Here is a 72089-nt window from a genome sequence, read left to right as displayed (position 1 = left end):
ACATTTGAAATCACTGTAAATATGTTTCTCTGAACTGTGTATGATAAACTGTGTTTTTTTTATTGCAAATGTGTGAATCTGAAGTTGCTGTATACATGCTGCTTATAGTCAGAGTTGTTTTTGGATTAAATTGGATAAAACTTTGTTATCTGGTGATCAGAGGTTAAATTCACAATGCTCACAAAACAGCTGCATTTTAAAAGTTTTGTTGACATGAAATACTTTTGGGAAGTTGACATCCCCTTATGCATTCAAATAAGGTTTAACCTAAAATGTTGATGTTAATAATAATTATTATTATTATTATGATATATAAATATGTATATATATGTATATATATATATATATATATATATATATATATATATATATATATAATATTTCAATGCATTTAAATAATTTTTAAATACCAATAGTTTCTGTTAAATACCAATTTTTGTGTATTTTCTAATATAATTTATTTATCTTATGGCACTTATAAAATGTATCATGCATTTATTTCAGTTTAATTTATTTAGTTTGTTTTTATCTTTTTTAGTCTTATGAGACAATGTTGCAACAAAAAAACAAAAAAATCTTAAATATATTCTGTAAAACTCAATTTATTGCATCATTTGTTTATCATATATTATTCACTTATTAATTTCATATCAAATGTTTGTTTTTTTTCAACTACCCAACCCAAATGCAAAGTATTGCTATGTATTAATATAGGGCGACAACTGGTTTACACTTTGTGTATACAACTATATTCAAAAGTTTTCTATTAACAAAAACTTTTCTCCATACAAAAAGTACAGCAATATTGCATTGCCAGGAATGGTGATGCATCGCAATGCAAAAATACAAATGTAAGCCATACAAGATGTACGTATAAAGGTACAGTATATTTCAATATGCGTACATATTTGTAGGCAGGCTTGCATTGGGAATGTTTCTTTTCAATGTAGTACCATTCTTTTTGGTAACTATGTCGTTTATCCTGATGGAACTCTCAGTCTCATTCCTGGTCTTTCATTAAACCAATATTCCCAGAGCCCAACAAACCAAAACTCAGTCTTGATGTTGATTACTATGTGACTAAATTGTAACCATCAGTAAATGGTTGTTAGGTGTTGTCTGCCTTGGTATTTCTGGGTTGGGTCATTTATGTTCACCTAAGCTTTCCAAACGTATACAGTCAAGACAAAATCCTATTTTTGACAGAATAATATCTGATGAGTTTGTTTGAAGAAGGACCAAACTATTCTTGTCTGTGGGAATATGCAGTTTTCAACACATTGCAATGGTTTTTCCAGAAATCGATACCTCAGGAACTGGGTCATCTAATATTAAAGAGCTGATTGTTTACAATGATGGTGATAAGTTCACATGTTTGAATGAGGTTATGAAGTGTCCAAAGTTCCCCAGAAAGTTACAACTATAAACCTGTACAAAATAAGACTTTTTTAAAAATAAGTTTAGACTTGCAGTATGCAGTTGATCTGAAAAATTATCCGAATCAACATTTGCCTTTTACCTTTTTGTACACCAATTTAAAACTGTAAATGTTAAATTGCCAACACAGCAATCTTGCATTACTGAGCTATTGTATTATTCATGTCAAAATGACTTTATGCATTCAAACACGTGTTTTGCATGAAGCTCTACTTTGAGCCAAAGCAACTGCATCCATGCAATAGTTTCTTCTTTCTTGCTTTGTGAGCTGGTTTACTTGTGTTGATAAAGTATATATTCATGTTCAGAGAGAATATAAATGTTTATTCTTGCTGAGAGAGTGCATGTAAGGATGTGTTCATTAGAAAATGGCACGTGTTTTTTCTTGCCTTTCCTTTCATCATTAATCTGAAATGCTGAGCCGAAACAGAAGCAATAGCAATTGCACCTGTACCTTTTTTTTGTTGTTTGTTTTTTTCATTATATATTAGTGATTTACTGCTAGGAATGGGTGCATCTTAAATAATATACTATCAATACTATTGTATCGAGTGGATCGATTCTCACATAAAAATATTGATCCTTAGAGCTTTTTAAACTAGTGATTTTTTATTTTATTTTTATTATTAGTTGGAAAATTAATGCATTACATATAGTAATAAACTTGTGTAATCAGATATTGGTTTAGGAAAGGGACTATAGCCTATCTTAACATGAACAGACGATTGTTCATGTTTTGTACATTTGAAATAATTGATAAACGACAACAAATGCCTGAAAATGTCAATTTAAAATGCATGGCCTATTAAAATGATGGCAAACAAATACAGTGATAAATGGATATTATTACCCAGTTTATCCATAGAAATTGCATCAGTATTGTTATCGAAAATAAAACAAGTGTATCTTTAAGTGTCTCTATTGAAACTGCGGTATCATTTTTCTTTGCTAAAAGTTAAACAATGCTTAGCCTTCACTCTGCTCACCGTTGTCTGACCAATGAGGGGCAGGGTGACCAAACACATCCATTGAACGTCTCCCTGAATTGAAATCAGACTGATATCTGTGACCCTCTTCCACATGCGGCCAAGAGCAGGCAGTGATTGTGCACACATTGTGAACACATTGTTTGTTGGTTTTCAAGTTAGCAAAGGGTATCATGACCAAAAAATAAACAGGTGGTGTGGGCGGCATTCTGTGTGAACAAAATGTGCAATGTTTTGATTTAGAGTAACATTTTAAGTCGTTACGGAGCATTAATCAAACAGTGACTTAGATTTACCCACCTTATACAACAGTCTGGGAGGTTTTATTAGTTGGCGGGAATGATGTAGTGTTGGTTTTGAAACAGGAATGACTTATGAAGCTGGTAAATCAGATCTGAAATTTGGGAATGAATATAGGCATCATTTACCATGTTGAGGAGCAAAAATTTAAAAATTTATAAAATATTAAAAAAGGTTTTTTTATTATTATTTATTTATTTATTTATTTTTACAGATATGTACAAAAAAGACATGTAAAGACAAAGGGATCAAAAAATACATTCATATGTTAAAAAGAAAGAAAGAAAGAAAGAAAATCCCTTGAAATCGATTTACACATTGGTGGGGCCCTCAGGGGCCCCTGAACTTCTCAGATTTGCAATCGTGACTGATGAATCAGTGAGGGGGTTCCTGGTCTTTTATTGGCCACATCATGCTTTACCCCACCTCTCTCGACCAATAGAATGTGAGTGATTTGCATGAGGCCCGGCACTGAGGATAAAGACACGCTTGTAGCGGCAACTGATTTAAACTTTGAGAGAAACTCTGGACATTGACATCTAAGAGTAAAGAAGCTGCTACCTCCAACTGGAATATAAACTTGCTGCTACGCTGTTAATAACTGGATCAGAACTGCTTCAGCATTGAATTTAATATTTTTTAATCCAGCCGTGAATATTTAAATTAAATTAACATGGGGAAAGGGAGCAATTACGGTTTGATAACTTGGATATATTTTGCGTACATTTCCGCGGGTTACGCGACTACAATTGAGCCGACAGCTGACTCTACCGCTTTTAGTAAGTATAATTATAATTATTTTATAGAATCAGAGAATGCTGCTTTTTAAATTGTTTTTAAACGTTTAAAAGGACTTAAAATCTCACTTTTTTTTTTTTTTTTTTTTTTTTTTTTTGGTGATTAAACGCGAATATTTTGATCAAGAAGTCATAAAAATATTATTTTAGACAAATAACAGAAATCGGACTAGTGTATTGCGACAGTTAACTAAAGTCACTAAATAAATAACCAAATGTATTATGCATGAGTGAAAAGATACACGCTAGTATTATTTTTTTAATGCATTAATGCACGTTTTTTTAATTTTATTTATTATTATTTTATTTATTTATTTATACTTTCGTTATTTTAGTCTAAAAAGACAATGTGGAACATATTGAGATTCAGTAAAACACATTTCTATCACTTATATTTTCAAACACTTAAAAACGTTTCATGCATTTATTTCAGTTATTTATTTATTTAACTATTTATTTACCTTATTTAGTCTTAAAAAAAACAATGTTGCATGGTAAAACATATTCAGATTAAGTAAAACTAAAAAGTTTCTTGTCGAATTTTAATTTATAATTTATTAACATGACACATATTAACATATTAATCATTCATGCATTTACTCAAGTTTAAAAAAGATATATATATATTTTTATTATTTATCTTATTTACTCTTAGGCAATATTGCATGTTGAAAATTTTTCAGATTCTGTAACACTTAAAATGTATTTTATAATTTTTTATTGATCTTTTATTATTATAAAAGCCATGTGAAATGTTGGAAATGTATTCTATGGTCAGACTGTTTTGTTAAGCATTGTGATTTATCCTGTTTTATCAATGTGTGCCTTTCAGAGAGTCATAAAACTTATAAATATCTTAAAAAAATAAAAATAAAATAAAAATAGGCAAAGTTCTTGTCTGTTAGTGATATGGCAAAGTAGTGTTCTCTCAAAGGCAGGTCAGACTGAAAAAAAAAATAAGAAGAATTTAATTGTAAATTTGAAGTTGTCAGTTGTGGAGACATGTTCAGGACATCATAGCGAAATAATCGTTTTTTTTTTTTTCATACAATTTATAGCCATCTCAAGCACTGAGAAAGGATCCAAACGGTTTTTTTTTTTTAACTAATTCCTTAGATTCAAAATTAGTGAAAAGCATAAGCACATGCAAGCTAAGCTTCTTTAAAACTTTAATAATTTGGATATTTATAAGCAGCTTACAAGTAAAAGCATTTAATGTAAGCGCCATTTAGTCTATGGCAAGTGTTTACTGTATATTGTTTTTGTTGGTTGGTGAGCTCATTGTTGACCTGTCTTTGGACAGGTGATATCATGGACAATGCCACAGAATGGATGATGGACTTCAGTGACATTGAATCCAAGTTCTCCTTTAGAACCATTGATGAACCTGAAGACGATCTCTGTTATATAGTTCCTGGTCAACCTCACACTATCAAAGAATGCAACTTCAATACAGAGAACAACACTTTCATAGTTATTCATGGATGGACAGTAAGTGCAGCCACTATATTTGTACAGTCTAGGAAAACAAAATATCTCTCAGCTGGAATTTTTATATCAAATGCAGCTATACAACATCATCTCAGCCTGCTCTATTAAACTTGTGGGATAGTTTGCCTGAAAATGAAAATTCTGTCATCATGTACCCAACCTCACCTTCATTTTTGGGTGAACTATTCCTCTTCGAGTAAAAGCTGAACTCTTTAGTGGGTTTTTATTTTGTATTTGTATTGTTCATAATATCACAATAAAATGTTGCATCATTAAAGAGCGTTGATGAATCTTTGTAATAGTCCAAACCATAATGCAAGTGCTTTCATCTCAGGTCACTGGTATGTTTGAGAGCTGGGTTCATAAACTGGTAGAAGCCCTCTATGAACGAGAGCCAACAGCCAATGTCATTGTGGTGGACTGGCTGTCCCGTGCTCAACAACATTACCCTACGTCAGCTGCCTACACCAAGCTAGTAGGCAAAGATGTGGCCAAATTTGTCAACTGGTTACAGGTGTGTTAAGCACTCTCAGAGTGGGTTTGTTCTACGTCACAGTGGCAATCGTTGACCATGTAGATATATGTAGATAGTTGAAATTGTAATTGCAGTTTTTCAAATATACATGACTGTCACAAATATAAGGTTTCATGGATATTTTCTTGAATATACGGTCTCCTTGCAGTACACTTAAATCTTTATCTTGTATGTTTGTTCATTTCTTTAGGCCGAGCTTGACTATCCTTGGGAGAAGTTGCATCTGCTAGGCTACAGCCTTGGAGCTCATGTTGCAGGAATCGCTGGTCTTCTTACCAGATATAAAGTTAACAGAATCACAGGTAACTCGAAGTTGTGTCTTAGGGGCCATTCACACTGAATGCGTTTTTGAGTCCGTCTGTGTTCGATGTAAACATGCACTAGACAGGCGTCTGTAAACATTTTGCTGCATCTTGCTGTTTTTTTTCAGCGTCTCGTGCAGGAGCGCTATGTTTTTTTAAGACAGCATGTAACTTTTAAAAATGTATCTCGAGACACCTGTGTTCTCTTCTGTTTGTTGCACTGCATCTAGCTTTTTTAGCACAAGAACAAATTTTTTTACATACATGTGCACTGTTTTTCGAATTGTTTTTCTATGTAAACATGCACTAGAAAGACATCTTTTACCGTTGTGCCGCATCTCACTGATTTTTTTAGCATCTCACGCAGGAGGGCTGTGTTTTTTAAATGCCTTCTCAAGTTAAAAAGAACTTAAACTTTTAAAAATGCATCTTGAGACACCTGTGTTCTATTCTATTTGTTGCGTGCATCTAGGGTTTTTTAGCGCAAGAACATGTTCAGTTTGATGCTTCAGTTTTTTATGTCTTTTTGCAAGTGATTTGCTATGGAAACATGACCTTGATGGACATCTTTGTTGTTTTTTTTAGTGTCTCGTGCATAAGCTCAATGTTTTGTTTTACTTTTTAAAACAGCTTTTTTTAGCGCAAGAACACATTTGATCTGGACGGCCCCTTTAGGGTGTCAATTTTATATTCTACCATTTGAGACCTTAGACATGCAGTGATCACACTGACAAATTTAATGTTAATGTCTTGGTTGTCTCACCAGGGTTGGATCCTGCTGGTCCTACCTTTGAGTATGCTGATGCCCAGAGCACTCTTTCCCCTGACGATGCCCTTTTTGTGGATGTTCTTCACACCAACACCCGAGGCTCTCCGGACCGCAGCATTGGGATTCAGAGGCCAGTTGGCCATGTGGACATTTACCCTAATGGCGGGACCTTTCAGCCTGGCTGTGACCTTCAGAACACTGTGATGATGGTGGCCACTTCAGGTTTAAGAAGTGAGTTACCATTGTTGCCCTCAAATATGTTTTTAGATTACAAAACCACTTTAAATCCTGTTTAAAAACAGTTTAAATGAGCCTAAGGTCTTAGCTGGTTTAAGCAGGTCTTACTGGTCTCCCAACTTGGCCAAGCTAGTGTTAAGTTAGTCTAACTGGTCTCAAAGCCTTAGTTAGTTTAGCTGGTCAGCCAGCTGTCATCCAGCCTGACCAGCTGAAAAGTTCCCCAAACCCCTCGAAAACTATAAAAACTGACCAGTCTTGGCCAGACTGGGAGATCAGTCAACCAACTCAGGCTGGTTTAAGGTTTTGCAGGTAATAAAACGCTGACTACTGAATACTGTATGCTTAATATTAGAAAATTACCTTTAACCTTTTTCCCCGGCTCTCCGCAGACATGGATCAGATTGTGAAGTGCTCCCACGAGCGCTCCATCCACCTGTTCATTGACTCGCTGGTAAACATGGAGCAACAAAGCATGGCTTACCGCTGCAACTCCAAAGACAGCTTCAACAAAGGCATGTGCCTCAGCTGTCGCAAGAACCGCTGCAATAAGGTTGGCTACAGCATCAACAAAATCCGTACTCGCAGGAGCAGCAAGATGTACATGAAAACCAGAGACATGATGCCCTATAAACGTAAGGAACACCAAGGTTTACTCTGGGTTGAAATGTGGTAGGTTACAAGAGGACAGTCTTCAAACAGACCTCAAATAAGCAAATAGTCAGATTTAAGTCTATGTACGATATCGGTGTATTGGAGTCTTCGTAGACCATGCCAATCTTTGTCAAAGTGCTGTCTGGGACACATAGTGGAAAAATTATGTTGACGATTTGTTTTGAAACTAAACACCATTGCACAGGTTTGCTAGTACAAAGCAACAACACTATATCACTAGGAAGCAGAATTGGTCATTGATGGTTATTACTATGCCATATGAACAATCATAGTCCATATTAAACTGCTCTTGTTAAGACATGGCTCTCAGGATGAGGACAGTCTACAGCATGTTAATAGCTTCTTACCTCTAAAATTACAAAAAAAAAAAAAAGTGCCTTAACAGAAGTCTGAAGAGGTGTTACCAAGTCAGGATTGCTGAGAGCCGGTTGAGTGTTTACATCGTCCAAAATCCTTTCTAAATATAACCATCTTCTCACAGTTTTCCATTACCAAGTGAAGGTCCACTTCTTCAGCAAGACAAAATTGAGCTACACTGACCAGCCAATGAAGATCTCATTGTATGGAATCCATGGCGAGAAGGAGAACATTCCCTATGTTATGTAAGTTGCTGCATTATTTGATGGTATGTCAAGACTTTAGGTTCTGAATTAACTAGAAATGGTTCTGAATTAAGCCTAAAAGCAGTTTTGTAGTGTTATACCAAGATGGTCTTAGAGACTCGGCATTCTACAAAGCCAAAATGCAGTAACTACACCAACCCTAAACAACACTTTTTTTCCCCAATTGTCCAGCCAACAATTTCAGTGTTGAGTATAAAATATTCTCATTGCATTGTGTCTGATTCTAAGCATTGTTGAGCTATATCACAGTTAAAGAGATGTGATTTCTAACTCAATTTGATAGTGTGAATTTACTGCATTTTGCCTATGCAGCGCAGTATGATTTTATGACCTTGGTTACGAAAAATAGGTCATGTATTATGTATGAACAACTACACAGAAGAACAAAATACAAACATTTGGCAGTAAGTTACCTGAGATTGGACTCTGCCCTGTGCTAAGCTCACTGTAAGGTTCTGTCCAAATGGTAATAATGGCTTTTGCTTGATTCCACAGGTCTGCTTTGAACACAAACTCCACAGTGTCCTTCCTGTTGACCACAGATGTAGACATTGGAGAACTTCTTATGGTTAAGATTCTATGGGAGAAAGACACGCTTATCAGCTGGCCCTGGTGGAACTCTGATACCTTTCACATCCGCAAACTACGTGTCAAGTCAGGAGAGACACAATCAAAGTAAGCAGAAAGAAATGTTTTTTGCTTGTAGTAAAATTTAAGATTAAATGTAAACTTAAATTAAATCCGAAAATCAAATGACTCTTGAGCCAAAATTTCAAATTCAAAGTTGAATTTCCAGTTCAGAATTTAAATGAAGCTTCTTTTTTTTTAATTCAGGGTAATCTTCAGTACATTTTAAATGTGAAGTGTGCTATTTCTATGCTACTAGCGACACAAAACAGAATTTCAAACACATATATACATACTGTATTTGCGATTACATGTACAATCTTATAATGATGCTTAACAGACAACATGTGAAGTATACGGGGTAAGGTCATAAATATATGGGGTAAGGTCATAAAAAGTTTAAGCAAAAACTGATCAGCACACAGATTTTTGCTCATTACTCTGATGTTGCGTTGCATGTAAACTTTACAGGCATTCTCACTGACTTCATACAGTGTGCGCAAGTGATGTGCTCATGCCTGTTTATGTTTTGATGTCAAAAGCAGAGAATAATCAGATGATTTCAAATTTCATGTAAACACGGTTTTCTTTCGTTGTCTGTTTTTTTTTATAATAAGCTACATTTTTATTATTATCAATATTTATGCTGTGCAGGTAAATGCACTCATTGATTGTTTTCAAACAAGTTTTAAACTCTCCCAATCAACATGCCATTATTTGAGTCGATGTTATGTTGCGCTCAGTCAAGCCACTAAAACAAACTGACCGCAGTTCTGTTTAGTGCCACTAGTGGTGCACTCTTCACCTTTAATGTTAAACCTGAACTTATTCTGAAAATCCGAATTATCCTTGAGCCTAAATGGAAACCTCAAAATTAAAATGAAGTTCTTTTTTGATACAGAGTTATCTTCAGCGCCAAGGATGGTGAATTTTCCTACCTAGCACGTGGAGGCGATGCCGCAGTCTTTGTGAAAGACAAAGAAGCCCAGTCAAGCCGCAAAAACCAGAGGTAAATTCATCCACTGTTTTTCTTATCTATTTACATAGCTCACTAAAAATGACCTTCCCTTGCAGCTACTATGTGCTTGTTTTATTTGTTGTAGTGGCTTTTGTTTGACTAAACCCTCTGCACTTTACTCTGACAGATTGCACAAGCTGACGATGCACGGAAGTTCGTTCAAACAAAACACAGAGTAGAGAGTAGAGGCGCACTTCAGAATCCAACTCTGCTGGAACCTGCACGCAATCTGCTGTGAACAGGAATGGTAGAGACTATAGGTTTTGACTTACTGAAGAATAACCTTCACCTGACCCAAATCCTGAAACACGTTCTTCAAGAAACATCTATCTTGAAAGCTTTACTGCTGTGCAGTTTTAGAACAAAAAATCACTTTGGACATTGCTGAGTTTTTCGTCCATGTTGACACATCACAGGTCATTCACTTCAAGACAATTGCTGGCTAGACAATCTTTACTGAAGTAGTTGAATATATAAAATGATAATCACATTTCTCTATGCATTACACATGTGCAAAAATGCTGTTACACTGTGTTTGGTCCAGTCTGTCTGCATTGGTTATACGAAGGTTACATTTATTAACAAGCAGCGCTTGCTTGCACTTAACCAACAGGGTTTTGCTAGTTGTGCACCAAAGAGACGCTCAGTAAGTTTACATGTGCTGGTTATAATCAAGCTATAGCAGGTTTTTTGCATTTTCAAGTGTATGAAGTATACATGACACAATACGTAATTGAATATTTGAACACTGCACGTAATTTCTGTCTTTCGTATTATGTGCACAACACCAAGGCTAATTGTGGTCCGATTAACATGTATACATGCTGGATGAAGCTGTGCTACAATCGCATTATTTAGGTGTTAGTCCGACTTTGTAAAAGAAGTTGGACTATAGTGTTTACATTTTAACAAGATGAATTATTGTTTTAATCCAGCTGAAATCAAACTTTTAAAATGCATGTAAACGTACTGAATGTTAGTTGTTGTAGTAGGTTTCTCCTTTTGGAGAAAGATGCCACTCGAAACAGATTTAAAGTTGGTTTGGTTTAGCTCTCTGTTAACAGTACTCCACTTCGAGACTGAACCACTAGGTTATTTAGCAATTTTTTTATTTATTTTTTTGGTTGCAATGTGAAGTCATTTTCTTAACCGAAGCAACTAGCTAGCTATGCTAATCCTCTTTGCCTCAGTTCCCAAAGCAACAATTCCAATTTTCTTTGCTACTGACGAAAGTCAATCTGGCAAATTTGTTGTCTCAAACTGCCTACAGTATTCCGACTGAATAGCTTTCACCATAAGGTGTCACCAAAAATGGGACCAAATCCACTCTCTGCTGAATCAAGATGCAATGATTACTGTAAATATTTGTAACTGTCATTATATATACATATATATATATATATATATATATATATATATATATATATATATATATATATATATATATATATATATATATATATATACACAGCTCTTCAAATGTCTACCTTTCTTTTGTTTCGTGGGTTATTGTGTCTGGCACAGGTCACTTTAGAGGCTTTGCTCCTTTTGATCATTCAATTTTGTTTGGATAAACCAGCAAAAGTCATCAAACAATTTTGTATCTTTTTGCCATTGTTTTGTCTCTCAACACCCCCTTCATAGCAACTTAAAATTAGAATTAATTTGTTATTCTGCAAAATGAGTGACAGAAGAAGTCTAAAGTTCAGACATGGGTCAGCCAAGATTTGTAAGTAAAATTAAATCATTTGATCCAAAGAAAACAACGTGGACATTTAAAAAAAGGCCTAAACAGGGTTGCCTGTCTCACATAATAGCCACAAATACATCAAAAACTGTTCATCCTTCCTATTTATTGAATTTATATATTTGTATATGAAGCACATAATGTATGTATTCCATGTTTCTGAAGTGCTCTTGGCTTGTTCTTTTGAGTTATGTAGACTCTCTATTTTTATAAGCAAGCAAACTTTGAATTTGAACTTGATGGAAGGAGATGATCCGATCAGCATTTGGTCACCTGTTGTGATCATTTATTACATTAATCTATATGCCATGCATTGTATGACAATGTCAATTTTAATAAACGTAATGTTACAGTATGTCAGGGCTTTAGATTTGTATTTTAACAGGGGTTTGTTTACAGCAAATCAGTCCACCATTTCACCATCTCTGAACTGCCTCTCTTAAGATTTAATATATTTGCCATGTCGATATTAACTTTAAAAGAGATATTCTAGGTTCAATACAAGTTAAGCTCAGACGACAGCATTTGTGGCATAATGTTGATTACCACAAAAAATACATTTGCCTCGTACCTCCTTTTCTTTAAAAAAAAAAAAGGAAAAAAAGAAGCTAAAATCAAGTTACAGTGAGACACTTACAATGGAGGTGAATGGGGGCCCATTTCTGGAGGGTTTAAACAGAAATGGGAAGCTTAAAATGTTATAAAAGCACTTACGTTAATTTTTCTGTTATAACTCATGTATTACATGAGCTTTAATGTTGTTTAAATTGTTGTTTTTACAGTAGTTTTAGGGTTTACGTCAGTACGTCGTCATGGTAACAAAGTTGTAAAATTGGATACAACTTTGCAATTTTATCACACTGAAATCATGTTAATGCACATATTTTTTTTTAATCTCGTGGCTATACTTTCAAAACAGTGAGTATTTTAACCTTTATGGATTGGCCCCCATTCACTTCCATTGTAAGTGCCTCACTGTAAGCTAGATGTTTGCTTTTTTTTTTTTTTTTTTTTTTTTTTAAGAAAAGGAGGGACATGGAGAAATTAATTTTTGTTGTAATTGACAGAACCCATTGACAGAACAAATAAATGTGTACTTAATACTTTGGATTGACGTCTTGCTTTAATCGTGACACTAAATCTTGCTTTAAATCCTCCATGGGAATATGTTTTAGATACTTAAGGTCTGAATACATTGATTCCTTTAACTAATTCACACAAATCTGAAATAGGCTACAGGCAAATGCACATACTGTATGTTTCACATCAAAGTCTAAACTACACAAAATTCTGGGAAGCAACTGGTCATCATGCAGCCAGGCATTAATTACTGAAACATTTTGAATTTAATATAATAAAACGTCTTCAAAATCCAAGTGATCCCAGTTTTGTTCAAGTCATCTCAATTCAAATAAGATGTCATTTGAATAGCTTCATCCATTCAACAACATCTTGTGTTACTAAAAAAAAACTGTGTTATCTTGTGTTACTCAATTGACTCACCCAATATTGTTTAATGGAAGGGAGACTCACGTGTAGCCTCAAATCAAAACAGAGGGAGCCTGTTTTTCTAGATCTCCTCCCCTTTTCATGGAAGAAATGGTTCTTGGAACGCAAAATAAGACATTCCAATCTTCTAGTTAGTCTGAACACCCCTGCAAAGGACAGTTCTCATGATTTTTATTAAATTTCAGCACTCATTCAGTGTTGACTTTGTAGATATAGCTTACTTCTGGCAATTTATTTAATTATTTTGCAATATTATTCTTCGAAATTCTTATTTCTGAGTTCTAATGCAGTGGACAATGATACACGGTCACGTTCCTACTAAAGAGCATGTGACTTTGACAAGTGTCTCGAATTTGTCCGAAAAACACATTTTGATTTCGTAGAACACTTTGGATGAGAGTAGTAACTCTTGTGCCAGTGTCCCATGGCTTGATATGTTATTACAAATGAAAGGAATGATAGATCACAGAGCAGTTGCAATCTGAGAGTTTTGGCAGTATCAGGCGTTACAGTGTGACTATGACACAATGCATGCAATTTCAGGGAGAAACAGATATCAAGCCAAAAAAAAGCCATTATTCAATTTTCATTATTTAAGGATTCAGTGTGTTAGCAAATAGTAAATTAAAGTTTATAATGTCTTTAAAGGCCAGATTTTTCTCTCTCTTTCTCTCCAATGACAAGAAAAAAGAGATGAAAGGTGAAAGGTTTCAGTTTTCTGGTATTATTTACATTCTTTTCATGCTGTATATTAATATTTCGCCGGAACTGAGTCTGTCAAAATCCATGACATAACAGGTTTATATGATCCCCACCACAAAAGGTTTGTTCATTCCAAGTTAAATGTCTAAAACCTGTCTGACCCCTTTACGTGATTACATAAGCTAGATACAGACAAGAAATATTAGCAGTTTCCGGGCCCTATTAAATAGCATTAAAATAACAGTTCACTCAAAAATGAAAATTCATCATTTACTCATCCTCACGCCATCTCAGATGTGTATGACTGTCTTTCTTCTGCAGAACACAAATTAAGATTTTTTGAAGAATTTCTTAGCTCTTTAGGTCCACGCAGTGTAAAAAAGTAAATGTAAAGTAAATAGTGGGCAGAAATTTGAATCTCTAAAAAAGCACACAAAGTCAGCATAAAAGTAATCTAGATGACGCCAGTGTTTTAATTAATGTCTTCAGAAGTGATATGATAGGTCTGTGTGAGAACCAGATAATTATTTAAGTCCTTTTTCAATATAAGTTCTTCTTCTGCCCAATAGGTGGCAATATACATGATGAATGCGAATCACCAAAAACAAAAGAAGAAGAACTGTTAGGAGAGAAAGGCGCTTAGGATGGCTGTTTGAAAGTGGAGATTTATAGTAAAACGGATTTAAATATTGATCTGTTTCTCACCCACACCTATCAAATCACTTCTGAATACATGGATTTAACTACTGGAGTCATTGAATTACTTTTATGCTGCCTTTATGTGCTTTTTGAGCTTCAAAGCTTTGAACCCTACTGACTTGCATTGTATGGACCTACAGAACTGAAATATTCTTCTAAATATCTTCATTTGAGTTCATCAGAAGAAAGTCATACACTTCTTTAATGATGAGAGAACTTTCATTTTAGGGTGAACTATCTCTTTAAGGGAGATGGATTCATGTCAGATATTTAAAAAGAAGAGTTAAAAACAAAAATTAATTCTTTCTTGATGCCTAACTGATCTTGCCTGTTTAGAAAAAGATTTAGCCAATCAGCTGACATGGCTGCTGAACATGAACTTTTTCCGAATTGTGATGGTTCAACCCAGTTGCAAAAGGGTTGCGTTCAACATCTTAAAGGGATAGTTCAGCCAAAATTGCAAATTATGTCTTTCGTGGGGCCTGGGTAGCTCAGCGAGTAAAGATGCTGACTACCACCCCTGGAGTCGCAAGTTCGAATCCAGGGCGTGCTGAGTGACTCCATCCTAAGCAACCAAATTGGCCCGGTTTCTAGGGAGGGTAGAGTCACATGGGGTAACCTCCTCATGGTTGCTATAATGTGGTTTGCTCTCATTGGGGCACGTGGTGAGTTGTGTGTGGATGCCGCGGAGAATAGCGTGAAGCCTCCACATGCACTATGTCTCCGCGGTAACACTCAACAAGCCACGTGTTAAGATACGCAGATGGACGGTCTCAGACACGGAGGCAACTGAGATTCGTCCTCCGCCACCCGGATTGAGGTGAGTCACTACACCACCACGAGGACTTAGAGTGCATTGGGAATTGGCCATTCCAAATTGGGGAGAAAAAGGGGAGAAAAATTAAATACATTTTTATATCTTTTTCTAATGTCTTTCCAAACCCTCTGTAGCTCTCAAATCTATTTTGCGCTTGCAAATGTAAACTTGTGTGTGCTAAAAAATCTAAATTAATTTAGCTAATTATAAACTAGCTACAGCGAGTTTTTGCGTAGTCTGTCCATGTATACATAACACAGTGCATTGAATATTTGAAGGAAGTACGTCAAATATGCTGGGTTAAATACACATTGAGCGTCATTTCCATCTTGCAGAGCTTGCGCACAATGCCGAGGCCAACTTTGGCCCGATTAACATGACTTAATAGTGCGCTAGTCAAATGAACTACTTTTATGGTGCTTTTTGTCCATTTCGGTCGCTCTACAAATTAGAAAGTAAGGCATGATGCAGGTTTGGAACAACATGAGGGTGAGTAAATGGTGACAAAATTTTCATGTTTGGGTGAACTTTCCCTTTAAGAAGGTAACTCAAAGTGTCAGTTGCATATGTTGTTATGGATGGGAAAGAATGACCTTGTGATAACGTCATTTAAATGACTGCAACAGCTCCTGACTAACTCCTAAACAAATGTGTGTGAGCATATCACCCCGCCTGTGGGCAGAGACCAGTGGCTCTTACAAGTGCTATTTAGGAACTTAACACTGACGCTCAGATTTCATTAGTCTAGTATTCAAGCGGCACCACGAGTGTGCAAACTTGCTATTTTCGCAATTTATTACATTAACGTTTTATAACATCCAGCGTGCGCCTGAAGAACTGGTGAGGATAACCTAAGTGCCCAACATTCCACGCAGAAAAGAAATGAAAATTTCGTTATTCCAATGTGTTTTGTGGCTCGTATTAAGCTCCGCTGTTCTGTTCGTTGCTTCTTTGGAGGAAGAAAAGTTCTCCAACGCAATCTTTGGTAAGACCAAATGCAAGAGTTGTTTGTTGATACGCTATGCGCTGTTGTACATTCATAATTTAGCCAGAGGCATTGTTTTATTTGGACGGGGCGCTACTGTATCACTTTAAAGCCCCTGTATTCGATTATTGTCGCAAATCCGTCGTTTATTAAGGAGAAACTTTAATATCCTGCTTCTGTCTGAGCTTTTAAGCCCATTCATTGAAGCCTGTCTACACCGGACGAGTCTATTGGCGCGCTGCAATGCGTATCAAGGCTGTCTGCGCTTGACGCGTCGAAGTCAACGTTCTTATTGGACGTACATCAACCACGGACCAATCAGCAGTGAGGTCGAGGCTAGACGGATGAATAAGTGTGCCTTTTCCCCATGGAAATCCATTTGTATAAAATTTATTTATTTATCCCCTTTTTCTCCCCAATTTGGAATGCCCAATTCCCACTACTTAGTAGGTCCTTGTGGTGGCACGGTTACTCACCTCACTCCGGGTGGAGGAGGACAAGTCTCAGTTGCCTCTGAGACCCTCAATCCGGGCATTTTATCACGTGGCTCGTTGTGCATGTCACTGAGGAGACTCACAGCATGTGGAGGCTCATGCTACTCTCCGCGATCCACGCACAACTTACCACGCTCCCCATTGAGAGCGAGAACCACTAATCGCGACCACAAGGAGGTTACCCCATGTGACTCTAGCCTCCCTAGCAACCTGGGCCAATCTGGTTCCTTAGTAGACCTGGCTGGAGTCACTCAGCACATCCTGGATTCGAACTCGCGACTCCAGGGGTGGTAGTCAGCGTCAATACCCCCTAAAATCTGTTTATTATTTAATTATTTAAAATAATGTTGTTGTTATTATTGCAAGAACTGCACATACATGTGGTTAGAAACAAACTATTATTTTAATTAGTAGACCAGAAACATCATCAGTTGGCTTTGATCCAGATCTTTTTAAGATGTTTAGCAGATGCTAAGCAGATTGTGATGCTTTCCAGATGAAAAGGTAAAAAAAAAGACATCTCAGAGATGCATGTGTGCTATCTGGTATAGTCATACAACTGTGGAAAATGTGTATAGCCCCGATAGTTCACGTACATCATCCAGACGTCTATATGATGTGTATGTTTACATCTGGAAGACGTACAGTGTTTTTTATGTTGTTTGTGTAATGGGAGCAAGCTGGTATGTTATAGCCATGCGGCATGTATAAACCTCACTCACATGGCCTCAAGAGGCACATTAGCAACTGACGCTAGGGGCTGTAGTCTTTAGCCTCCTTTACTCCTTTGGCACCATTCTGAGTAAATTCTAGAGACTGTTGTGCGTGAAAATCCCAGGAGATCAGCAGTTACAGAAATACTCAAACCAGCCCGTCTGGCACCAACCTAACTGCTGATCTCCTGGGATTTTCACACAACAGTCTCTAGAATTTACTCAGAATGGTGCCAAAAACAAAAAACATCCAGTGAGCGGTAGTTCTGTGGACAGAAATGCCTTGTTGATGAGAGAGGTCAACAGAGAATGGCCAGACTGGTTTGAACTGACAAAGTCTACGGTAACTCAGATAACCGCTCTGTACAATTGTGGTGAGAAGAATATAATCTCAGAATGCTATTCTGAGATGCGGGTTGCCGCTGTTTTTTTGCGGCACGAGGGAGAGCTACACAATATTAGGCAGGTGGTTTTAATGTTGTGGCTGATCGGTGTATATTTGCATGTATTTAATACTTTATTGTTGCCATTATATCATAATTTATTTATTGTTATTTAATTTAATAAGTTTATATATTATTATATGATATTTATATTTAAATCATGTCTAATGCCTTTTTTATGGTGGATCTTTTAATGTATTTTTTTCTATTTTTTATTTTACCTTTTATTTTAATATATTTTTAAAAAAACAAATATTTTGTTATTATATATGTGTTTTCAATGACGAATGCCTTTTTATAGATAATTTCTTGGTGGACCTAAAGGATGTATCAGATGTCAACAGAGCCAATGTAAAGTTTTCTCTGAGAAACCCATCGCAACCAGATGATGATGTGTGTTATATTGTACATGGCAAACCACAGACTCTCATTAACTGCAACTTCAACAGCACTTCAAAAACCTTTTTGGTCATTCACGGGTGGACGGTAAATGAACGCTTTTTTATACATTTAATAAATTCAACTCATTCTTTCTCAGGTTATCCCATATATTAATGCTAATAGCTCTTTCTTCTCAGGTAATTGGATTGTTCGAGAGCTGGGTTGAGAAACTGGTTGCAGCACTTTATAACAGGGAGAAAGATGCCAATGTCATCGTTGTGGACTGGTTGGACACGGCCCAGAACCATTATGTGGTGGCAGCGCAAAATACAAAGATGGTGGGACAGGAGGTTGGACACTTCATAGACTGGTTGGAGGTTTGTGTTAGCAAACAATCACTCTCAATTTGTTAATATGCTGTTGAATATTGAATCACGTATTGCACTGTCATTGTAAAATTAAAATTTGCATTTTTTATGTTCTTGTGTTTAAATTATAAGGAGACCACAAACATTCCTCTGGAAAAGTTGCACCTGATTGGTTACAGTCTTGGCGCCCACGTTGCAGGTTTTGCTGGAAGCCATGCTACTAACAAAGTTGGAAGAATCACAGGTTGGTTTTAATGGTTTTCATCAAAAAGTAGTTAACAACCATTCATAAATGAACAGACCATCTTAGAGGCTCCCAGGCTGCTCTATCCTGGTTTGGTGCTGGTCTAGCTGGTAGACTAGCATAGCCATGTTGTTCACCAGCAAAATATGCTTGACAAGCCAGCATGTTCATTTGATGATGATGGTTGGCGAAGGGAGACTTGCCGGTTATGTTAGTTACCTTGTAGCGACCAACATAATTACACAGGAAATCAGTCTCTAGCGACAGCAGCATACCAGCATCCCATGCTTCAAAACACAACATATGCTGGTATTTTCAGCAGGGACAAATTACTATGATTTGGGTTTTTGCAGGTCTAGACCCAGCGGGGCCGGACTTTGAAGGGGTCCATGCCCACAGACGGCTGTCCCCAGATGATGCCCACTTTGTAGATGTCCTCCACACGTTCACCCAAGGTTCCCTAGGTCTCAGTATTGGTATCCAGCAGCCAGTCGGCCATGTGGATATATACCCCAATGGGGGAAGCTTCCAGCCCGGCTGCAACTTGAGAGGAGCCCTTGAGAAAATCGCCAATTTTGGAATACTTGGTAAGGATCTGATCTGGAATATCTTTAAAAGTGATTGTCATGTCTCCAAAATGTAAGAAGAGGCTAATATCAAAGTCAGTATAGCCTACATGGGGAGCTGGTTGTTGAATCAAGATGATTGTTGAATTGATTTATTGTAGCAATGTTGTGTCTTTTGGCCCATGTGCGCATCAAATCGACGAGGGACTAATGTCAATAATGTGAAAACATTGAATGAAATATTATGTTGCATTTTGAGCTGTGAGGCAAATATTCTAGAAATATATTGGTTTTGTAACTAACATACAACTGTAGCTTGTTTTTTGTAGCTTTCCCAAGGACTGCATTAGTTATGTATTAGATGTTGGTTATGACAGCATCACATTGCTCATAATCTGGTTTTAAAATCGGTTTTGGCAACTTAACCTGTTACAATCTTGCTACAATGGCTACAATTAATCTCTGCTATGATTATAAAGTTATTATGCAACCAAAATATCATTTATGAAATCCCATAACACCCTGCTTAAAATACCAGCTTAGACTAGCATTGCTTTGTCATTCACCAGCCTGGTAGGCACACCAACATACAAGATTCCCATGCTGGGAAATTGAGGTAGACCGATATATGGGTTTTACCTATTAATCCAAGCCGATAGTATGTTTTTAAAAATTATTTATAATGGGGGAATGTTAAATTGGGGATTTGCTATCACTGACAATATTCATCCATATTTTTATCCTCAATATTTGTTATTTTGATTAGATCATCGAGTGTTCTAAATTGAAGCGAGGGCATGCAAAGAGAAAAAGTCATCATTTTAAAATAAGAGTCACCAGTGTGTTTCGGGCTTGTTTATAGTTAAAAGTACCACGTTATGCACAAAATCTTGGTTACATCTGAGATTTTATTCATTTTGGTCTCTTATAGCATCTATGTCTTTGCCTGTCATAGTAAGGAAAGACAAACACATTTTTTTACATTTTATAAATCGATTTTAAAAAATGATTGGTCGATTAATCTGTTGTCACTCTTTTCCACCACCTTATCTGCAAAATCCACTATTGGTCAACCTCTATTGGGAACCAGCATCCAAAATTACAACAAACGCTGGTGACCTGCAATGCTGGTCTTTTCAACAGGTCAATCATGTCTTTTTATCTAAAAGAGCTGTAATATTTCTTGATTTAATACCCTTAGCCTTAAATGATGCCGTTAAATGCGAGCACGAGAGGTCTATCCACCTGTTCATTGACTCCCTCCTGAATGAAGAAGTGGCTAGCAGGGCCTACAGCTGTGGTAGCAACAACATGTTCGACCGGGGCATGTGCCTCCAATGTCGCAAGAATGGCTGTAACACCGTGGGCTATGACATTAGCAAAGTCCGCAAGGTACGAAGCGTCAAGATGTTTACAAAGACACGAGCCTCCATGCCATTCAGAGGTCAGTATCCAGTTTCAGAAGAGGATTACTTAGTGTTGCCAGAAAAAAGTTTGGACACGCTTGACTGAATGTATGTTTTTATGATCTTAAACACCTTTTTAAGGCTTATGCTTAAATGCTTAAATGCTTGAAATTACTTACCCTACTTACTACATTTATGTTGTGGGACACCAGTAACAATGTTTGGTTGTTTGTTTTTACAGTTTTTCACTATCAGCTGAAGATGAATTTCCTTGCAAAGATGAACCAGCCAGAGATGGAACCTGCCTTGACAGTCTCACTTTATGGCACCAATGGTGAAGTAGAAGATCTTCAATTGAATTTGTGAGTAATGCATCTTCTTTAGAGGACTATATAGCATGTTGCCATCAATCTTCAATGTGCTAATGACTTTCAAACAGACAGAAGAAGATTACCACCAATAAGACGCACTCCTTCCTTGTGGTAACTGAGAAGGACATTGGTGACCTTCTGATGGTGAAGTTTAAATGGGAGGATTCCAGTAGCTGGTCTGTTTCGTCGTTACTAAGCATGCTGTCTTCATGGTGGTACGGAGATTCCGAAAGTTCTGGCGTACAGGTCCAAAAAATCCGTGTCAGAGCTGGGGAGACACAAAAGAAGTATGTTTCTTCCATTTTTAACCAGATTTAGGCTACTGTACAGTGGGATCCAAGAGTTTGAGTCAACATTGGAAATTTAGGATTTAAAATCTAATTTACACTTGGAAATTAACAGAAAGTTTTGCAATTTTTTTTAAATTTACAACAAAGAAACGTTACACTCAGAAAATTAAAACGTTCAATAAAAAATGTTTTAACTTTTCCACACAATTAAATAAAATGTTTGATTAAAAAAAAACAATTATTTCAATAAATTTAATCAAGTCTTGTACTTAAATTTGTTTTGTCACATCTACTATATAAACATTTGTCAAAGTAATCATTTTAATTACGTTGAGGCAACTTAATATAAACAACTTCTGGTTTGATTGCAAACGTTGTTGTAAGTTTAACAAGCTGTGAGCTTGTAGTCTCAACAATAGAGGACAACATTTTGCTGATGAGTTTTAAATCAAGATTTCCAACCTGGCACGCAGGGTCCTTATCATCCAGCACACAAACCTCAATGACGTGGCTCTCAAAAATCATATTTTTGGAAATAGATGTACTCACTTGACAAAACACCCAAAGGGACAACAAATACAACCAGTGCAAATGCTGCAATAAAAAGCTAATATTAAGACATTCATTCGCAATTTTTACTCGTGCCGCAATGCATGCTGGGAACCTGACATCACATGTACATCTGGTTATTGCCAACAAAAATAATTTAAGCTGTCCCAACGCAAATGGATTAAGTGAACTTCCATTTTACAAATTTAAATTGATTGCACACAAAATTACGTTGTGACAAAGAATGCAAGAATTGTGTTGCATTTGCTTATTTGAAGTAGCTAAATTCAACAAGGAGCAAACATTTATTTTTTTTAGTGTATGACGTAAAATGTATATAATTAATTAGTGCACTTTTTCTTGGTCACTAATCGGATAAACAAATTTGTGACAGAACACTTTGTTCAAAAGCTGAGATTTTCTTGCTTCCATAGAAGCACACAAGACGCTCTTTGGAAAATCCTCAAATCATTCTGGATAACATGGATCATCAGGTTTTGCACAAACCTGTGGAGTCCATGCAATGAAAAAAAAACTGTATATTATTAGAAAACAGGAGCATTTTCACAAGTGGACCCCACAGTACTGTATGTTGTATTAGGAGATCAGATCAGCCTCAGTTATTATTTAATCTTTTCAACAGTCTTTCATTCTTCCTTGTAGGTTTGTTTTGTGTTTGAAAGATCCCCAAACAGCAAGTTTGGCTCAGGATGTTGTATTTGTGAAATGCACGGAGCCATGGAGGTCTTCGTCTAAAAGGTAATGCTAGTCACAATACTGTATGGTATTGTCTATCTTCACAAGTAATTAAACTATTTCTAAAAACTGATTTTTGTTCTCTCTCTCTCTGTACCAAAACAGGCCTAAATTGAAGAGCCAATGAAATGACTTGCAAGAGATATATTTGGGAAACCCCAAAGCACTTATTTATACAGTTGTTATTTATTAAGACTGCAACTGCACTGAGCGTACTGTGTTGAACATATAATGTATTGCTTGCTAGGAATGTAATTAATGCATATAGATTTTAGCCTTTAAACAAGCACTATCATAGTTACACAATGACCTTATTACACAAAGTGATGATTAAACACCTCCACTATTAATGTGGAATTGTTCTTTATATGCTGTCTGACCAAAAGGAACAATTCCATTCAGAAAACACCTTTTAAAGACCTAAAGTCTAAATAAATAAATAGATCATAACTGCATTCAGTTAATAATCTAAAGACATGATAAAACCTTTCATTTGTTCATAAAGTCATTTAAAACATCTAATGTACTGTATGTCGAATATGTTTTGTTATTGGTACTAGCGTCACTTTGGTTTGGTTTTTGTTTGTTTGCATTTTAGCACTTTAAATACATTATAGCATTTCCTAATGAGTAAAATTACTGTATCAATCTTTGCATTGCATCGTAACTGCTACAACCTATTTATGTTTGTATTATAAAAAAAATAATACATGTGATGTACATCAAAGAAGAAACAAACAATCTGTACATAACTGTAAATTTGTATCATAATTAAATCTATCTTTAAGCTTAATGCATGCATTTTTCTTTTTTTCTCATTTTAATACTCATCAAAAACAACAAATGTATTGTAATTTTTTGAACAATTCTTATTATTACACTAAAAGTATGTATTTTAGCCAATTCTTTAAGATTAACACATTTCAATTTCATTTCTGGAATTTTGTTTTGTTAAAAAAAAAAAAAAAATTTATACATTTGGTGGAATTGTGTTATGAAATTGAAATGGAAATTGAAACTGAAAAGTGCACTCTGAAGAAGAATTATTTACAAAATAGTTCTTATTATTTTAAATGTTGTATTTTAATTCTTTACAAATTTATATCAGTCCATCAAGTTACAACAACATTATAGTGATGCAACAGTCCAAATTCCAGTACATTTAGAGGTGGGGTTTTTGATGTCCTATTAAATGAGTTTTGACCGATTTTTACCCTATTTGAGATTAAATGTCATTTAGTTCTTGTTGCTTATCACAGTAACTCGAACAAGGACAACGTGATGAGATAACTCGTGAAAGCAAAACAAACTGGTGTCAGGATTGGATATCACTCATCACACAATCATAGCCAAAAGTTTCCGCACACTTTATATTTTGACCTTGCTGCTGTTGGATTCAACCCTTGGCTATTTCCCAGGAACAGAAATCAGCTATTTGGCAGAATTTTGAATGCCAAGAAATAGTATTTTTGTCCAAATATGTAAAAAAATAAAAAACTTAAAACAAGGTACATTTACTAAAGTATTAATATATAATTGCATTATATTTTATGAGATTTTATTTTTTATTAAGTGTATTTGTCTTACCACAGATTTGTTTTTTTTTGTGTGTTTTTTTTCCCAAGATGCATTCTTAAAGAAAAACAAATTTCCAATGGGGTAAGAAAAATAAACTCAAGATATATCCTCTGAAAACAAGTCTTGCTAACTTTTACAATAAGGTTCTATTTGTTAACATTTACCAAAACTTGAAGTATTACTGATACTTAAAGAATTTACTAATGTTAATTTATAATTCATAAATTGTTAATTTTTATTAAAGATTTCTTCATATTGCAGTAACAAATGTTAACACCTTACTTTTAATGTTTAAAATGTATCAGTATATGTTGGAATTGAATGAATGAGTGAATGTTAATTGATATGTTAAATGGATTAACATTAACCATCGATAACAAACTAAATTTCACAGACCACATCTCAAAGACCGCATGATCATGTAGATTTACACTCTACAATATCAGGAAGATAAGACCCTTCCTCTCTGAACATGCCACACAACTTCTTGTTCAGTCACTTGTCATAACTAGACTGGACTACTGTAATGCTCTAATTGCAGGCCTCTCTGCATGTGCCATTAGACCCCTGCAAATGATCCAGAATGCAGCAACACGTCTGGTCTTTAATGAACCAAAGAGAGCGCATGTTACACCACTCCTTGTCTCTCTTCACTGGCTGCCGGTTCATGCACGTATCAAATTCAAGACTCTGATGCTGGCATTCAAAACAGTCACTGGGTCTGCTCCAGCATACCTAAAATCATTTATGCAGAGCTACGCGCCCACTAGAAGCCTGCGGTCGGCTAAGGAACGTCGCCTTGTTGTACCAAATACTTGCCCGGACTTTCAGCTTCATCGCACCACGTTGGTGGAATGACCTTCCCAACTCCATCCATGAAGCTGACTCACTTTTTGTCTTCAAAAAATGGCTAAAAACACATCTTTTCCATGAGCATTTAACCAGTCACTAAAAAAAAAAAAAATCTTGTTTTACTTTAATCTGTTTTGAATGCTACTATTCTGATCCTAGTGAAACTTTGTAATATGGCACTTTTCATACCACTGTCTCCTTAAGATGATTCACTTATGTTTTCCTCTTTTGTAAGTCACTTTGGATAAAAGCATCTGCCAAATGAATAAATGTTTATGTTAACCAAGATTAATAAGTGGTGTAAATGTTTTGTTTATTGTTAGCTCTTGTTAACTAATTTTGAAAACGGCCTTAAAACAAGGTACATTTACTTGAAAGGCAAAATTGCATAATATATTAAAGAGAATTTATTTGATTTATTATTACGTTTTTGTATTTTATTAAGCTTATTTGTCTTACCCCCATATTGTTTTCTTAGACGTATTCTTAAAACACACAAAACACAAGACAAGACAAAAAAATAAAATAAAGATTAACTACTGGTGTAAGAAAAATTAACCTAATTCAAGATAGCTTATGTTAACTATTGTAGTTAACTAATGAAGTTAACTAATGTTAACACATTTAACGATTTTGAAAAGTGTTATCCAAGTCTTATTAAAATCTACACAATTTTGTTTCTATCAACTGAGGAAATTGTACTACTGTCAAACATACTGCAACACTTTTTATTTGACCATCTCCAAGAAACTACAGCATCTGTTGTTTTGACAAGTCCCTTCCAATAACAATTCGCAGATTATCCAGCTTTCAATAAATCTGAATGTTATGTTCTTCTTACAGTTCCTTGAAATAAATTTGAGCAACATTGTGTACAAAATCACTGAGAGAGCACAATGGTTTGTTGCTGGAAAGCTTGGCGCCACTCGAACCTCAGATTAGCAGTGAGCTGAAATAACTTTGTAACGACGAATGGTGTTGGACACATGAGTGGAAGAGTCCAAGTAAACTTAAATCATGTTTGGACAGGTGCAACTAAAAGAGCAAGCAATTCAACTCTTTTTTTCTAGAGATATCATGCTCTCAGCTGAGCATCTGGACACCCTTCAATGTCCTATCACATGTTTTGCACATTCATAAGCTGTTTGAATGTGGATGGTGGTTTTTGGCAGTTGGAGGAAGGCCCCAAGTGGAGAGATGTTTACATGTCTTCATCTATCTCCAGTGGCTGTCCAAAAATCCAGATAATCCCAGCCATTATAGCTGAAATGGTGAGAATAGCCAGAAGTATTGCCCACCAATGAGCCTGCGAATCAGAAGAGAAAACAGTTTTCAAAAGAGATAAAAATAAAAACGGCCAGTGGTACTTGTTAGTGTACTGTATCACACCACGTCAAATGCTAACAAACCTTCATCCAGTCTGCCAAGTCATCAAACTCATCCAGTTTCAGAAAGGAATTTTTGAGCCTTGCAATAGGGCCATCTGCATCTAGGATTCGGCAGACATTGAACCTGTCGCAGTAGCCTTGGTTTCCGGAGCAGGGAGCCCCAGGCACCAATGCCACACGCTTGCCGCTAAAGTACTGCAGAAGAACCGAGGATGTGGTGCTTGCACAGGTATTAGGTTTGTCTAAGGAGATACCAATAATAGATATTAGTTAATACCAATAGTTGAAGTTGAAGTGTGTCATTTCTGCCCACTAGCATTACAAAACGAAATCGAAAAAAGTGACGAAAAACAGATCAATCCTGCCCCTATTCTAAGGTAATTGGTTGAGTCAATGTTGTTGTGTGAGCGTTTAATGTTTTTTGAAGATTGAGAAAATGACACATCACATTCAATAAAATAGTTATAAACAGAAAAATACATTTAAATTTGTGTCATAGTCAAACATTTTACAAGTTCAAAGCTGTTTAAGGAACTCCAATGCAAGCACATATGTGCTTGAGTTACTTTTTTATAGAGCAGAAATGTCACGGCAAATTGTCCACTAAAACAAACAGCTCTTTATGCATATTATTTATCTGGAGCCGTAAACACTTCTATTATGGCTGCACATTGTGGTTACCTCTCTGCTGGCAGCACATGTGGCACTTCTCAGTTTTATTCTCCCCCGGGCAGTCACATTGCAACATGCCGTACAATGCGCAAAGAGACAGGGCACATTCCTGCAGCATTGAGTTCAAGCCACAGTGAGACACTGATTATAGAGGAGCATCAAATTGTGTATCAGGACAATATGTACAGTAAAATAAAAAACTTCTTTACATTAGCCTAAATGATTTCATGCCCTGGGAATAGTTTCAGATTGTAACCATGTAAGTAAACTACTTCTTTATGGACCTCGTTTTGTGTACAGGGCCCTCGCCAAACTGATGCCACAAAGTTGAAAGCATCCAATTCTCTAGAATGTCATTGTGTGTCGTAGTATTTTTCTTCATTGGAATTAAGGGGATTGGACAAGCACATTAATTAGAATGGGTTGTCCACACACTTTTGTCCATATAATAAAATCATAATTATAATAGATTATAAAAGAGGCTTTTTCATTGTAAACGGGCTGTTCTCAATGAAAGCACACTTTAGCAGCACGTTGTACATTTCAAAAGCTCAAAAGGTTTTGAGAACAGCCAAACTGTCCCTTTTGAACGCACCCCGTTGAAACAGACGCGTGTACCCTTGTTGCATTTGGTCATGTTTGGCTTGTGGGGGGGTTCTGAACACACTGCAGAGGAACCGGTGCACACACTCTGTTCCCGACATTCAGAGGGTTCTTCACACTTCTGCCCAGCTTTGTTGAAGACACACTGTGAGCTGCAGCACAGGCCTTGACTAGGGCTAACACAGATATACAGTGAACGGTTACCACCAATTTTTGCTTCAAGCTCAATGACCCATATGTAACTGATGTGTCTTTTTGCTAACCTCCCCTTGGTGCGGAGAAAAAACTCAAAACGAAAAAAATAAAATAAACAAAAACAAACAAAAACTAAAAATGAATCAAAACAAAACATGGAACTACAAAACAAAAAGAACACACACACACACGCACACAAAAAATGAAAAAAACAAACACAAAATAAAACAAAACAATACTACAAAAAAATCAAATGAAATAACAAATCAGAAAAAGGAACAAATAACAAAAAACACGAAACTAAACAAAATGCGAAATAAAACAAAACATAAAAAATGTGAAACAAAAACAAAACAAAAAACATTATCATATGACAAAAATTCACAGGTCATACTGACACAAAATGGATTGATGCAAACCTGCATTGTTTGTCGGGCTTCAGTCGACACTCAACACCTGATGGTTCTTTCGAGCTGTAGCAGCATGTATCTTCATCGTGTCCCACGTCACATTCCTCACCCTCATCTATGATGCGGTTTCCACAAATAGGCTGCTGACTAACTGACAAGACAAAACAGGTACATCTCTACTCAGCTTGGACTCTGATCATCCATGGAGATAAAAACCCATTGAATGAGAGATTGAGAACCAAGAGAAAGAGAAGGCATGCTAACATTCTTTAGCATATTCATCCCCTCAAGGACTTGGTCAGGCTTCTTACCTACAAAGCATTTGTCCTTTTTGATAGTGAGAATACGACTCATGTGCCGCAGGCTGCAGGGGGAGAATCTGTCGCTGTTCTCCTCAATCTTGTAGGTGGCTTGAGGGAACATCAAAAACCTTCCTTTGCCACCGGTGATCTCAAGGTCTCCACAGTCAGAACCCTGGTCATGCTGCCACAGACAAAACATGGGAAGTTGCGTTATAAAATACACTGTAAAATCTACTATACATCAAGTTTTTGAGGGTTTAAAGAGGTCATTAGCCCAAAAATGAACATTTTGTCATTGTTTTGTAATTACTGAACATTTTATGACACCCAAAGTTAAAGTGCACTTCACGTCAATTACCGCCTTGGGCATGCATTGTTTTTCACTAATTCAATGCTCTGTTTACAATTATTCCTTACTTATATGGTAACTTTCTATGATACACAAATTACGTACACACTATAGTGTTGGATTGCTTTTCATTCACAGAAACGAAATGAGATAACTGGGCCAAAGGCCACTGGCCCCCTTCCAAGACCTCCCCATAAATCACTGGTGAAGAGGATCCTCTGATCCGCACCGCATCCCCAAACACAGTCTGGAAACAATTAGCTATGCCTGTTATCCAGCCATTGCCAAATGCGTCTTTACATGTAAAGGAACGCAAACAGCTGGACCAGAGCAGAACTAATCTGCCCAAGAACTATATAGAACACTGTAGCCTTAGAAAGTGTGAAAAACATGGCTAGTACAGGTGGCGGGCAGTATAGATACTGTAGTTTTAGAAAGGTCAGACACTGGGAGCAGCAGCACAAGCCCTGACTAGGACTGACACAGATATACACCGATCAGCCACAATATTAAAACCACCTGCCTAATATTGTGTAGGTTCCCCTCATGCTGCCAAAACAGCACCAAACAGCATCTCAAAATAGCATTCTGAGATTATAATCTTCTCACCACAATTGTACAGAGTGGTTATCTGTGTTACTGTAGACTTTATCAGTTCGAACCAGTCTGGCCAATCATGCCACTGTCGAAATCACTGAGATCACATTTTTTTCCCCATTCTGATGGTTGATGTGAACATTAACTGAAGCTCATGATCCGTATCTCCATGATTTTATACACTGCACTGCTGCCACACGATTGGCTGATTAGATAATCGCATGGATGATTGTTGGTGCCAGACCGGCTGGTTTGAGTATTTCTGTAACTGCTGATCTCCTGGGATTTTCACACACAACAGTCTCTAGAATTTACTCAGAATGGTGCCAAAAACAAAAAACATCCAGTGAGCGGCAGTTCTGTGGACGGAAACGCCTTGTTGATGAGAGAGGTCAATAGAGAATGGCCAGACTGGTTTAAACTGACAAAGTCTACGGTAACTCAGATAACCGCTCTGTACAATTGTAGTGAGAAGAATATCATCTCAGAATGCTATTTTGAGATGCGGGTTGGTGCTGTTTTGGCGGTACAAGGGGGACCTACACAATATTAGGCAGGTGGTTTTCATTTTGGCTGATCAATGTAGAATGAATGGTTAAAACAAATTGTTTTTTCATGCCAACTGACCCATGTGACACCGATGTGTATTTTTACACTAAGGGGCCATTCAGATCGAATGATTCTTACGTAAAAAAAAAATAAAACAAATTAAAAAAGCTAGTGTCAGCTCAATGATTAGAGCAGAATCCAGGAGTCTCAAAACTCGTTTTTTAAAAAGTTTAATATTTTTTAATTTGACATAGTATCCTAAAAATGCAGGACGCGGCGCAGCAGTCAAAGACATTGCTTAAGTGCATGTTTACACTAAAAACATTTAAAAACAGCACAGATGGACGCAAAAACATATTTGGTGTGAATGGCCCCTAACAGGCAGCAAACTAAGCATTCTCTACAATATATTGTTCATAATAACTGACGTGTCATGCTATGCTAAAGCATGATATCCAACAAAAATAGCCAAGCATCTGACAACAGCTTCTCAGCACGAATGTTCGAAACATTCGAATTTCAGCGATATTTGAAATGCAAGCCCACCTTAACAAAAATCTAGAATTCTGAAAACTTGCCGCTAATTTTCCACTCATTACTTTCACATGTAAATGAGCTTGCAATTGGCCACAAATGTTTGGCAGAAGTTCAAAGCTCTTCACCTGTAGTGGTGAACCTGCAGTAAACCTTTGGTGACAATGAAAAGTTTGCTGCGAAGCTCATTTGCATTAGAAAATAATGAGTGACAAAGTTGCAGCAAGTTTGTGGCAAGTTTGTCAGAACTCTTGATTTTTGTAAGGGCAGTGCTCCCGGCTGAAAAGCTTAGACTAGTATGAATTTTCATGATGTGGTGCTGGTCTAGCAGGTGGACCATAGCTATTTGATATCAGCCAGCTGTTGGGGATGACAGAGAGAGGCATCGCACTTACAGGAGCTCCAAGACTATGGCCCAACTCATGGGCAAAGGTCAGGTGCACGTGTTTGGCAGAAAGGTAGTAGCCGTAGTTCTGCAGGGTGATCAGACCTGTGTTGTGGCTGCAATTGCGACCAGCCTTCTCGACCATCTGAGAGCAGATTCCTCCCCAATTATCTAAGGAATAAGAGAGAGGAGATGACATGGTGTCTGGCAAAGGATTCAAATAAAAATGTAAATAAGAACCATTTCAGACTGTCCCAAAAACAAACATGATATCGTCCTGGTTACTGTCGTAACCTCCGTTCCCTTATGGAGGGAACGAGATGTTGTGTCAATGTAGTGACACTAGGGGTCACTCTTGGGAGCCCTAAGTACCTCCGCTTTTTGAAAAAAGGCCAATGGGAATTGGCGAGTGGAATTTGCATGCCACTCCCCCGGACATACGGGTATAAAAGGAGCTGGCGTGCAACCACTCATTCAGGTTTTGTGCTGAGGAGCCGAGACAAGGTCCCGGCCATTTCAGTGGGTAGTTCAATGTTGTGGCCAGAGGGACACAACATCTAGTTCCCTCCAACAGGGAACGGAGGTTGCGAAAGTAACCAGGACGTTCCCTATCTGTCACTCACTCGACGTTGTGTCGATGTATTTAGAGTGGAAATACGTCACATGGTCTTACCGAGTCTTGTCGGATGTCATGTGGAGAAGTTCCATGGTAGGTCCTACCCAACGGGGGGAGGTGTTCTACAAACACGGTGACTGGGGGCAGAGGAACCTCTGCCCAAGGAAGATGCAGTATACCGACAGGGAAATGATTTAGCGGAAGATATATCACATGGGGTCACCTATGGGGAACCAATGCATGTGGAGCACCGACCCCAGTACAGGGCTTAGTTAGCACGTGTACTGGGCCAGCAGCGAGTTTCTCCACAAACTCGTCTGCCACAGGGCTAAGGAGGAAAGTCATCCAGGGATCACAACTTGTGAACACGACTGGGAGTCAAAAGCACACGTCTTCACCTCATGGGAGGGGAAAGGTGCTATGCACAAGCGGTACACCCGGCCAGCTGTCCCAGAACTTACCTGCTTGTACCTTACAACACACGGAACGAAAACCGGCTCAACCCGGAGATTATAGAACCTCGCAAAGGTGTTGGGTGTTGCCCAGCCCGCTGCTCTGTAGATGCTACCAAAGAGGCGCCACTGGTCAGGGCCCAGGAGGCCACTACACTCCTAATAGGGGAGCCGCTGGGGTGGCTTGCTTTCTTACGAAGGCAAGCCGCGACAGCAACATTGCCATGGTCATGTTCTCGCAATGAGGACAAGACCCATCCACGAACGATGTTTCTGTGTGGGCAGCGCCCAGACACGTAAGGCAGCGATCGTGGCCGTCAGAAGCGGAGAGATAACGACCGCAACCAGGAATAACACACAAACGGAAAGGCATATTTAAAAAGACGTTCCGTGTGTGCCGCTCTTTTAGGATAGAAAATATACTCTTTTTAGAATATACTCTTTTGTTTGCTCTGCCGAAGTGCCCAGGGGCGTTCTCTGCACTCCACGGGTGCAGAGGGGGAGAAGCAGCTGAAATGCGCCGTAAAATCCAGCAGTTTGAGGTGAACTGAATTCAGTGCACTGAATGCAATCGCTCAGCTCTGAAGAGAAAATCTGAATGAGTGGTTGCATGCCAGCTCCTTTTATACCCATATATCCGGGGCAGTGGCATGCAAATTCCACTCGCCAATTCCCATTGGCCTTTTTTCAAAAAGCAGAGGTGTTTAGGGCTCTCAAGAGTGACCCCTAGTGTCACTACATCGACACTACATCGAGTGAGTGACAGATAGGGAACTACAGTTCTACTATTCATGGTTAATTTGTGGCACAAGTCTATTTTTTTATTTTTATTTTGTCTTTTCGGGTTTGGAACAACAATGATGAGTAAATGATGACAAATTTTCATTGTTGCCTGTAGTTGAATGATCCCTTTAGCCCCACTACTTGTTCATGGTTTCCTGGTAGTATAACAGCACATTGTGCAATAAACCTCGGGCAGACCAACCAAGGAAAGGCTTTAACAGCAAAACAGTCAAGCTTAGGTTCACTCAGGACATTTTTCTTGAGTTCTAGTTTAAATCCAGCCAACTATATGTTTGCTCCCTTGACTAGGTTCAAGGTAAAGGCATCCTGTCTCCTAGAAATGGATGTGTCATGTGGGCTTAGCTGGGCTGAAATATCTCCTGCCATGATTTACACAAAGAACGAGAAGAAACCCCTAGCAGAGCTGCTTACTTTTCTCTTATGGGCTCCCCTGTGCTTCGAGCTTATATAATGCCAACAGAGAATTTTACTGCTGATCACAAACAGCTGGTTTTTTCACACAGCACTAACCAATTACATCATCTCAGACTAAAGTATGCTGCTGGGTTGTAACATGGGCTTGACTTTGTTGGTCAGTAGTTGGTCAATGAGATCAGCTTGTTCATGAAAGGAGGTGGGGATTCATTTCTGAAATTGCAATTATCAATGCGGTTATAATGTTCAGAATTGCAGCTGTTTGAAACTGTTTTAATGGAAAAAGTTATAAATCTTTCAAAAGTAATCTCTAAACATTCCTATTTTCAGCTCAACTGATTTACATAAAATATTAGCTCTTTGTATGTCTATAGGTGGAAATGATAATGTTATTAATAATCTTATGACTATGAAAACTCTTACTATAGCGCATGACTTGTGAGGTGATTCAGTTTAACATTTGCATTACATAACTACATTCACAAGCTTGTTCAAACATTATCAAATTAGAACATTGTACTTGCGATGCAAAGGACCGGAGTAGAAGTCCTGAAGAGAAGGTGATTATTTTTAATTTTATAATTCTGAATATATGTTTGTAAATCCTAATATATTGTATTAATCCTAAATATATTGTTATAATTCTGAAAATATATTGTTATAATTCTGAAAATATATTGTTATAATTCTGAATATACAGTATACTGTATTTAGAAATCCAAATGTATAGTTATAAATCCGGACTATATTGTTATAATTCTGAATATATATTTGTAATCCGAATATATAGTTATAAATCCTGAATATATTGTTATATTTCTGAATATATATTTATAAATCCAAATATATAGTTATAAATCCTGAATATATTGTTATAATCTCGATCAGACTCATCGAGATGACGATGAGTCTGAATACAGAAGGGAGGTTGAACAGCTGGCTGTCTGGTGCAGTCAAAACAACCTTGAGGTGAACATGCTCAAAACGGTGGAGATCATTGTGGACTTTAGGAGAAACACCCCAACACTGATCCCCCTCACCATTCTAAACAGACTGTGGCAGCAGTGGAGTCATTCAGGTTCCTGGGTACTACCATCTCACAGGACCTGAAGTGGGAGACCCACATTGACTCCATTGTGAAAAAGGCCCAGCAGAGGTTGTACTTCCTTCGCCAGCTGAGGGACTTCAACCTGCCACAGGCGCTGCTGATACAGTTCTACTCAGACTACAAAGGAGAGTTTGGACTGCTGAGAGGATTATTGGTTGCCCCCTGCCCCCCCTTCAAGAACTATACACTTCCAGAGTGAGGAAAAAGGCTGGAAAATCACTCTGGACCCCACTCACCCTGCCCACTACCTTTTTGAACCGTTGCCTTCTGGCCACCGCTTCAGAGCTCTGAGCACCAGAACCATCAGGCACAGGAACAGTTTTTTCCCTCAGGCTATCCATCTCATGAACAGTTAAACTGCCCCATTGAGACATAACTATGTGCAATACACAATTTAGTCTTTCTTATATTTATCCAACACATCCAACCTCTTCTGCCATTTCATTCCTCTGAGAGAGAAAAAAAAAAAAACATTTGCACTGTACATAACAGATTGTATTAGATTTGCACTACCCATGTGTATGTATGTATGTGTCTGTAAGTATGTGTATAATTAGTTTTATTTTTTATTATTATCTATGTCTTGCTACTGTTTTTGTATTGTTTTTGTATTGTTGTACACTGGAAGCTTCTGTCACCAAGACAAATTCCTTGTATGTGTAAGCATACTTGGCAATAAAGCTCATTCTGATTCTGAATATTTTGTTGCAAATTTCTTCTCTTGTACAGTTGCACATATTATGACAAGAATAGGGTTTAACTTTGCACAGACAAGGAATTCTTAACGTAAAATGTTTAACTTGTGGCTATAATTTTGCAATAGTGTGCATGTTAACATTTATTTAACGCATTGCCTCGTTAACTTCCATTGTAAGTGCTTTACTGTAATTGCAAAAAACGAAGTCACATTTACTTTTGTAGTTAATCAATATTATGCCACAAATGCTGTCAAGCGTAACTTGAATTAAACCCTGAACATTTTTTAAAAGACAGGTGGATGTGGTCCAAGTCACAATATTTTAAATTATGTCAAGTCATTTTTATTTGTATAGCGCTTTTCACAACACACATCTTTTCATTGATTAAATATGATTGTAAATTGTGTATAAAATTAAATAATTAAATAATAATTGTATTTAGAACCCCAGTGAGCAAGCTGAAGGCGACTGTGGCAAGGAACACAAAACTCCATAAGATGTTGGTTAATGGAGAAAAATAACCTTGAGAGAAACCAGACTCATTGTGGAGGCCAGTTCCCCTCTGGCTAAAATCATAAATATAATGCCAATATTAATTATGTATAGTGCAAGTCATGGTTTAAAATTATTAAATTAATAAGTGTTAAAGGCTAGTGTTTAAACAAAGATTTTGTATGAACTGTAAGATTAGTGTCTAATCTCTTTGAAGTCCATCCTGGATTAATTGCAGAAATTAATCCATTGTCCTTGTTATTTGGCTGATGAAGGCTTTTGTTGGCAGTTAATTGATAGTCTATGTATTCCTTTCAAAAGTGTAGTCTATCAATAGACCAAGGTGATGTAGGCAGAGATCAGTGAACCGGCCAGTCATTTCGGTAAGGGCTATCCTAAATTTGAAGTATCCCATGTCTTATGGTTGGAGTTGGCATCAGTTCATCCTCTAAAGTCCATCATAATAGACTGAAGTGGTGTCTGGCTGGCACTGGCTGCATTTAGTCATCATCACTCAGAGACACGTAGCAGTGGAGAAATACCAGAGAATACCAGAGAAACCACCCACCTTTAATCCAAAAACATCCACTTCTCTACAATGAACATGCTGCTTAATGCAGGGCAGTTTGCCTTTGTTAGGTTAATTTGATTGACAGAGCTGCCCAACCCCCTCGGCTCATTTTCAGTCCTGGGGCCGTTGTTGGTCAAGGAAGTTTTTGCAGATGTCTTGGCTATACTTTCCAGTGCCAAACAGTGCAAACTGCCCAACTATGACACAATAACTTTCCAGCATGTCTAATCATAATTTATACTTAAGTTTATGCATTATGATTCCTGGAATGATCACATGTTTGTCAGCTAGAGCACTTAAAAGTCACATCAAAGTCAAGGGTACAATGAAGTGGCCAGCCTGAATGAACAAATAAAACTGTGCCCTTCCATATTGAATTGTATTGTGCATTAAACACAAATAGTGGATAATGTATTAGCATGGTGTGTGAATTTTATTGTGCATCAAGATTCAGAATTAACAACTGGATCCCTTTCAATACACTAGTGTGAATTTGTATCAAACTGGCGCGGCCTATAATGCTGAATTTGAATTTGAATGGTAAAGTCAGGAAGAGGAAATGACTAAATTGCAATTAAAGGGAATTCACAGTTACACAACAGAGGAATTGCAATAGGTTTTGTGACAAAACATAATTACATAAATCCTTTTGACCAAATTAACATACTGTATTTATTCCCTGGTATGTAGAATTTTTTTTTATGAATACAATTGATTATGACTTATTGGTAACACTTCAAAATAAGATTCTAATTGTTAAAGGGATAGTTCACCCAAAAATGAAAATTCTCTGATCATTCACTCACCTTCATGCCATCTCAGATGTGTATGACTTTCTTTCATCTGCTGAACACAAATTGTGATTTTTAGAAGAATATCTCAGCTCTGTAGGCCCATACAATGCAAGTGAATGGTGACCAGAACTTTCTAAAAATAAAAAAAAAGTCAGCATAAAAGTAATCCATAAGACTCCAGTGGTTGAATCAATATCTTCAGAAACATTATGATATGTGTGGGTGAGAATCAGATCACTTTCACATTCTTCTTCTTGTGTTTTTGATGATTCACATCCTTCGTGTATATCGCCCTCTACTGGGCAGGGAGAAGAATTTTAAGCAAAAAAGTACTTAAATATTGATCTGTTTCTCAACCACACCTATCATATTGTGTCTGAACACATGGATTTAAACACTGGAGTCATATGGATTATGATGCCCTTATGTGATTTTTGGAGCGTCAAAATTTTGGAGTTGCATTGTATGGACCTACAGAGCTGAAATATTCTTCTAAAAATCATAATTTATATTCTGCAGATGAAAAAGTCATACACATCTGGGATGGCATGAGGGTGAGTAAATGATGGGTGAATTTTCATTTTTGGGTGAACTATCCCTTTAATATTAGTAAATGCATGAATTATCATGCACAAACATTGAACATTATTTTTGGTAACATTTTAAAATAAGGTTGCATTTGTTAACATTAGTTAATGCATTAGTTTTCATAAACTAACAATTAACAATATTTTACAGCATTTATTAATCTTGGTTAATGTTAAATTATTTAGTTTGTTCATGTTAGTTTATAATGCATTAACATATACAATTTTACATTTTAAAATTCTATTAGTGTATGTTGTAATTAACATTAACCAAGAAAAATAAATGTTGTGAAATTATTGGTCATTATAGTTCATGTTAACTAATGTAGTTAACTAATTTTATCAAATTCAACCTTATTGTGAAGTGTTATCCCATTTTATTTGACTTTTTACAGAATTTATTCATCTTAGTTAATGTTAACTTATGAAAATACTATTGTTCATTGTTAGTTCACTGATATAACAAACAACTTATTAAAAAAATTTATGTTGAAATTAACATTAACCAAGATTAATACAAGATGTGCATTGTAAGTATTGTTCATTTTTAGATCATGTTAATGAATGTAGTTAATTATTGTTAACAAATACAACTTATTGTAAAGTGCTACAGACAATGTGCTATTTCTAAATTCAATACTGTCAAAAACAATTAACGGCATCAAAAATCTTGCGTATCAGCACCACAAAATGTCTACCACATTGCTTTCAGATAACTATATAAACATAAATACTGACTTCAACATTGTGAGTACTTCACCATAGAGGCAAGTCTGTAAAAAGGAATGTGGTCATCCCACTTCTTTGGTGGATAAGGGATGGGGCGGGGGCAGAGGTCTAGAGCGCATACCTCTCTGGTCACATGTCATCAATTCAGTGGGCTCACACCCCCTTTCTCAGCCAATCACAATTCACTGTGGTCAAACGTATGGCAACATTCAAGGATCTCGGTGGGCTGTACCTTATAATGCAACAATAATAACCAAAACAATGACTGACTGTTTACTGGAAATGTGAGATCCCAGTGACATTCAGATTTTGTGACCAAAGTGAGGCCTGGGGATGTTTCCAATGCACCATCTCTGCGAATGCATCCTTGAGTCATGCAATTTGTTGGTGTAGCAATTAACAATTCATTTCAGTGAAAAAAACAAACAGTATTGCTCGAATGATCGGATTGCTATCTGTCTTGAATGCATCTGAAAGGACATTTAAACTTGGTTTTACATGATCAGATAGCTAAGCGATCAGTAAAAACACGTGAAGAGATCAAGTGCAAATACCCCCAACTTATGCTGTGTTTTGGATACTGGTTTGCAAATGTCCCCACCAGCAAGGGCGTAGATTTGGCTTGAACATTGGGGGTGTTGAAGCGTGAAGCATTTACATATTACCATTGATCATGGTATAAATAATGGGAGGGGGGGGGTACTTGCTTGTTTTGATTATATGCCCCCTGCCCATCAGGTGTCTTAGCTAGCTTAACCAGAAAGGGTTCCACTGCCAACCAGATTCACCAGAAAGATGATGCCAGCTGGCCAGCATTTTTTGTGGTGAATAGCTTTGCTAGTTCACTAGTGCACCAGCACCAAATTAGCCTGAACCAGTATAGAAAATTCAAGATGAATGATGAATGCATTGCATGAATGCATCAGTAAAGATGTGAGATGTCTTATTTATGACGTTTAAAAACTTATTGATATTCAGATTTAAAGGGGCCGACAGCTAAGGTCATGTCATGTCTTGTAGGGGAAGTTGCCAATATGGAATGCTGCAGTTATTGTGTTACTGCGTGGAATGTTAATTACTAGGTGGCAATACACAAGCAGCAGTCACAAAAAACAAAATACTAACAACACAGTTGAAGCTCTCATAAAAAAACATAATCGGGTTCCGAATAGCCGTGTAGGGATTTAACAGATTAGGGGAGAATAGGGCAAGTTGTCACAAGGGCATCTAAATAACTAAAATTTTGAGTAAAAAGTATTCTGTGCTAAAGCCCCCCCGTTATTGACAGTATGACAAATACATTTATCTTAAAGGGATAGTAGTGAAAATCCTTTTAACTACAGAACACAAATGAAGATTTTTAGAAGAATATTCAGCTCTGTAGGTCCACACAATGCAAGTGAATGGTGATCAGACCTTTGTAGCTCCAAAAATCACAAAAGTAAACATAGAAGTAATCCATATGACTCCAGTGTTTAAATCCATATCTTCAGAAGTTATATAATAAATGTGGGTGAGAAACAGATCAAAATTTAAGTCAGTTTTTACACTAAATCTCCACTTTCACTTTTACATCTGAAAGTTAAAGTTAAAGTGGAGATTTATAGTAAAATATTGTTCTGATTCTCACCCACATTTATTATATCGCTTCTGAAGATATGGATTTAAACACTAGAGTCATATGGATTACTTTTTTGTTTCCTTTATGTAATTTTTGGAGCTACAAAGGTCTGATCACCATTCACTTGCATTGTATGTATGGACCTACAGAGCTGAAATATTCTTCTAAAAATCTTCTTTTGTGTTCTGCTGAAGAAAGAAAGTCATACACATCTGGGATGGCATGAAGGTGTGTACATTTTGAGAGAATTTTCATTTTTTGGGTGAACTATCCCTTTAATGGCTCCAGGACTATATGAACCAGTGAACTTGTGAAATGATATTGCTGTAATAGCTGTTGGGTGAAAAGTGAATACAACAAAACCACACTAGCATACATTAAGACAAAAGTCGACTTTATAATGAAGGAAGATTTTAACTGAATGGTTAAACCGTCTTCTGTTATCCAAAATAATGTATTGATATTTTTTGCATGTGTCCTTTTCCATTTTTTGCTGTTTTATACTTGTTCTACTATTTAAATTTGGCTAAAAAGCCTACTGTAAGCTATTATGGCACGTTTCCAAGGTGACAACTTCTTAGCCTTTAAAAAGGCTGTTGGGGCAGGTTGTCACAAAAGGTTAATATGTGTTTGATCTTTTTTCCTGGGCAATAATTGAGGAAATGTTTCATAGATTTTTATTAATTACTTTTACGTGTGTGGCTGTACAGAAACTGACAAATCTGCAGTCAGTGGAGTAAAAAGCGGGCAAAAGAGTGAAGCGACTAGCCCTGGTCTCTTCTATATACAGTAGGTATTTTGTTTTTAAACATGTTTATCATTATCTACTTCCTTGCATTGTATGGGGCATACAGTAGCTTGTCTGCTTCTCTGATTAGAGTCTTTGTAAACAAATAATTTACGAGGAAGTCTCAAATGGTGTATTTTGTGATTTGATCCACATGTGTTCAATAAAACTCTCAAAACGACATTAAATTACATAAAAACTTCCTGGAAGATCGTTTCTCTGAATTTTACATTCTCAGAAGTACTTCCCATAGACCCACACTCCACACCCAACTCCCATAACATCCACCCATTAAAATATTTTCAATAGGGTGTCCTGGGTTGAGTGATGTTATCAGATAGCTTTACTTTAATATCATGTCACATCAAGGACGACCATGGACAGAGGTCACATACCAAAGGCCTTATTGGAGTACAAAGCCCAGTTAGCTGCCACTGAGTAAAACAATATTCAACTAGCAGCCTCCACGTGACATTTGTTGTGGCCGTCTATGAGGTGACTATCTAGAGTGGATGGACTGAAATCTAACCTGCTTTTCCTCCCCAGGCCAGACCGAGAACTCCACTGAAGTCCCTGTTTGTCAAGAGATATGACAGGCAGTAGTCACCCCAGTCCATCTCTGAAAACAAACTTAACAGCTTCTCAGGCCCAATGTGATTGTTGTCCAAGGGACTGCTGGGATCTTCCTCTGTGGCCACCTGTGTTTATTTTAATTGACCAAATTAATATTCAGTGAATATATGCAGATGTGAAAAGGACAAAACAAGGACAAACAGAAGACTTACGGAGAGGAATTTCACTTTGAAGTTGACCAAATCTATCCCGTCAAAGTCAGCTTTGTCAAAAATGTCATTAACTGCTTTCATGTAGGAGGCGACCTGTAAAAATATTGATGCACATTAAGCAATTAAGCTTCTATAAATGCACGGATAAATGGATGGTGCTGTAGAATTAGAAGAACAGGCTCATAAGAGTTATTTGTTCGGTAATCAAACTACACTGAATGCACTGTATTTTTCACACTGTAGATTCAAAAGAACCAGCTCAATAGATTCATTCGTTCGGTAATCGCACTACACTGAACGCACTGTATTTTTCACACTGTAGATTCAAAAGAACCAACTCATTAGATTCATTCGTTCGGTAATCGAACTACACTGAACGCACAGTATTTTTCGCACTGTAGATTCAAAAGAACCAGCTCATTAGAGTCATTCATTCGGTAATCGAACTACACTGAACGCACAGTATTTTTCGCACAGTAGATTCAAAAGAACCAGCTCATTAGAGTCATTTGTTCAGTAATCGAACTACACTGAACGCACTGTATTTTTCGCACTGTAGATTCAAAAGAACCAGATCATTAGTCACTCACATTTGGGAATCAGACTACACTGAACACACTGTGTCAGAGAATGAGACAAAGAGACCTGAGAGCAGAGGAACAGTTCAAAGGATTTATTAACAATAAATATCAACTTCCACTGTGCTGGCGAAGACTGAGGATCCCGCCACCAGCTGCAGTTGTGGGGAGGAGTTTGAGGATGCGTGTGCACCATGGCCGCGCAATGGGCAAATCCATGAATAGTGTGTTCGCAGGAGAGTGTGTGCATTGTGGAAGTCAGGAGCAGATTCGTAGGAATCCTCTGTTGAAGTGTAGTGAGGTGCAGAGAACAACGCCCAGCAGACTGGAAGGCAATCACTTTCCCGACACGCGGGCAGAGACGAGGAGTCCTTCATTGAAGACTCGTAAGCGCAGTGAATAAGCTTACAGCAAACTGGAAGGCATCCACACTCCCGACACGCGGGCAGAGATGGGCAACCAAACAGATACACGAGACAGGACCAACTAGGCAGAGAAAGTGAGGTAGGTAAGTTACTTCACATCAAACAACAATCTAGCAAAGATACTGAGAACACAAAGGGCTTAAGCAGGGAGTGAATCAGTGGAGAAACAGGTGCTGCTAGCACGCTAATTAGTGGCATGATCAGCGTTCCCTTGGAAACAATCAATGTTCCCATGGAAACACTGATCACGCATGGCAGAAGCGCTTGTGAGACATGAGGGAGAGAAAACAACAAAACACACAGAACAAACCGACAAACTCAACAGTGCCGTGAAACACTGTATGTTGCACGCTGTAGATTCAATTTGTTTGGTAATCAAACTACACTGAACACGCTTTATGTTTCACGCTGGGGATTCAAAAGAACCGGCTCATTGGTCTTTTGTTCAGGAATTGGACTACACTGGTACCGCTGTAATTTGCATGTTGTAGATTCAAAAGAACCAGGTCATTATAATAATTCGTTTGGGAATCAGACTACATTGAAAACGCTTATATATTTTGCACTGTAGTTTCAAAAGAAGCAGCTCATTAGAGTCATTCATTCACGAATCAGAGTGCACTGAATACGCTGTAAGTTTCATGCTATTGATTCAAAAGAACTGGCTCATAAGAGTCATTTGTTCTGGAATCAGACTACACTGAAAACGCTTTTATATTTTGCACTGTAGTTTCAAAAGAACCGGCTCATTAGAGTCATTCGTTAGGGAATCGGACTACAATGAACAAGCTGAATGTTTATGCTGTAGATTCAGTAGCGGGGCAGAGATGCCACTGAATATCACAGCAGGAAACAATGTCAGTGAGTATTTTAGTAAGGTGTTCGGTCTGCATTGGCAGAAAATTACACATTTGGGAACCGTTAACAGAACCGAAAGTCATGAAAATCATACAGTTCCTGTATTTTTTAAAGAAATGTAAAAAAAAAAAAAATAAAAAAAAAAAAATACATCTGATCTGATCCATTTAAAAAAGTGTCAGCAACATACATGACAAAAAGATACGCCATGTGCATTCCTTTCATTACGGTAATCTTATCAAACTATTTGATCAACTGAGACACTTCAGAGTGCCCTTGCTTTAGTTGCAACAGAGTTCTCCAGAGAGTCTCTTGCCCCAGTCACCATCAGTGGAATGTGGCACAATTCCCTGGAGAGAATGCAATTACTCTGGGGTCAGTTGCACACAGTGGAGAGGCAAGAGCTGGTATGATGCCTGGCAAGGAATATGTCCAATAGAGCAGCAATCTGGTCACTGTCCCTTACAATGAGCAGGCCAAGACCAACATATTAGCACATCGCAGCTGTGATTACTGAATGATTAAAGTAATGTGCAATAACACTAAGACATGGCATAAAGCCTGGGCACCGACACCCTGTTCTGTGAACTCAAACACTTCTGAACACTTCTGAAGCTGAAAACAGAATGAAGTATATATTGTGTTTACAAATACAGTATAAATGTATTTAAAAAAAGTATTAGGGCTTACAAAATGTGGCATTTTATAAAGATGTTTTTATTTTATTTGTGTTATGGCCAGTAGACAGGTCATAATTGTCAGTCACAACAGAATAAAACAATTAAAAATATTTAATTCAATTTGGATGGTTTCCCATATTCATGTGCCGCATTAGTACTGTGATTGCAGATGATAATGCCACGGTACTTTAATATACTGTATATTAATATATATGTACCATGGTACTGAAATGTATGAACCATGTTACAATGTTTAAATTTTACTGCAAGATACTTCCAAGAATGCAATGGTACATTTTGGTGTCTTAATTGTTAAAGCAGTTTATTTTTTTAACTTAAAAAAACGCAAAGAACACAGATAAACAAAATAATACATAAATCAAATTTGCATTATCTGCCAATGTAGTTTTAAATTTATTCTGACTGCAGAAACGTATTTTAGGAATATTTGACATTAAATAAAAACATCCACCAGCTGTACAGAGAAAAATAAAAACATTGCTTAACTACCAAAAATAACAACCAGACAATGGGAACTATCCCCCAAAAATAATGGGTGAGTGTGGAGGGGGTCTAGCACCCGGAACACTGCAATCTGGAAAACTCATCAGATAAAAGACAAATACGGTTACTTAAACTTGTGGAAATCCTGCCTTTTATCTTCAGCATACAAACGTTACATAATATTACATTTTGTCCAGACGTATGCTCAAGAACATTGTTTTGCACAGCCACAGTAAAGAAATTGGCAAAGGTCCAGGTTTGACACACCACCCCACAATTTCGCCGAATTCTCCAGTGGGATCAAGGAAAGAACATGTTGTGCAACCCAATTCGAGGAGATTATGTACCAAAGCGGGGGGAAACTTTAGAGGAAAGGCAAAATATTATGGCCATTACCCTGAAGACATCATGTTGTTGGTCACACGAGGTTGAGTCAGGATTATTATAGTTTTAAATTTTTTTTATGTAGATTTTATTTCTAATTTAAATTTGTCCTTTTGATTTTAAGTTTTTCTAATTTTTCACTCTGTGTTTGTTAGTTTTAGTTTTTCAGTGCATTTAGTTTTTATTTTAGTTGTAATATTAGGTAATGCGTTAACAGATCGCTTTAAAAGCCATTACATTTCTCATGACTATCTAGTGTTATTACTGTCTAGTGGCATTTACATGTGTAATGAAGGCAGATTGTAAAGATTTCAAATTTTATAATACAATACGTATCAAAAACTATAATGAATATGTGGTCATTTTTATTTTACGTTTTTTTTTAATCATGAAAATGCATTTTAGTTTAGTTTTTCCTATGGTGCCATGATCCAGCCATGGAATAAAAATAAAAAAAGAGGTAAATCTGACATTATATCTCACAATTGCATCTTTATTTCTCATAATTGTAACTTTATTTCTAATAATTGCAGGAAATTTATATAAAATCACAATTACGAGAAAAAAGTCGCAATTGCCATAGTCACAATCCGAGAAATGTAAAGTCGCATTTAAAGTCGCAGTTGCAAGATATAAAGTCACAATGATGACAAGCAAAGTCACAGTTACTAGAAAAAAGTTGCAATTGCAAAATATTGTCACTATTACGAGAAAAAAGTTACAATTGCCATATATAAAGTCACAATCATGAGAAATGTAAAGTTGCAAATGCAAGATATAAAGTCACAATTACAAGAAATGTAGTTGCAACTGCAAGATATAAAGTCGCAATTGTGAGATATAAAGTCACAATTATGTTAAATAAAGTTGCAATTGCAAGAAAGTCACAATTACGAGAAATTTAGTTGCAACTGCGAGATATAAAGTGCACATATTACAGGGAAAGTCCCCCCAGAGAAACCTGGAGTTAAGTGTCTTGCTCAAGGACACAATGGTGGTAGCTGTGGGAATCGAACCAGCAATCTTCTGCTTAGCAGTTCTGTGCTTTAGCCCACTATTCCACCACCATATAAAGTCACAATTATGTTAAATAAAGTCACATTTACAAGAAATATAGTCGCAACTGCGAGATATAAAGTCGCTATTGCAAGATATAGTCACAATTATGAGAAAAAAATGTTTTCTTCTGTGACGGATTTAAAACGCCATACTTTAATTTCCAGTTATGCTAGTTTTTATTTTTAATTCAGTTAACGCAGATGTTTTTATTTTGTTTTTGTTAATGATAAAAACACTGGGTTGAATAGGGTTCTCCGATAGTCACCTGAGCTACAACAGCTTCAACACTTCCATAGCGTTTATAAAAGCGGTGGTCTGCATGGAGGTGAAGAAGACAGCTGGTTTTGGACTGGTCGACCTTCCGCTTTGACCTGGACACTGGTATCTGTTTAGATCACAAGACAGAGAGATTTCCCATACTTAGAACCTTGAGAAGGCACTGAGGGAGAACATAGGAAGGAGGTTCACATCTGTTTTTTCAATGTTGGCTCTGAACAAGTGGAAATTATGTGTTGTAGTAAATATGAGCTTAAAATACAGCAAAGATAGTTATCTGATTAAAAAAAGACTAGAAATTGTCCTTGAACCCATTTTGAGTAAGCGACAACATCTCTAATCCAACTCGGATCCTGAAACAATAGACAGATCGACCAGATGGTAGTCCATCACATGCTGTTCACTAACTGAGATCACCTGCTAAAAATATATCAACACAAGGTGCTAGAAGACAACATTACTGCCATTCAAGAACATCCATAAATCATAACATTGAATAAACTGAATTACATGGAGCAACATTACAAAGTGTTGACCCATTGTTGTCTCCTCAGCAAATATTTTAAGGAAGCTTTGAACATCTGATTTCAGAATTATTTCCAGACTTTCCAGGATGTATTCTTAATGAATTATTTCAGTATGTGAGGACACCCAGTCTCCAAACCCTAACTCAGAACAGGACTAAATTAGGAAATTAGGTATTAGAGGTGATGTCATGTCTGACCTCGTGATGGTTTTGAACAAGATGTTGCAGATGGTCGGCACCACAGAATCCAACATGACCGCCTCTCAAGGGAGCACTGTCTGTGAAAAAGTTACATAAAAGGGGTACATTATGGGTGTGGACTACTAAGATGTAAACAAGGAATAAAAATGCTAAAGGTTTAACTTGCACAAGATGGATTGCTGGTCTTAGCTGGTTTATGTTGGTTTAACAGATCTTACAGCCAAACTAGCTAACAAGTTCCCAAAACCTCTTTAAAAGCAGCAAGTCAAACCAGCCTGCGGAACCAGCTAAAAGCAGAAAAACATCCATGCTGTTTTTCAATTATTTTCTATGTAAACATGCGCTAGACAGATGTCTTGGACCGTTGCGCTGCATCTAGTTTTTTTCAGCATCTCGCATGGCAGGAGCAACTGTGTTTTTAGATGCCACGTGAAGTTAAAAATATGCCTCGAAAAACTTGTTCTGTTCATTTCGTTGCATTTATCTTTGTTCAGCACAAGAGCATCTTACCTTTTAGGATTTAAGACAACTGTGAGGTTATCCTAACTTTAAGATGTTATTTACGATGATTTTTAATAATTTTATTTATTTATTTATTTATTTTGATAATTTGAATGCTTCTTAAGTTTTTTCTTATCTATCTTAAGAAAAAAAGATAAGACATTTTTTTGGGAATACAAAATATTCATAAATTTTTTCTTAATTTAGAAATTAAGAAGAAGAATTTTCTTCATAAGAACGTTTCGTGAATCCAACCCCAGGTCTGAATGGGCCCTGAGAACGGTTTTACGAACGATTTATGCAGACAGCAAGTGCTTCATGAATAAGCCCCAATACATTTCTTCAGTATTGGTGTCCTGAATAATTAAAGACTAAATCACAGCAAATCAACACACAGACCATTCCGACAAAGACAGATTGTGGAACTCTTGGACCCTCTTGTACAATCTTGAAACTATCAATTTATTGCAAAACCAATGTGCTTGCTCAAGAAAGCATTGAGAGATTATATTTTTTGTCTGACCTCTGTTGAAAAACCACATTGTAACATTGCAGCAAAGAGAAGCGTCCCATGTCAATTGGACTGTGACTAAAACAGATTTTGTTAGAGAAACTGAGTAGACCAGACTATTAGGCCTCATAAACCAAAATACTCAGCTTTAAGTAAACTCTTTATAATAAAATACTGTAAATATATTTTCTGATAATAACCAACTCTTTTTCTCTTTTTATGTACCTTATTCACAGTAGCGCCATCTTTAATTTTTGATGGGAATGAAAATGAGGCTGTGAGGGATTGACTTCAGTGGGTTGTGCTGTTGTTTAAAATGTTTTGGGATCGTTACCCTAACAGCACATAAAAAAAAGAACATCATTCCATGAAATTTCTACTGACAAAAAATTCCAGAAAACATGAATTGTGGAAAATCAGAGATTTATACAGCTTTATACAGTGGATGCCACTGAAGAAACTGTAAGTCTATCCCTTACAGCCTTGTTTTCTTTCACGTCAAAAATTAAAGCTGGCACTACTGTGAATAAGGTCTATTCTTCTTATTATTATGTTGACTTGAAAAAGCCAACATAGATTATTCTACAGACATGGATTAGGGTTTTTTCAAAATCCCTAAACCAAGACCAAAATTCTGACTGTAACTCATCCTAGAGCTTTCAAGCTGCATGCAGAAACTCAGCACAGACCTTTGACTTTTCAAACTGATCAGAATTATGGTTTTGCACGGTGGACAACCTAAAATACACAAAAACCCATAGACTTACAATGATATAATGTTCAAAGTGGCCAAGACTATAGATACAAGCTGTGCCCCAAACAGCACACTATACACTATGCACTTAATATGGACTTAACCATGTAGTGTATTCATTTTCAAAGTGTAGTATTGTCCAAAATGGAACACTTAACGGTTACTACATGGAAGCATTTGCCGTTTAACAGCTGACGGAAGAGACGTTTCAAGCACAACATGATGTGTTGCCGCTAGCTTTAGCGCATTAGTGGAACTCAGTTCAACACTTGTATCTCAAACAACAAACATATTCACACAGCGTGGTGTGATGGTAAAGCATTCAACTTATATATGCAAGGTGCTGTCTACACAGAAGTTTCACTAGCTGCTACATTCTTCATTATTTACAACTGTTTTGTCAGACCAGCAGCACAGCCAGGTAACTCCGCCCCTCCCGCTATGTACGGCAAGCCGCGTACGCTGAGTGCATGAAGTGTCCAACATTTCACACTTCGTTTTGACAGCTGAAAAAGTGCATCATCCAGGTACTTAAAGTACACTTCTTTTTGTGCTCTTTCAGTGTAAACATACTACTCGCACTACTTACACTACAAAATGGTGTAGAATAGTGCAGAAGTGTGTGGTTTGGGATGCACCTAAGGTCGGCAAGGAGGCCCTGCACACTCGTGGGGGACAGCAAAGTGCTGTTACCATAGTTACTCATACATTCCTATGAGGAAAACGGGGAGAAATATCCGATAGATTTGGCTTTTTTAACAGCGAAAAACTATGCCAAAAAAACAGAAACTGATTTTTTATTGCCCGCCAACTGTCAGAAATATAACCCCAAAGAAGAGCACTGAGGCTGCAATCTGCTGAGCCATAAAGTAGTTTCTTAGCAGCGCCAGGCCACCCCAAGAAGTTTACGTTTATGACGGTCACGTTAATATGTTGTCATTCAAATGGTATCTTAAAACATTCAAAGGATTTGATGGTTAATGAAATGACTGTACACATAAAATAGCTAAAATTTCAAAGCAACTTTACCAGAAACCCTTATTTACTAAACACTTTGCCAAACCGAACTCATCGAAAAATACATCTCCATAGAAATTCTTGATTGATTAAAGCATGAAAAACAATTAGCAGCGCTCCACTCTGACCATGTCAAGTTTCCTCGTGTATCTTGTCTTGTTTTCTGGTGTTAACTCATCATTATATCTCTACTTGAACCGCTTTTGTGATTATATGATTATCGATTTAGTTTTGAAACCGCTCGGATGTTTCCCAAATACATTAAAGCACTTAAAGCATTTCTGTCAGTTGGCAGGCAATAAAAAAATCAGTTTTGGGTTTTTTGGCATTGTTTGGTGCGCAAAAAACTACACAACAGCTTTTTGACATATTTTTCGTTGTTAAAATAGCCAAATTTGTCGGATATTTCTCCCCTTTTTCCTCATAGGAATGTATGAGTAACTATAGTAACAAGGCTTTACTTTCCCCCATGCTAAACCACACCCCCAGGTACGATGCACTGCCGACTGTATCTATTCAAACTCCAACTGTCAAAAAAATGTAAAAATTCAAATGTAAACAAACCTACACAACGCCTTTTATCTGCTTTAAATGTCTCTTTTTCTCTTGCTTTTTTATCCATCCATCCGTCCGCAATCTGTCTGTCTGCCAATCTATCTATCAAAAATATCTTAAACAAACTTTCAGACAAGGCTTTGTCAAGCCAACATCAAATCTTCTCTTGACTTTTATTACTTATTGTAAAGCGACCTTGAGCTTTGGGAAAGGCGCTATATAAATAAAACGTCCTTCTTCTTGACAAACTTTACCTGTCTAGTTTGTTTCATTCGCGTCTTAATCTGAAAGTATCAAAGTTAATCTTAAATATTCAACTGGATAAATCTAAGACTCCTGCAAAAGTTGTAATGCTCCTACAACATTTTCCACAAATGAAAAACATTTAGATCATGCTGCTTTACTATTCTTCTGAATAAGAAATCTGACGCTACCAAACATTCCCATTTAAACTTCACAAACATGTTTGGTTTAGCTGTACTGATTGTTTGCGATACCAGTGTCTGCTAACCCCAACCAGACATAACAATATAGGGCAACATAGACTGTGTGACCTTAAACTCAAGGTAAGTGATTCTCAAACCTCATGGGAAAGTTTTGCATGACAAATTAGTTTTCTGAAAACTCTGTATACAGACCCAGTTTAAGAAATACATCAGATTAAACATTAATTTGAAATTAGTTGCTGAATAAAATACAGGCATTGTCTAGAAGGCCATGCACAGTAAACAGAGGTTTACATTCACAACAAACTGGTTAAGTTTAACCTTCAACTGTGAATAAAATGACTGGGAGTTTAGTAGGGAGTAAATGTCAGGTTGTTCCTCTTACTGTAACTAGAGAAGCAACGTGATTGGATCACAACATTCTGGTGCGCAGGAGTCGACCAATAGGAATCCTTCAATGTGAATGAGTCCCACAGCTTGTCTTGGGTCATGCTTTAGATTATGATCATATTAGTTTCTGTAAACACTGAGGCCGATTGGTTTGTTCATGGATCGAGAGAAATGGAGCATGTGAGAAGCAAGGGTAAATGCCGTGCATTGACCCATTGATGGGATTACTTCCAGACTTTGGCTTCATCCTTCGTACCTCTCTTTCAAGTATTTGCGCATGTGGAGACAAGGGCAAAAAGGTTTCAGGAGTTGTTTAAGAACAATACTTGAATATAGCAAGAAACAATCCACACTGGAGGGAGGTGGAAATTAAAATGATTGTTTATCCAAGAAAACATTTGTGGAATCAAAGACTGCATGCCTAATCTGAGGACCAGACTTTGTAGTTTTGACTTTTTTATCCAAACAACATGTAATTTATTAAATTACTTTTACATCACATTATTAATTTGGCAGACACTATAAAAGCATTCAAGGTATACATTTTTTCAGTTTGTGGTTTCCACAAGATGATCTTGGCATTCCTAACACTCTATCAGTTGAGCTACAGGAAACATAAACTAAGAAATGGCAAAGAACTGATAGTCAAATTCAATTGCAGTGGCTTGGCAAAAGCAGTCCAATTTGAGTGTTTACGTCTGTGTTGCTCAGGCAGTTGGTGCTAATTGGTTGGTCCAGTTTCACAGGAGTGGAATCTAATCAATGCTGCCCTTCTTCCTGTTAATTTTACCTTCAAGATGGCAAAATAACTTCTGGATTGTCCAGAAATACATGAATCAAACACATATAAACAATAGATCTGATTTGTAAACTCAACATTTAATCGTCAAGCGACTTGATCAGGAAATCCGTTAATTGGTGCAAATTGTTCCAAAAGTGAAAATGCGTTGATTTTGCATTTTTCTTATTCAAAACAAATTTAGGGTTAGGGTTATTCAGGCTCATTCAGACTGTAAAATCAGCAATAGTAGGTTGAAAGTTTTGTTGCTGAAATCAGTCTATGATTACAGAAAATCTAACCACTGCTCCCGGTGGCCGAAGCTGGAAGTGTTGTTGAACATATGACAACGTGTGAGCTCCAGCTTCAGGCGGAAATGTCCTCAGAGTTGTAAAGCGTGTTGTCTTTTAGTTGTAAACAACGTAATACAGTCAATAGGAATGCATTTTTCATTTCTACTCCCTTAACCCAAACCCCGACCCTAAACCTAACCGTCAGTGGAGAAATAATGTAGTTTATGAGCGAAAATGCAATCTCAGAATCACACTCACCATTGTTTATGTGAACACAATTACTTCCTGGTTTCAATGGAACTAGAACCCGTGTTTTGTAGGTTGCTTGTGCAAAGTGCTATTAGTAGTGCTAGAGGGAAATTAGTTCATGCTTGAATGGGGGATGGCACTTATCAGTAATTTAACTGAATGTGGTTGATTTTAGGATGCACATACAATGCAACATGTCGATTTGCTGTGTTCATATTGCACAAATTTGTTTACATTTGACTAGTGACTCAGAAATCAGTGCAGAATCTTAAATATACAGTATATATTTTGTATTATACATCATAACTTTCTTTGTGTTCTTTATCTTTGTTTTCCATTTAAAATAGTTTATTTCCAGGTTTAGCTCAGTGTGGTCTCACACATTTGAACCCCACTGTACTTTTTAGATACATAGGGAATGTTCCTAACTTACTAAATGGAGCACCTAAAATGTACATTGGGCACCTTGCAAAACATGTCATAGACTGTAGTGATGAGCTTTAAATGTATATGAATTACTAGTATGGCTTCTGGAACTATGGGAAATGCCCTAGAGTAACCTTGTAGCCACATGGGCATGGCGTGATCACATGAACACCAGTATCCACATGTCTTTCTGGCAATGTTTACCTCCCGTTATACAGAGACAGGGTTGTGTCTTTTTTCTTTTTTTACCAGAAAGAAGAAAGAAATAAACAGATACAAGTGTAAACACCGGTAATTACATCAAAATGATGTTTTTTCGCAACAGCTCTCACGTGCATTCAGTCAGATACACTTTTAATTAGCATTACAAATTATGTTATCAGCTATATTTGAGAGAAAAGTTCAATTTAATCATTTTAACTTTATTGACAGCTTGCACTCGAGCTGGCATGGACTCTACAAGTTTGTGTAAAACCTGATGATAAGAATGTTCCAAAGAGCTTCTTGTGTGCTTCAATAGAAAAAAAAAAGCAAATCTAACTTTTTGTATGGAGTTAACATGATCAATGTCACAAATTTGCTTAAAGGAATAGTTCACCCAAAAATGACAATTCTCCCATCATTTCACCCTCATGCCATCCCAGATGTGTATGACTGTCTTTCTTCTGCATAACACAAATTAAAGATGATTTTTAGAAGAAAATTTCAGCTCTGTAGGTCCATAAAATGCAAGCAAATTGTAGCCAGAACTTTGCATCTTCAAAAATCACATAAAGGCAGCATAAAAGTAATTCATAAGACTCCAGTGGTTAAATCTATATCTTCTGAATCTGAAGCGATATGATAGGTGTGGGTGAGACACAGATCAATATTTAAGTCCTTTTTTACTATAAATCTCTACCTTTGACCAGCCCCGACCAGTAGGTGGTGAAATGCACAAAAAAATATGAATCACCAAAGTGGAGATTTATAGTAAACAAGGACTTAAAAAAAGGATTTGTTCATATCCCGAGGTTACCAGAGCCGGCCAGATCCAGCTCCGTTCCTGCTTGATGTCAGACTCCACTGCAACATGTCTCTGAGTGATGATGACTAAATGCAGCTGGTGCCAGCCAGACATCACTTCAGTCTATAACGATGGACTTTAGAGGATGAACTGATGCCAACTCCAACCATAAGACATGGGATACTTCATATGCCACTGCGTGAACCTTGGACCTCACCGAAATGACCTGCCAGTTGAACTGTGATGCACCTCACTGATCTCTGCCTGCTTCAGCTTGGTCTATTGATGGACTACACTCTTGAAATGGATCAGGAAAATCTCTTTTTAATTTTACCTTACATGACAGACATCTTTTATCCTGGTGGTACAGATGTTCAGACATGGTACTTAAACAATAATTTCCATCTCAGTTGGCAGAGGAAGAAGATTACGAGGATTTAATGGGCTAAGCTGAAGAATAATTGTATTATGATCTTAATCAACCTACATTCTTCTGCATTTTATTCATTAAGACTTTTGGGCAAAAATGGACCCATTTGAGAGATTTATTAGATATATTTCTATTCCTTTAACTGTAGTTATGTGTAACAGCTGTGGGTCACTTGTGTCAACTACACTGAAATTCAATAGCAAATGTGAGCTTTCTCCTTGGCCAAAGAACTGTGAACATATCCAAGCATTTAAAGTCATCATGACCCAAATAAACATTTATCATATTTACTGTCTTAATACATGATTCTAGTCTTGTTGAGAATGATTCATAGGTGCAAGAAAAAAAGTTTGCCTCTATATTTTTCATCGAAATGGAATAACTTGCTCTGCCTTTTTGGCTGACATCACCAAGCCCTCTTATTTTTAAGCCCATCCACTCTGACAATATGTCATATACACCGATCAGCCACAACATTAAAACCACCATTAAAACCTAATATTGTGCAGTTCCCCCTCGTGCCGCCAAAACAGCGCCAACCTGCATCTCAGAATAGCATTCTGAGATGATATTCTTCTCACCACAATTGTACAGAGCGATTATCTGAGTTACCGCAGACTTTGTCAGCTCGAACCAGTCTGGCCATTCTCTGATTACCTCTCTCATCATCAAGGCGTTTCTGTCCACAGAACTGCCCCTCACTGGATGTTTTTTGCACCATTCTGTGTAAATTCTAGAGACTGTTGTGCGTGAAAATCCCAGGAGATCAGCAGTTACAGAAACACTCGAACAAGCCCGTTTGGCACCAACAAACATGCCATGTTCCAAATCACTGAGATCACATTTTTTCCCCATTCTGATGGAAGATGTGAACATTAACTGAAGCACCTGACCCGTATCCGCATGATTTTATGCACTGCACTGCTGCCACACACAGTGGCAGTTCTGTGGATGGAAACCCCTTGTTGATGAGAGAGGTCAACAGAGAATGGCCAGACTGGTTCAAACTGACAAAGTCTATGGTAACTCAGATAACCGCTCTGTACAATTGTGGCGAGAAGAATAGAAGAATGCTATTCTGAGATGCGGGTTGGTGCTATTTTGGCGGCACGAGGGGGACCTACACAATATTAGGCAAGTGGTTTTAATGTTGTGGCTGATCGGTGTAGAGACTATTTTTAGATCAAATGAATTCCTGAATTCCTGAGTCCCACTCTTGACGCTTGAAAAAAATTTAAGCAATTAATCATGTCCTCGGACCATAATATGGAAGACTCCTACCATCGAAGCAATTAAAATTTGAAGAACCACCTGTTTTCAGCAGGAGACAGTAATCAAAACTCCAGCTGCATAGGCAACTCGCAGCTGTACAGAGAACAAACCACACTCGCCTTGCTTGACACTAGCGACAAGCAGCTCAAGATGAGAAAACGTTGTTGCATTCAAACACAGCTGGATTGAGCAAATTTCCAAATGGTGTGATTTTGAGACGTGTTTTTCAAACTACATTTAATTTGAGGGGCTTACCCAGCCCCTACTATATACAAATAGTTGTGATTAATTCGATTAATTATTTTCCATATCATGTACTTAATTTGATTTTAAAAATTAATCGATTAACAGCCCTACATACCATTTATTTTTTCTAAATATCCCGTTTTCACATAATTGTAGTAAAATAGGTTGTGAAAGTAATTTCACGTCGACTTTAAAGTACAGCTTTTCTTAACATTTATGTTCTTTGTTAGGTGTGTCCTATCAAAGCTAATTAAGAAAGTGCATAAATAAATATATGTACGTCAAATAATTAAAAACAATTTTCATGCAAAAATGATACACAAAATATTTCCAATTACAAGTAATTCTCCAGCTAACACATAGGAAAGGACCATTTAAATTGCAAGTTTTTATTTAAATTGTGCACTTCGCTTAGACTAAATCACATCTTACGCCCACTGAAGGAAGAATTACGATTTTCTTAACTTACCCACATCGTCCTCATGATAAATGATGGAATGGTGGTCAGATCTCATGGTTGTAAATCTGTCAATGGGCTCCACGTAGAACGTGCCATTGGCTGTTGTGATGGAGCCTTCAAACTGACCCTCAATAACAGAACCTTCACATGAGGATTCATTCTCATCTATGAGACAGAGCAGAGAATAGTTTCATTGTAGATATTATATTGTGACATTTGGTCAAAGAGCTTGTGACTACTGTAACTGTGATTTGCCATTTAAAGGCAGGTTCACACTGCGCAATTTTGGCTATGAATTTGCCATCAGAATTTGTTTTTTGGAAAATGTAAAAGATTTTTTTTGTCATAGGGCAAAGTCAGCTGTCTTTGATCATTTAGTGTCATATTTTCACCAACGGACAATTAATTGCTTTTGCGATGAATCTTTGTTGGAAGTACTGGCAATGTCCAAAATTTTGCAAAGCAGTTGTGCAATGTGACTGCTCTTACAACGGCCAGATGGCGTCACCCCAGTCAATGCTGTCAATCATGACAATTGGTACCAAAGTCTAGGTTAAAATGTGTATCGTTCAGTCTGGAATAATGTTGTGGAGTGCCATGACTTTTACCCAAGATCTCACTGGGTTTATATTGTAAAGTCTGACAAGCAACAATTGTAAAGGACTGTAAAAATCCTACAGTGTGCACCTGGTATAAGATGTGTACCTGGCATAAGACGTGCTCCTGGGTCAACATCTTTTGTTGATCCTGGCAGGAACCACATTACTGTCAAACAAACACAGACCTAACCTTAACCCCAACCCTAACCTTCTTCTAAAATGTATGGTTTGATAAGTATGTTGTTTCAGCCCCAAGCCCAGCCCTACATTCTGATTGTTTGATAGGGATGTTGTTCCAGGACCAACAAGGATGTTGATCCAGGAACATGTCTTCCTTGGCAAAATAACAGTGGCCAAAATCATGGTCATCATGGTGACAATGTAATCATATTGATACAACTATAAATGTTTTTACATGTTCCACCTTTTAGTACTCCTGAATATATGTGAGAGAGATCCCCCATCTGAGTTTCATCTTCTGACTGGACCTTGAAATCTTCTGTGAAGCCATCAACATCTTGTTTGAGACGCAAGTGGAATACCCTGCAACAAACCAATGATTACAAAAAAGTTATAAAATTAAGTGCTAAACTCATGTAAGCATAGTATACTGTAGATGTCTGAATATCTTGTAGAGTTCAGTACCTTTGAAAGGCTTTGAAGTCTAGATGAAGCTTTTGATTACTCAGATGAGTTTCCCGTTTGATGCGCTGGTGTTGTTCTTTTAGGAGCTCCCTGTCATAAGACAGGCCTTCATAGTGTTTTATGTACTGGCTGATGTCTTGTGAAGCTTCTGAAAAATTAAAAAAATGAAAGAACTGGCTATGAAATAATCAAATGTATATATATTGTGTATTTATTTGCTAGCAGTCAATTAATGACAGAAGCCCAACTTGTTTTTCACACTGAGTGAAATACATATTTACATTTCTGCGGAAGCTTCTATCCAAAGCAAAATAGATAAAAGTGCTGTCGTCACAAAAAAATAAATAAAAAAAAAGCCCACTGCCAAGTCTCTATGATATTCTGGTTCCTATATATGGCTCGGGTCCCTCCTTCAATGTAAATCTATTGTATTTTTTCCAACCCGTTTAATGGTTTGTCAAATTAAATTCGTAAGTCTAAACCCCTCAGAATAGTATTAGCACATCTGTCCTCCACAAGCCACACGATTTGAGGTTCAGTCATTTTCATAGCACAAATGGTGCATATTACAAACTGTTAAATACTTATGTTTAAGGGTTTGTTCTAATCCTTAACCCCAAGTATGACCAATAGAATTGTTTTAGCCTGCACCACTAACTACTATTCAAACACTAATGATTGAAGTTGTTACTTATTTCTGCATAAGAGAGAACAGTTTTTGTGAAGACAATTGATCTTGTGCAAACTAATCCAAGAAGGAGCCAAAAACTTCAATAATCCAGACAAAGTCCTTCTGTGACTACCATAAACTCCACCATCTGCAAGCCAAAACAGTCAAGTGATGTCTTACCTGTGAAATGTCCTCTAGATAAAAGATAAATCAGCAAGCAAAACTTGGAAGCACTCAAAAGTGTGGCTATCATGTCTCCTTCTTAACTCACTTGGAGCTTGGAACATATAATGAGAGAGAGAGGAATGTGTCTGGTTTAACATGCCTGAACTATAATGTGACTAGACATATTCAGACTTGTAGATCTGTTTTGGAGAATGTACACAATTTGGATGCAATTCATAAAGTGTAATAGGAATACTGTTCTGCTTAGAGAAACATGTTGTACAGGTTTGTTCTCAGCTTTTATGTTGTAATGTTAGGTATAGGGTTTGGGTCGTACAATGAAAATTTTCTGACAGGATGAGGGTCCCCTGCATTCATGGTCTCTCAAGGCTTCAAAGTGGAATTTTTCTGTTGGGAAACGTCCAAAAATCCCATTGTTTAGTTGACTGCGGGCAAGAACTGAAATTCTCTTGGGTGTATGGTATAGTAATTGAATTTCCAGCTCTGCTCAAGTTCTGCTCCAAATGTCTCGATCCATCCGTGTTGATGTATTTGCAGAAGTGAACATGTGCCAGTGCAAACAGCCAAACATTGTTTAGACTTGAAACAATGGACAATGTAGTTGGACTGAAAACAAACCAGCAGTTGTTGGAAAAGAGGTCTGATTGAATTGTAGAGTGCATAGATTTATGAAGACCTCTTTGGCACATTTCAACGTCTTGATTTAGAACATTTTTTAAGTGATTAAAGTTTTAGGGCCAACAGGCTTTTCTAGGCATGTAAATCCAAGCCTGACTCCACCCTCAAATCCTCCTGCCTGGACGTGATTAGCCAGTGATACACGACCTGATCTAAGTTTATGACATCATTTACTTTGGGCTGGGGGTTACTTTAGAACATGGTAAACCTGAAACCTCATACACCAAATTCTCCACTAACCAGGATGTCATCTGCTATGAGCCACAAAAGACCAATGGAGTCAAACCAAATGTTCTTCCTGAGAAAACCAATGCTCCTCAGTACTTTTGAACTGTGTTGTTCATTCTTATTGGGTTTGTTGATCTTATGATTGTTATGTTTTTTAATTATTATTCCCAACAAGGGCCACAACTTGGTAATTGAAAAACCCATATCGATCAACCATTTATCTGGGCTGCGTTTCCCAAAAGTATCGTAAGCCTAAGTAGATTGTAGAAGACATTGGCGCCAATGGTATCTACAATAAACTTAAACTTGCAATGCTTTTGGGAAAGCATCCCAGATAAATGGTTGATTGATATGGGTTTTTCAATTACCAATTCTTAAATTTCGACTTTTGCCCCTCAACATTGCATTGTTACATACCTATTAAAAACTTTCAAGAAATTTTAATTAATTGTATCATTTAACACAAATCCAAATAAATTAGGCTACTTTAGCTAATTTTAAGATAGCAACTTAATGCACTATAACCCCTATACAGTATGTCAATTGAATAGACCTAGACCTTATTCACACTAGCGCCATCTTTGATTGTTAATGGGAATGACAACGAGGCTGTGTGGGATAGACTTACCATCTCTTCAATGGCACAAACGGTATAAAGCTGTATAAAGCTCCTAGATCATATCTGCTTTTCCACAACACGTTGTCTGGAGTTCTTTGTATACTGGATGTTCTTGGACAGATATTTTATAAATGTTTTGTCCGCTGAACGATCCAAAAACACTTGCAGTACAGCCCATAGAAGAGACTGTTGGCATTCCCATTAAAAATCAAAGATGGCGAAAGCGTGAAAAAGGTCTATGATTTCACATGCACGCTCTTACACCGATTATGCTTAAATACTATAACAGGTACAGGTAGAATTTGAAATATAAATGTAAGAATCTACCAAATTGGTTGAGATTATACACCAAAATAAAACATTCAGTAAACTTTTTTTTTTTTCACTTCGTCATTGGGTTTTTATGCGAGATGGAAACTTGGGGTTTATTGTTAGATTTATTAGTCATCTAAAAATCTAGTGATTAAACTTGCACAATGAGTGACCTTTCAATTCCCTAAACATGACATTTAAAATCATGGAAGTGCATCTATTTATAAATACCTTATAATCTAGATGTATTGAGCAATTTTGCCAAGGAGCAGGTGGACATAATGCCAGTCTTTTACTCAAACTAGCGTTGTAATATTCCAAATACAACTGAAGTCATAAGTTAACATACACCTTAGCCAAATACATTTAAACTTTTTTTTTTTCCTCTTCACAATTCCTGACATTTAATTGTATAAAATATGCCCATCTTAAGTCAGTTATTATCATTATTTTAAGAATGTGAAATGACAAAATAGTAGAGAGAATTATTTATTTCAGCTTTTATTTCATTCATCACATTCCCAGTGGGTCAGAAGTTTACATACAATTTGTTAGTATTTGGTAGCATTGCCTTTAAATTGTTTAACTTGGGTCAAACGTTTTGGGTGGCCTTCCACAAGCTTCGCACAGTAAGTTGGTGGAATTTTGGACCCATTTGTGACGAGTTTTAACTTCCTGGCTGATATCTTCAGATGTTGCTTCAATATATCCACACAATTTTCCTTCCTCATGATGCCATCTATTTTGTAAAGTGCACCACTCCCTCCTGCAGCAAAGCACCCCATCCAGACTTGTGGAGGTCCACAATTTTTCTTTGAGTTCTTGGCTGATTTCTTTCCCATGATGTCAAGTAAAGAAAAGTTTGAAGATAGGCCTTAACATACATCCGCAGGTAATTTTCCAATATCAGAAGCTAAATTAGGCTAATTGCCTAAAGGCTTGACATCATTTTCAAGAATTTTCCAATCTGCTTAAAGGCACAGTTAATTTAGTGCATGTAAACTTCCGATCCACTGGAATTGTGATAAGGTCAATTAAAAGTGAAACAATCTGTCTAAACAATTGTTGGAAAAATGACATGCACAAAGTAGATGTCCTAAACGACTTGCCAAAACAATAGTTTGCTAATATGAAATCTGTGGAGTGGTTAAAAAAAAAAAAAAAAAAAAAAAAGAGTTTTAATGACTTCAACCTAAGTGTATGTAAACTTCTGACTTCAACTGCATGATGTCTTTTTACAGCAGTGAGAAAATCTATAGCTAGGATTGCAGCTAGTTTGTGTCAGACATGAATGATACCTCTAAGTGTGTCGTTTGTTGAGAGGCATGCTAACACTTTTTCAAAGTGATCAGACTGTGTGTTATAAAATCCCACAGATTTAAATAAAAGGAGGGACCTTAGACCAGAATATCATAAACTTGTCTAGAAAGTTCTTTTGACTTTGGACAGTAAGAAAAGAGCTAGTAACCATTTAGCAATATGCTAACTACTCAACTGACATTTCTGTAAAACAGGTTGAACACCCCTAGCATTGTGGTAGGATGTTTAATATAGCATGCACCATGTACATTTCTGCTTAAGTTTTTCCACGTTCCTGTTCTGACTTCTGCTATTACACCTCAATACTCCAGTTCTGCATCAACTGCAGTGTATGGTTGACTAAGTACGCCACCTAGTGACAACACAATACTATCAAGGAAAATGAGTAATCCTTCATAAAGAGCACTTTCAAAGAGTTCTACTTTAAAGAAAATGCCACAATTTTATTGTAACACATCAACAAGTGAACATCAACAAGTTCATGGTTTCAACGACTGGATTCATTTTAGCTAAATATTCTTGAGCGTTCACCATGTGTAAAACAAAGCAGAAAAATGACTAAAATCTATCAAGATGTGGAATGGAGGAGGGGGGGAATCTAAAAATCTCAAACACAATCTTTACACAACGTAATCAGTTTTCTGTCGTCACAACATTAAAAGAAAAGCGGACTTAAAAAATAAAATTACAAAGCTCGATCGGCAATGTACAAGCTACAGTTTTCATAATTACGCACAAACAACAGACACAAGGGATGATGGCTTTTTTGTTAGTAGCGTCGACCGAAGGCTCCGCCCCCCTGCATCCCGCTGCCAGGCATAATCTGGTTTGGTCGGTTTAAGGCTCCAGCGAGAGACTGGGATGTCCCTGTTGGTATGTACCCGCCCCGGCTGTGAAGCAGACAAACAGCCTTATGGTAAACAAACTTGTTTCTTTAATTTGTTATTTCATGCATAACAAATGGAAACTCTAAAGAAGCTATATTGCCATTCTTCTACCATGATATCCATTGAGAAGCCTAAAATCCTACATAAACCAAATTTATAAAATATACCTTGCCATTCCTCCTCGTGCCATGTGACCCTGTCCTGGGACACCTCGGTCTGGTCCTAAAAAGCAAGGTATGTTATGTTAAAAGGACTTTACATGATATCTTGAAACTTGTAAATAAAGACAGAATTTTTACTTTGGATTAATGGATTGCTTTAACCAATGTTTGTTGGACCAACCTTGCCAGTTTCTGTCCCCGTCCATTTTACGACCAGGTTCCCAGTCTCTGTTGTCGCGACTGCAAACATGAAGCATTAAGACAGCAAAGGTCATAGCATGCACTCCAGTAAAAATCACGGAGATGGGTATGAAATTAACGTAGACAATCTAACTTTAACAATGAAACCGCGTCTGGCTATTGTAGAGGACAAATCGACTCGCCTTCCAGGCACTGGCCTCGTAGGATTCATTCCACGTTTGTCATAGCTGCCACCCCAGTTATCACGATTGTCCCTGCTGTGCCTGTCCCGATCAGAGAAGTGCTGTGGGTTGAGAATGAGAGAAAGAGATCAGATGGGGTCCAGTACTAATATATCAAAATTAACATCTATAAGGGACTATTCTTACCTGATTGTCTCTGTCCCCTAGCAATCCACCTCTCCTGTTCATAAGGGGATGCAAATCAAAATTACTATGCTATGTAGTGGTGTATGATTATAGAGTCTATAGTCAAATGTAGACAACTTGAATGATTGGGTGATGTACAACATGTGGATGTACAACTACAAAGAACTGAGAGCTTGGAAACAGGAATTCTGTGCTACCTGTCCATCATCATATCATCCTGATAGCGGCTGCGATCTCTGTGATCAAAGTCTTGAAAGCGGTCTTGCCGTCCAAAATCTGACCTTCCACAACGATCATCCATGTTCATCCTCTTCATCTGCCAATCGTCTTTTCTGTACATACAAAAAAATTAAAAATACAAATATTTTATTTGGAAACTTTCCCTGTCCCTTAGGAAAAAGTAGGACTTTAATGCCCCATTTGCCTACCAACTTGGGGTGGCAAATGTAATGTCATACTATTTTATACACTGATCAGCCACAACATTAAAATCACTGACAGGTGAAGTGAATAATAGTATATAGTATAGTTTATTGTTACAATGGCAACTGTTAAGGGATGGGATATATTAGACAGCAAGTGAACAGTCAGTTCTTGAATTTCATGTGTTGGAAGCAGCAAAAATGGGCAAGTGTAAGGATCTGAGCGACTTTGATCTGAGGGCCAAATTGTGATGGCTTGATGACTGGGTCAGATCATCTCCAAAACAGCAGGTTTTGTGGGGTGTTCCCGGTATGCAGTGGTTAGTACCTACCAAAAGTGGTAGGTAGAGCTACTGTAGCACAAATAGCTGAAAAACATAATGCTGGCCATGATGGAAAGGTGTCAGAACACACAGTACACCGCAGTGACCGTAGAGCAATGTAAGAAGTTGGCCTGGTCTAATGAATCACCTTTTCTTTTAGATCATGTGGACGGCCAGGTGAGTGTGCGTCGTTTACCTGAGGAAGAGATGGCAGCAGGATGCACTATAGGAAAAAGGCAGGCCGGCAAGGCAATGTGATGCTCTGGGCAATGTTCTGCTGGGAAACCTTGGGTCCTGGCATTCATGTGGATGTTACTTTGACACGTACCACCTACCTAAAGATTGTTGCAGACCACATACACCCCTTCATGGCAACGGTATTCCCTGATGGCAGTGGCCTCTTTCAGCAGGATAATGCATCCTGCCACACTGCAAAATTGTTCAGGAATGGTTTGAGGAACATGACAAAGAGTTCAAGGTGTTGACTTGGCCTCCAAATTCCCCAGATCTCAATCCGATTGAGCATCTATGGGATGTGCTGGAGCATCTATGGGATGTGCTGGAGCAACAAGTCCAATCCATGGAGGCCCCACCTCGCAAGTTGCAGGACTTAAAGGATCTGCTGCTAATGTCTTGGTGCCAGATACAGGTCTTATGGAGTCGATGCCTTGACGGGTCAGAGCTGTTTTGGCAGCATGAGTGGGACTTAAACAATATTAGGCAGGTGGTTTTAATGTTGTGGCTGGTCAGTGTATATATTTAAAGCTAGGAATTAAGATATACACAACCTGAGTTAAAATGTACTTATTTTGCACAAGATTTAACAAAATGAACACTTACTGTACAGTATTTTATCAATTCACAAGAACAATTTATTGCGAAAACAGAAAAGCTGTCATAGAATTTTGGAACTGACAAAAGGCAGAATGACCACTTCTGTTGGACACAGTTATCTGCTGATGTTGAACATTTTTAAAATGGCCAAATATAGGCCAATAAATTGGTCTATTATCACTAGCACCAAGCATTTCCAACATACCTGCCATCCATGTCGTAAGGCCTCTTGAGAGGACGTCGGTCCTGTTCGTAGCGCAGTTGCTCCTGCTGCCGCCGCAGCTCCACTCTCTCGCGATGAATGCGCTCCTGTTCACGGCGGCGCTCGTACTCCACACGGATGCGCTCACGTTCCAGGAACTCGCGCTCCATGCGGTCGGCGTCCAGTTTCTGCTTCTCCAGCTCTAGCCAGTTGCGCCTCTTCATCAGCCTCTCTTTCTCCTCCCGCTCCCGGAAGAGACGGATACGTTCACGCTCCAAACGGCTGTCGCGGTCACTGCGATGTTTAAACAATAAATAGATGCGAAATCAGTTGGAGGATTGGTTTATTTAAATTAAATCAAGACTAGAAACTAGACTAGAATCTAGTTATCAACAGGGTGCATGCAATACCCCCACCGACCCCTTTATTAGGTACACCTGTACACCTACTTATGCCGTTATCTAATCAGCCAATCGTGTGGCAGCAGTGCAATGCATTAAATCATGCGGATAGAGGTCTGGAGCTTCAGTTAATGTTCACATCAACTATCAGAATGGAAGAAAAATGATCTCAGTGATTGACCGTGGCATGATTTTTGGTGCCAGACAGGCTGGCCTGAATCTCTGTAAATGCTGATATCCTGGGATTTCCACACACAATAGTCTCTAGAGCAGTGGTTCTCAACTGGTTTTGCTTCGGGCCCCAGATTCTACACTGGACATACAGTGGCGACCCACCATAGAAAAACGTATGTATTAGTTTTGTTCATGGTTTTCAAGTATAAGGGCATGAATCAAGTGACATTATTTTTTGATGTACAGGAAGTTTCATTCAAACAGATCACACATTATATTACACAGGAGGAAAACTTGATTTGCAAAACTTAAGACATAAGCACAGGAAAGACCATGGATGGCTCCTTATTACTGTGGTTAGGTCAGTGAAGCTAGCAGTGTTGTAGTCAAGACCACCTAAACAGAGACCAAGTCAAGACCAAGACCAGAGTGTATCGAGACAAGACCAAGAGTTTGAGGGGTTGAGATCAAGACCATGGCAGGGCGAGACCGAGTCGAGACCAAGACCAGTGCGAGTCCCACACTGCATGACACACTTACAATACAATGTGGAATGTGCAAACCATAGGCACACTCCTCAAATTGATCTGAAAGATTCACATTCCCATAAAAACATCCACGGAAAACAAACGAAGATTCCTCTTCATTCACCTCTTTTATTGACGCTGCGTGTAGCGTTTATGTCGGAGCTGACATTGATGTAACGTAACTTTATATACATTAGCTACATAGCTTTATGTGGCCTGCCCCGTCATTGTTTATCACAAGCAAAAACGTAGCTTGGGAACAACGTTACCACGTGCTCCGTCCCCTAAATCTCTCACAAAGTTAACACTACATTAGCTACATCCCTCAATATGTTAACAATTAGGTAGCAGGAGAATTTGCTTTTAGTAATCGTATGTAACAGTTTCTCATTCTTTTTGTTTCATGAGAGAAATGCGACAAGCCACATCTGTTCATAACATCTGTAACTACGCTGTGCACAAATAAACAGCTCTTAGTCTTTTAGAGTAAAAAAAAATACACCTGTTGTATTCTATTCATTCGGTTCACTGACTGAATGTTTTTACTACATGTGTGATGAAGCATCATTTTGTGGGCATGTGAGGCGTTTAGTTTTACAGCGGTTGTGTTTGTTAGAACAATAATGTTATGGACAAAATATTTAAACTGGTTGCATAACATACTTTGTAATAGCAAATATACTGAATTGGCAATTTTAAAACTCTTCTACTGTCTCTATGCCTTCACTAAATTACCGGAAAAAAATATTTATTTATTTTGAGGAATTTGATAATTTTCCATGGCACACTAGTGGGCACAGGGTTTGGGAAACACTGGTTTAGGTAGCCAAATTGTATTACAGAAGATTTGTCTGACATCTCTCTAACAGCCACAATTTCTTCTGTCTACCGCATTCACTTTCTAGGAGTGTATGTGAAGGGGGGCGGGGAGGGGTGACGGCCTTTAACAGTAACAAAAATTTCAAATTAGAAATGAGTAAAGTTATTGCTCGCATTTGAAGGAAGTTTTACATCCAATCGCAGTAATGATGTTAACAAATAAATCAGACAATTCACAGGCAATTTAGTGATATTCCCGCAGTTGTGGTCTTGAAATAAAATCCCGAGTCCTCTTTGCTGGAGACAAAACAGTAAAAATGTGGTCGATTCTGAGACGAGACCTTCAAAAAGTGGTCAATCTCGAGTACCACAACACTGGTAGCTAGTCTTAAATAATACTAATAAATTATTGTATTTATGAAAAAACAAAAAAAAAGCCAAAACACATTTAGAAATTTTAACTACAACTACCACTGTTGATATTAAACTGAGATCTAATAGATTCAACCTAACAGATTATTTAACATGAAACTATAGCATTTGTCAAAATATGCAGTTACTTTTATTACTGTAAAATTGTGAAAACATTTTGTAAAGGTGAAGACGTGTAATGGGAATTTTTTTTTAATTTTGGCACATGTACAGTGTTGCTCTTTTCCTCAGTGTTGCTTAGCATATCAGGGCAGCCTACTATTTGAGAGGTTCTATTTCCTCCATGGCGATTTAAACCAGAAAATTCTCTTGAATTCAAATGGATCACATCAGTTTTGAGGTCTGCGTGCCGCAATAGCAAGGGAGCCCAGATATTTTGCGCGCACGCCAGAGAGCAGAGCAGATCATGGTTCGGTAACATTTGCACAAAAGCTTTTAAATCGCACCGTGAAAATATCGCAGGGCAAATGAGAAGCCTTTAGATGAACGCAAGATTATTTTTAAATTTACATCGACAGCCCTAAATTTCACTTGGGTGACCGCCAAAAAGTTTTCAATGGGAGAACCTTGGCATTGTTCTCTACCTACTATTCGCAACCCAGTCCCAATAGACCTGCGACCCACTTTTGGGTCGCGACCCACCAGTTGAGAATCACTGCTCTATAGTTTACTCAGAATGGTGCCAAAAACAAAAAAACATCCTGTGAGGGACAGTTCTGCAGACAGAAATGCCTTGTTGATGAGAGAGGTCAACGTAGAATGGCCAGACTTGCTCGAGCTGATAGAAATCTGAGTTACCTCAGCCTAACCCCTCTGTACAAATGTAGTGAGCAGAATAGCATCTCAGAATGCACAACACATCGAACCTTGAGGCAGATGCCAGGAGATCCCAGGAGATCAGCAGTTACGGAAATACTCAAACCAGCCCGTATGGTACCAAAAATCATGCCACATTCGAAATCACTGAGATAATTTTTTCCCCAATTCTGATGGTTGATGTGAACCTTAACTGAAGATCTTGACCCGTATCTGCCTAGTTTTATGCATTGCTGCCACACAACTGGCTGATTAGATAATCGCATGATTAAGTAGGTGTAGAGGTGTACCTAAAAAAGTGGTCACTGAGGGTAGTTTGAATTTATAACAGATTAACAAAAATGTATCAAATCAATATAGCTTGTTGCCGCATTTTCATTGAAGTCCACGTCCCCACTACTCCATTTTCATTTAAAACTCAGTTTTCAGTTTCTAAACGTCATCGTTGTCCAAAGTATGCAGTGCTGGAGAGCGTTTTAAAGTCTCAGTTTTAAGTTGAGGAAAACACAGTTCCAGTTTGGATGAGATGCATAAATGTAGCTAAAACTTTTCAAAAACAACTTAATTTTTTTTTTTTTTAAGATGGACAAGATAATAATAAAGGCACACTTGTCTATTTTCGTTTGAAAATGCATTGATTTTGCTATGTTTACAGCAGCTCACCTAATTCACACTGGAATAGCGTTTTCCTCCACCAAAAATGAAAAACTGTAGTATCACATAGTTTAGAAAATGATGAGATTAGTAAACAAACTGTTTTCAAACCAAAAAGAATTTGTGCGGACATGGCCAAAGTCAGGGGACGGTCGGAAAACTTGGCTTTTGTACAAAATGAGTTGGACAAAAAAAAAAAAAAAGAAAGTTTGTCATCCAATTGCTTATTTGATTGGTGACCAAGAAACTGTGAAGCATCTTAAATATTTCTTACTCATTTTGTCATACATTTTTACACTTAGTATAATTTGTCATACTTCATTTCCTGGTTAAATTTCTTTTTTTGAATTAGCCTCAGATTTTTAACCCCACGATGTGTTTACTTTTACTCTTTAAATTGTATGATGTAATTTTGAGTCACCGTCATTGTGGTTTAAGGAGGGTGTATGCTGGGTTGAAAATCTCAAGGATTGATAGTGGTGTCTTAGTTACATCATGCCTTCTGAAAACAAAAAGCAACAAATAAAACACAAAAATGTAGGATGACATCCGCTTTAGTCACCCTGTGCGGAGGCGTTTACTCACGCGATTCATCGAAAGTAAAATGCTGCCTGAATTTGGCTCGTGATGCGTGAATAGTTTGCTGCCGCTGCGCTTGTCTGTTGACTACACCACAGTCTCATCACACTTTGATAATGTTTAGCTTCCCATTCAGCTCATAAAAACATGTTGCATGATCATGAGGAAGGATTACATCAAGAGGTAGATTGGCATGCAAGTGAGAGGGACTTCATTAAAAAAATAAAAAATAATTGCCCACTCCTCTCGCTGTTGCTCGCGTGCCAGTGATTACCCCACCACGTGCATTAGGTTAACGATCCCTGGTCTAAGTCCAATATCCAACTAGTTGGTGTGGTGATGTGGCCGTGGCCGAGCGATGTCTGTGGAGAGCGAGGCCAGAAGAGGAAGAACGGTAAGGATTGACACCTGTGGGAAATTATTTCTAACAGCTGTTGTGTTACAGTGAGAGCTGGAGAAGGATAAGAGGGCAGTCCAGACCGCCAGAGGAGACACATGCAACAGTGTGTTCTGTGCGTTGTGTTGTACTGAAAAACAAACCTTGTTGGGTTAGACGACAAAGTGTGTAAAATAAGACTTGCGTTGAACATTTACCCGTCCCTCGCTTCCTCCTCAAGAGAACTTGAGATTTGTCACAGTTGGTTAGTGAGGTCAAGTTCAGATTTTTGTAGTTAAAGTAGTGGCGTTTTAAAAATGAACTTGTACCTGCATCTTTTCAGAAAGTGCCTGCACATTAAACCCTCTCTGTGAAATTCTAAATGTAAACTGCCGCATTTATGTCGCTACTTTTGCACTAAGTTTAATGCCTTAATTTCAGTACCATTACTGTGTTGTAACGTATTCCAGCAGAGCGTCTATTAAGTTATGATATGGTGTTCCGCTATGTTTTTATAGGTAATAGTTAACGGATTAGACTGATATCACAATCCAACCAACTGTATTATTTGGCATTTGGACAACATACTGTGTTTATATTGGTTATTGAGGAGGGGGGCTAAAAAAAAAGACAAAAAGCAAATCAATCCCAGGGTGCAAATATTGCCCCTTACTAAAAATAGTTAATATCTGACACAATTTGAAACAAATCAATGTAAAATTTACCCAGAGTGCTTGCGTCTCTCCACCTCTCTGATCTCTCGTTCTCTCTGCCTCTGACGCTCCCTCTCTCTCTGCTCTTTTATCTGATCGAAGGACAAAATGTCCTTCCTGTCCTTGCTGGAGGACGTGCGGTCGCGACTCTTGGTGCTCTGTGGCAAACAAAATAATTTCAACAACACTTAAAAACATCCTAAAAATAAGCGTGGGGAAGTCAAAACAGTCAAAACCACCAAACATACCCGCTCTTTGCTTTTTGTTTTCACGCTAATAACTGGCTCTCCTTTTGATTTGTCCATCACAACAGTCCTTTCTCCACCAGGCTCTGTAACGGCAAGGAGAAACCATAATAACTTGTGTGCCATGGCAATTTACTTAGGGAACTAACAAGGGTTGATGCAAGCTTATTACCTTTGCCATCAGAGCTTTCAGTCTTCTCATCATTGTTCTCGGATCTGTAATGATATAACTCTACTGTGAGACCGTTCCAAGTATTTGGCATGCAGGGAGATCTATAAACACCAGGGTTGAAGACTTACTTCTCAGTCTTGGAGTCAGAGGATTGTCTTCTGTCAGTGCCAGACTTTTTGCAATCACTTTTGTCAGTAGGCTTCTTTCCAGCTGGCTCATTCTTGGCCTAAATGAAGATACAGATTGACTACACCAGGGGTCGGGTACCTTTTTTCCACTAAGGAGCCAATTTTTTTTTTATTTATGGTTGATGCATTTTTTTCAAAAGAGCAATACCACAAACGAATAATTTACTATTTTCAAAAACAACGTTTTTCAATAAAATAAACTGTTTATATTGCCCATAGACCACTCAAAAATAAATATGCAAAAATTAATAGGTAACGTTGCAATATGGAATCGAGTACACGTGTTTGCGCGGGTCCCCATAAAATTACTTCATTTTACAATTGTTCATGAAAAATGTAACTCCCCTTTTGGGCTGGGCGATATGTAAAAAATATTTTAATGATAATCGCATTTAAAATATCGTGATATCCGATTATATGGTCAACCCCCAAGGTCGGTGAATATTTTTGCGTTGTTGATTTTGCTTTAAAAATTAATTTATTGAAACACGAAAAACAAACAAAAAGACATTTCTAAATCCAAACTGCACTTTAAACGAAATGAAAAAAGCAATTAAAATAACGGTTATTAAATCTTATAACCTCCTCCCGAAATACAAACATTTACAGTCTCCAACGGCTCCATTTGCCATCACGCAAGTATCTGTATGCGGCAACAGGTGCAAATTAAGAACTAAAAGACAATTATAAATGTAAAGATTATTATAATAATCATCATAATAAATAAGCGTAATAAATTCCTTTGTGTTGCCAAAAAATGCTGCCAAATGTGTGTTCTTATCAAATGCGTTTGTATTGCATTTTGGT

At 37.4% G+C, this 72089-nt stretch overlaps 4 protein-coding genes across 5 annotated transcripts in view; 2 read left to right on the top strand and 2 right to left on the bottom strand.

Moving 5' to 3' along the window:
* The first annotated feature begins 3238 nt into the window (after positions 1-3238).
* LOC127439070 (lipoprotein lipase-like) lies at positions 3239-11896 on the top strand. Its single transcript, XM_051695108.1, has 10 exons — positions 3239-3502; positions 4824-5011; positions 5346-5525; positions 5737-5848; positions 6615-6848; positions 7244-7486; positions 8008-8128; positions 8645-8824; positions 9678-9785; positions 9922-11896. Exons 1-10 carry the CDS (start codon positions 3397-3399, stop codon positions 9971-9973), a joined length of 1524 nt encoding a protein of 507 aa, XP_051551068.1. The 5' UTR covers positions 3239-3396; the 3' UTR covers positions 9974-11896.
* A 4095-nt stretch (positions 11897-15991) lies between these two features.
* Positions 15992-23627, top strand: LOC127439043 (lipoprotein lipase). Its single transcript, XM_051695064.1, has 10 exons — positions 15992-16253; positions 18205-18389; positions 18482-18661; positions 18785-18896; positions 19250-19483; positions 20664-20906; positions 21110-21230; positions 21308-21526; positions 22742-22837; positions 22940-23627. Exons 1-10 carry the CDS (start codon positions 16151-16153, stop codon positions 22959-22961), a joined length of 1515 nt encoding a protein of 504 aa, XP_051551024.1. The 5' UTR covers positions 15992-16150; the 3' UTR covers positions 22962-23627.
* Positions 23628-25973: 2346 nt separating this feature from the next.
* Positions 25974-58759, bottom strand: si:ch1073-396h14.1 (disintegrin and metalloproteinase domain-containing protein 10). The gene is made up of 15 exons (XM_051695062.1): positions 58626-58759; positions 57776-57923; positions 57555-57673; positions 56541-56696; positions 47195-47274; positions 46460-46579; positions 41707-41799; positions 41451-41619; positions 31259-31419; positions 28844-29015; positions 28542-28683; positions 27920-28103; positions 27334-27433; positions 26674-26894; positions 25974-26570 (listed from the first exon to the last, which is right to left on the bottom strand). The coding sequence occupies exons 1-15, from the start codon at positions 58696-58698 to the stop codon at positions 26466-26468; spliced, it is 2043 nt and encodes a 680-aa protein (XP_051551022.1). The 5' UTR covers positions 58699-58759; the 3' UTR covers positions 25974-26465.
* A 2185-nt stretch (positions 58760-60944) lies between these two features.
* LOC127438925 (scaffold attachment factor B2-like) overlaps positions 60945-72089 on the bottom strand; it is a 25037-nt gene continuing 13892 nt past the window's right edge. Inside the window, exons 11-21 of one of the 2 annotated variants that reach the window (XM_051694830.1) lie at positions 71223-71320; positions 71095-71138; positions 70926-71008; positions 70690-70835; positions 65190-65480; positions 63603-63737; positions 63406-63439; positions 63220-63320; positions 63018-63076; positions 62843-62897; positions 60945-62678 (exon numbers count right to left, since the gene is read on the bottom strand). In XM_051694830.1, coding sequence (XP_051550790.1) covers positions 62558-62678; positions 62843-62897; positions 63018-63076; positions 63220-63320; positions 63406-63439; positions 63603-63737; positions 65190-65480; positions 70690-70835; positions 70926-71008; positions 71095-71138; positions 71223-71320 — 1167 coding nt within the window. In that variant the 3' untranslated portion in view covers positions 60945-62557. Of the gene's footprint in view, positions 62679-62842; positions 62898-63017; positions 63077-63170; positions 63321-63405; positions 63440-63602; positions 63738-65189; positions 65481-70689; positions 70836-70925; positions 71009-71094; positions 71139-71222; positions 71321-72089 lie in introns of both variants that reach the window. The other variant, XR_007896825.1, reaches the window with a different exon arrangement.

This window comes from Myxocyprinus asiaticus, chromosome 50 (genome assembly GCF_019703515.2).
Source record: "Myxocyprinus asiaticus isolate MX2 ecotype Aquarium Trade chromosome 50, UBuf_Myxa_2, whole genome shotgun sequence".
In the NCBI taxonomy this organism is placed as follows: Eukaryota; Metazoa; Chordata; class Actinopteri; order Cypriniformes; family Catostomidae; genus Myxocyprinus; species Myxocyprinus asiaticus.
This window is presented reverse-complemented; position numbering and strand designations above follow the sequence as displayed.

Bases quoted from the DNA above. Each gene is read 5' to 3' on its own strand.
- LOC127439043 (XM_051695064.1), top strand. From the start codon at position 16,151: ATGAAAATTTCGTTATTCCAATGTGTTTTGTGGCTCGTATTAAGCTCC. The intron at 18,390-18,481 runs GTAAATGAACGC...CTTTCTTCTCAG, and splicing joins TGGTCATTCACGGGTGGACG to GTAATTGGATTGTTCGAGAG. The intron at 18,662-18,784 runs GTTTGTGTTAGC...TTAAATTATAAG, and splicing joins ACTTCATAGACTGGTTGGAG to GAGACCACAAACATTCCTCT.
- LOC127439070 (XM_051695108.1), top strand. From the start codon at position 3,397: ATGGGGAAAGGGAGCAATTACGGTTTGATAACTTGGATATATTTTGCG. The intron at 8,129-8,644 runs GTAAGTTGCTGC...TTGATTCCACAG, and splicing joins GAGAACATTCCCTATGTTAT to GTCTGCTTTGAACACAAACT. The intron at 9,786-9,921 runs GTAAATTCATCC...TTACTCTGACAG, and splicing joins TCAAGCCGCAAAAACCAGAG to ATTGCACAAGCTGACGATGC.
- si:ch1073-396h14.1 (XM_051695062.1), bottom strand. From the start codon at position 58,698: ATGATAGCCACACTTTTGAGTGCTTCCAAGTTTTGCTTGCTGATTTAT. The intron at 31,420-41,450 runs GTTAGATTTCAG...CTTATTCCTTAG, and splicing joins GGCCTGGGGAGGAAAAGCAG to ATAATTGGGGAGGAATCTGC. The intron at 29,016-31,258 runs GTAAGTGCGATG...TGTCTGTGGCAG, and splicing joins GCCATAGTCTTGGAGCTCCT to CATGACCAGGGTTCTGACTG.